At 33.8% G+C, this 72089-nt stretch overlaps 2 protein-coding genes and 1 long non-coding RNA gene across 7 annotated transcripts; 2 read left to right on the top strand and 1 right to left on the bottom strand.

Moving 5' to 3' along the window:
* The first annotated feature begins 8084 nt into the window (after window positions 1–8084).
* LOC127834038 (uncharacterized) lies at window positions 8085–9722 on the top strand. Its single transcript, XR_008027773.1, has 3 exons — window positions 8085–8242; window positions 9215–9265; window positions 9672–9722. It is a non-coding gene; the product is annotated as an uncharacterized LOC127834038 (long non-coding RNA).
* Window positions 9723–12390: 2668 nt separating this feature from the next.
* LOC127862886 (uncharacterized) lies at window positions 12391–14748 on the top strand. Of its 2 annotated transcripts, none has more exons than XM_052404583.1 (4): window positions 12391–12545; window positions 13207–13656; window positions 13876–13917; window positions 14373–14748. In XM_052404583.1, the coding sequence occupies exons 1-4, from the start codon at window positions 12482–12484 to the stop codon at window positions 14405–14407; spliced, it is 591 nt and encodes a 196-aa protein (XP_052260543.1). In that variant the 5' UTR covers window positions 12391–12481; the 3' UTR covers window positions 14408–14748. The 2 variants fall into 2 exon arrangements, with proteins under 2 accessions (XP_052260543.1, XP_052259916.1); XM_052403956.1 differs by having other exon boundaries at window positions 13872–13917.
* Window positions 14749–45286: 30538 nt separating this feature from the next.
* Window positions 45287–71392, bottom strand: LOC127874439 (sperm axonemal maintenance protein CFAP97D1-like). 4 transcript variants are annotated; one of them, XM_052418765.1, is made up of 8 exons: window positions 71189–71392; window positions 66865–66945; window positions 61604–61722; window positions 59983–60178; window positions 56278–56379; window positions 55018–55077; window positions 51150–51259; window positions 45287–47944 (listed from the first exon to the last, which is right to left on the bottom strand). In XM_052418765.1, exons 1-7 carry the CDS (start codon window positions 71303–71305, stop codon window positions 51185–51187), a joined length of 750 nt encoding a protein of 249 aa, XP_052274725.1. In that variant the 5' UTR covers window positions 71306–71392; the 3' UTR covers window positions 45287–47944; window positions 51150–51184. The 4 variants fall into 4 exon arrangements, with proteins under 4 accessions (XP_052274725.1, XP_052274730.1, XP_052274740.1 ...); XM_052418770.1 differs by lacking the exon at window positions 51150–51259; XM_052418780.1 differs by lacking the exons at window positions 51150–51259; window positions 55018–55077.
* Between the last annotated feature and the right edge of the window lie 697 nt (window positions 71393–72089).

The following is a 72089-nucleotide window of genomic DNA, read 5'->3' as shown; positions in this document are numbered from 1 at the left end:
TCACTACACATTCTGTAATTCCTGTGTACAACATAATTGTACTTCATGCATATGATAGGCCGGGAGGATTCGCAGACATCAATCAAAGTTCAGTCTTTTTGATTTAATGAGTGTGTTTTTTTGAGATTTGCATTAAAATGCTGTTGTTGTTTACATGTATTTACGCCGCACCATAAGTGAGGGCGATGAGGTTTCGGGGGATAACTTTGCGTTTAGTTAAATATATTTTGACAAAGTTTTAAATTTAAGTTTAAAATCATTTGTTATGTTGGTTAACCTGGTATATTTTTAACGTAGCTTACAAGTTCGTACAATAAACGATTACATTTAACTTATTACGCCTCACTCTTGGAAAACGGTGCTTAATGCATCTGCGTATACGAGTTCAGGAATTTTGTTAGTAAGCGAGCCTTTGGCGAGCTTACAAACGAATTTCCTGGACGATTTTAATAAAATATGGTATGAAATGACAACGAGTGTCAGATCTTTTTTATCACATGCTTTTAAATGAGCAAAATAAGTAAATATTTACGCAAACATAATGATAAATCCCGAATGTTGTTTACATTTCGTGTCGTCACTTGACGTTGCAACGTCAATTTAGCAAAATAACAAAGTGCGATTTGTCAATCGAACGAAAACTAAGCCAATGAAAACGCTTAAAAAGTATATTACACATGTGTAAGATAAAAATATTCGTAATGGTTATATTACATGGGAAACAGGGTATGGCATGCGATAAAATAATGTGCATTCCGCACAAGCTAATCAGGCACGACACTTTACGCCTTAACTGGATTTTTACAAAGAAGAGACTTCCTTTAAAACAAAATACCATAAACGCGTGAAGTGATAAGCCTGTGTGGACTGTGCACACATTATAATATGGGACGACACTTAGCGCATCTACATTAAGCCCCGTTTTCCAAGGACGAGGCTCAACTAATTTGCATATTAAAAAATTTATAAATATTCTCATAAATTGTATCATAGAAGGTTATAAATTAACCCATTTATGCCTAGCGTCCTGAAAAAAGGATAATGCGGCGTCTCATCTGGGTCTGCGCTGTTTGCTTAAATGAATTTTTTTATGAAATATTCTAAATATAGAAAAAATATACTTGACACCCCTAATTTTGGAAATAAATTGGTCCAATTTAGAAGGATGGGAGTCCACTGGGCATAAATGGATTAAAGCCGAGCAAGCTAGATATGCACTTTTAAAGCGGATGATAAGCGAGGGTGTTGGATCATGTGACTTTGTGGGGTTTCCTTTTTTAACTTTAGTGGATTTATACACGACGGTAAGTGGTGCTTTATTTCAAAAAACTTTTTGTAATTATTTTTTTAGAATTTCAACTTGTGCATAAAAGACAGATTTTTACGCTGCTTATGGCAATCTGAAATACATCGGAATTACTTTATATAATTAGCTTGTGTTCTTTTTCGAATATTTAGTATCTACTGCATTCATTGTACACTGTTATGTTTCATGCAACATGAAAATTTGAGAAAGATTTCAAACGTATTCAATGATTTTTCTTATACCTTAAAATATCGGCACAAACTGCAAAAAAACATTTATGAAGACTTTTGCAAATGTATTTCAATCACTTTATATTTGCAAAAAATAAAGTTCTTAACGATGTGTTTACATTCTGTCCAGCAGGTGTGTAAAACACGGGAAACCCCGTTGATTCTGCACCCTATTTACACGCTAAAAGCTTTGTCATTGCTGCACATAATCGAATTGATGCACATGACGTCACATTTATGATCATGGCGTCTCAACTAAAATCCCTTTACCTGATACTTATGTTAATATGACAAGCAAACACGCGCTTGAATAATAACAAATGAAGTTTTACAGTAAAGTTCAGCGCCCCGGTTTTTTCCCCTTTGTATTGGGCGTTACAAGACGGTGACCCCAGATTTAGTTTTATAGGGTATTGTATAATAAATTCACTGTTTGTCCTAGATAAAGGATAAACTTATGTTTACAATTAATTCTCCCCTTATACTGTATGTGGAATCGCCTACGTCATTTATTTAACGGCATATTATTATTGAAATAACGTTTAACATGTAATATCAAAGTTTTTAGTCTGAAATAAACTGTTTTGGGCTGTTCTCAATATTTTGTAAACTGATTTCATTATTTATTAAATTTTCTTAATAGCATCTAAATTCACGATAAACATGTTCAACATGAAAAATATGGAGCCTTAAATAAACTTGCATTGTTCCAATTGCCCCAAGTGGATTTAAAGCGTTTATGGGTATACCCGTGACACCACATGTCTGCACATGTGTAGATACTGTAATTAAGATAACATATCACGTGTCACCTTTAAATAACATGTTTAACGACAATCAAGACCTTATTCTCGCCAGGGACATATACAAATAGGTCCCTGTTCATGCTGAGTTTTATTACTCTTAATTGAATGATGATGAACCTTTTTTCTTCTAATTACGTAATACATGATATTAAAAAAAAACACGAACTATTATGTTATTAGCAGATCGATAACAGAAACTTTTTAAATCTTCAAATATATTCTGTAAAACCGTTTTGCCTTCTTGTTTTGTTCAGGGACCTATACAAACATATATGTCCCTGTTGTTTTCTTCTGTACCGTTTTGGAGGCGCGCGCGAGTATTTAGGGGCGGTAATCCGGGAGTTATCAATTTCTGGGATTGTCTATACCACCGAAATTCTCCAGTTAAACTCTTTTACAATGTAAACAGACGGTGAAAAAAAGCATCAAATAAAAAGAATATTTGTTGGATTCGGTGGAATGTCAATTTTAATTCACTCGTGATCATAGAAAATATACATAAAATTATGTATGATAATCTAAAAATAGAAAAAAAATCCGAAAATGTGTTCTTTTCACCGATGAAAAGAACAATTTGTTTCTTTCACTGCTGTTATTTCACTGCAGAAATGTTATATTTTATCATTAGGTATAAAAGAAAAGGTTTTATCCGCATAAAATGATTATAAAATCCATAAATAACGTTGAAATACCTAAATACGCGAAGAAAACACGTTTTTAAAAATGCCAAAAATCCCAGGGAATTATGGAGAAAAAAAATACCATTAGAAACATAAATCCCACAAATAATCAATTATTAATCAGAAGTAAGACTTCTATAGCATGCTTTATCTCAAACAGACACATCTTCAAGAAAAAGGGTACTTGAGGTTGCGAAATTTCTGTTTCGCAAAGTTTTTCCGATATACCAACCGCCTTTATTGCTACTGAATGACTATGTGTAATACTGCGGTACTTACGTAAGATTATAATCAGTGTGGTGAAATCATAAATATAATATCAGTGCAATCATAAATCTAATATCATATAGAACAATTGTGTGTTTTCATATTGTCCACGTGATATTAACTCATAGCTTTCAACTTCAGGTTAAATTCAAATCGATGACACATATTATTAATGTTCTTATGTCGATTTAATAAATGAATCATCTGTACCAGCACATACATTCACCAATGTAATTCACCAACATAATGTGTACTAAACATTTGATTGTTCACCAGACAATCCAGAACGGAACTTTATATCCCTCAACTATCAAATGATATATATTGAAATGAAAACCGTTTGTGGTATATCAAAGGATATTGTTATGTTGAGAATCGAAAGTAGCAATCGCACGTTTCCATTTAAAGTATACTCATTGTATAAATCATTAAGGAAGCTCTGTTTAAGTGTTTCAGACTCTTTGTCTACTGAACAATTCTCATTCAGATTGCCTTCTATAGATTTGCAAGTATGGTTATGAACATTAAACTTGCTACTTAACCCATTTATGGCTAGTGAACTCACCCATCCTTCTAAATTGGATCAATTTATTTAAAAAAATTAGGGATGTCTAGTATATTTATTTCTATATTTAGAATATTTCTGACAGAAATTCCTTTTAGCAAACAGCGCAGACCCTGATGAGACGCCGCATCATGCAGCGTCTCATCTGAGTCTACGCTGTTTGCAAGGTCCTTTTTTCTAGACGCTAGACATGAATGGGTTAAATCAACATTGTATGCGTTATACTCATTTCCTTTCTGTTAAAGCCTGTAGATGTATGTCTGTTTCCTATTAAAACGACACTTGGTCGGTGAAGACAAGATATTACTTAAAATGCGTAAAACAATCTACTTATTTATTATAAAAAAATGTCCCCAACAAGGAACTTAACAAGATTTTTTAATTACTTTTAAATTTATTTATAAATAGGTTAAGTATATGGTTTTGCATACATTTGGATTTAGAGTACTTTGCAAATGCAACAGTTTTAATTCACAAAATTACGTTGTCTTCTTTTATACATGTAAGTAGAAAGAAGAAGAAACATCTATAGAAAACAAGTATGATGATGTAAATTGTTGGTAAATAAATTACAGCAATACAAAGTTATATTCTGTCAAATAATTATTTTTATTTTACCTATATTGACTTGCGATTGAAAAGGGACAATTAATGATTTGATTAAGAATTTCACTGTTTGAATATGGTTTCATATAAATGAGGGGAAGCCGCCCGGGACAAAATGTGAATATTTTTTTAATTGATGTTTATGTATAAATGGAATGATGAAACAACTAACCGTATTTAACAATTTACTTATTATTAAGTGAACCTATATGTGGCCCTGTAATATGATTTTATAATCATATTGTAAATAGTCGTCGAGACTGCAACCTATGTCAATTGTACGTGAAGCCACTCAAAAACACGACATTATTAATTGTATGTCAATTATAATAAAATAGTTGAACCTTTCGCGACAACTAACATGCATGTGAGGCGTGCTCTGTGGAAAGGGGTGTAATGCATGTGCTTAAAGTGTCGTCCCAGATTAGCCTGTGCATTCCGCACAGGCTAATCAGGGACACACTTTCGCTTTTATGATATGTTTGGTTTACATAAAGTATCTTCTTAGCAAAAATCTTATTAGCAAAACAGGCTGCACGGACTGCAAAGGCTAATCTGTGACGACACTTTATGCACATGCATTAAATCCCCTTTTCACAGAGAGAGGCTCATTTAATGGTCTTAATGTTAACTATACTAAACTTAAAGTAAAGTGTGTATGTTACTCGATTAAATGAAATGGCAATATAAATATAAACAAACACACACGTGTAAATAAAAGAGCTTTAGTTTTATCAGCATCACGTGGTTTTTGCTTTTATTTAAGACGTTCAGGTACTTAACAAATTGTGGATCAAGATTTGAATCCGCGGCGAATTTATTTTTATCAGCATGGGAATTGAATGTTGCTTTGTTAACCCAATAACAGCATATTGATGAGAAAAAATTACCGATGTAAAATGTCGTCTGAAAGCATAACAAATATAAAAAGAAAAAAAAAGTATTAAATAATAAAAAATACTTTTGTCTCCGGATTATACCGAGAAATATTTTCACACAAAATATACACATTTTGACTCGCGCAGGCGCCCTGAAAAAAGTTATTTTATCACTTTACTGAAGTTTTAACGGTTTTATTATGTTCACTGTTAAAATTTCCCTGTTTCAGTGAACAATAAACAATATTTGTCGGTATGTGCTTCTATGTCGTACTTTCGATAAAGTTGGTTATACTCATTAAATGTGATGAACAGAGCCATATGACTCGAATTAATTGTACAATAAAAGCTGCGCCATGCTGAACATGAACGGATTTATATTGCTGCTAATATTGGAAATATCTTCACAATTGTCAGGTAACTACAGTACGATTAACAATAATAATAGCGCATGTTGTAACTTGTACATTGGCGATAATAAGTAACGTTATATCAATTAAATTAAACAATTAAAGGGGCCTTTTCACAGATTTTGGCATTTTTTAACTTATTCATTAAATGCTTTATATCGATAAATGTAAACATTGGATTAATCAATTAAATTAAACAAGTTATAAGCTTTGTTGCAAATTGTCTCTATTAGAGTATCCAAACTGGCTGTTTATCTTTTGGACTTGAGCAAAATTGCAATATGATGTTGTGTATTTAAAACCACTAATTAGCTATCGAATAAAATTTCCATTGAAACGTTTCTATCAACTTATTTGTTTGCGATCATTCATGTTCTTTTCAACCGTGAATAAACACTCATTGGAAAGTAAAATCTTGTGTATAGACGACGTGGTCAATGTTATTGACAAATAATACATACCTTACTATATATAATAACCAATTTGTACAGTTTTTCATGCCGTTATTACCGTTGCGGGGTCATTATAAATATTCGGCCCTAGGCCCAATTAATTATAGTCGGCCCTCAGAATGTGTGCGCGTGACGTTCAACTGGAAGAAATGGCGTCCACCTTCCGTCTTAGCCACAAATCAACGAAATAATCAATTATAATAAGATTATTTAATGACAGGTAGCACGCAATTTGGATAATAAAATATCGATTGAAACTGAAACTCTGTTTCACATTATATTGATGCCTCTATTTGAGCTGTAACAGGATTCACCAAACAGCAAAATTTAAAAAGTAAAAGACACATCTCTATGACAACTTTAATCCGATGCGTAAAATAATAAAATAACAACGATTTGCAATCCGTTTTCTGTTATTCTAGTCGTTTATCTGTATTTATTTTAAATCACACTTTTTTAAACGATTGTAGCGAATGCTAACCACTGTCACCAAAACAAGATTTACAAAATCGAATGACTTGTTGGAGCGATTACAAGAATTTTATCAAAGCTTCCAATTATGCACGACAAATGCACTATCCGATATACGTTTTTGTTTTCTTTCGATGCTTCAGAAATATTTAATATAAACCTTTCACATCCGAATAGCTAAAACTGGTGTGTTTCGTCACAGAAATTACGTCACAGAAATAGGTCATACATTGCGTAATCAAATGAATGAAAATAACAGTACGGAAAGCTGGTTCCGTAATAAATTTTAGAGAAAGAACAAAATAAAGATAAACAAAACAAAGTTAGATATATATTATAAACGTTAATACACGGCTGAGCCGGGCCTAGCAGTGATAATTGGCCCCAGGTCTCAAACGGCCCTCGGGCCGTTATGCTCCCTGTGGGCCGATTATCACTGCCCGGCCCGGCTAAGCCGTGTATTATCCTCTAAATAGTATAATACATGTTCTTAAAATCTCTGTTCATCTTGTATATTACTATATATTGCTGTGTAAATGTGCATCTTGAAAGTTTACAGGGTCTTCTTCGTAATGGTCAATTTTTATGTTATCATCTTGAAGTTGTGCGTTCTTGTTTTACTTATTTGTGTATATGTTTGTCGTCTTTAGTAAACGGTTTTTATTTTAAGCTAAACATGTAAAGCTTGATATATAATGCACATAAAAGTATGAATATGTCATGTTGATCAGAGTGTAGATTAGATATAAAAAAGAATGGGTTTTAATCGTTTATGACCAAGTCCATTAACAGTTGTGTTTGTTTTTGCTTATATCGTTGTTTTGTCATCGGCCATCACATACTAAAAATAAACTCGATACCGTTTGTTGAATATAAATGGTTTCGTAATGTATAAACAAGAGAAAGCTTGCATTGCAAACGCAAGAAAACACATCAAGTGCTCTTTCTCCGTTCGTTCCAAGAATTGACATTGAATATCATGCCCGCTTAAAAACGTTGATCTTTGCATTTCTTTCACACACACACGTTTTTCAGTGAATTAAAGAGCATCTACGGGAATATAAAAGTTATGGTCCATTATAGAGTATATGCTTTAAATTGATATTACTTTCTTTCTACGGACTTGTGTTTGAACCACTTATAGAAACAATTGTGAGACATACAGGAACTGCCGAAATGATTATAAATTGCATTGAAGTAGGTCTTTTTAAATTTATTTTCAGTTCTACCAGAAATAAACGTTAACGTTAAAGTGTTTGGTGCATCGGATTTTGAGATAACATGCAGCAGTGGCAACCCTGGCGACGAGTTTATTGATTTTGTGATATATGGGTTGGATGGGTACCGTATTACATACTTTGCATTCATAGATAACAATAAATGTTCCCTATATTGGAATTCACCTGCTATTGAAACAAGGATAAAATGTAAATGTTACAATATAACAACAATAATTTGCAACATGTCCGGTGACGGGATCGACTACCTTGAATGTTGTTGGTATTTCATGTTAGGACGACATCATCGAGATATCAGTTGTGTCAACACGACACTTCGTTTGGCTGATCAAGGTATACACTGAAAACCAAAAGAAACGTTTCATTTTAACTTATATTATGATTCAACCAATGTCATCTACATACCTCAAGCTGTTTTTCGAGTTTTTGCATTAATTATATTTGAATATAATATAATTTAAATATGTATGGTAAAATAAGTAATGATAGTTTACATTATTTGTTACGTTAATTGTAGCTATAGATAATATGCCGATCAACCGTAATTGACGACTTGATTATTAACTTTACATAGTTCTTTTACATGTATGTTCTAAACTCAAAACTCCAAAGCAAATAATTTAGATGAAGGAATTTTACAGGAACATATAAGTTTGTCAAAATAAACATATTGATTTAACACTTAAAACAATACGTTCAATCTTACAATCAACCGTCTTTACAAACATTATAAATGTTGTTGCAGTGCGATTGAATAATACATGCTTTACCATTATTAGAAAAGCACATAAAAGATCTAGCCCTAGTCACCGAATAATCTAGAGCAATATTTTATATATTATGACAGAACGTTTAAGACAAAGCCATGGTTACGAAATGTCTTTTGACAGTGTGGGTAGACCCTCAAGTTTGTGATACGATTTACAAGCGTTTATAATTTTACAATCCGAAATTTGTATTCATCTTAATGCAAAATATTATATGACATGTATTTAATTACGTTCAACGATTTATTCACCGTCATTTCGAATAAGAAATATAGTGGTGTATATGAACACTTATTGCATACAATATCTAGATAGAGCGTAATTTTGTCAAAGTAAGTTTAACAGATTGATGTATACCAGCTCATAACAAAACTTCAAAATTGATATTTTTTTCTTATAAATCAGCAAGCGTAAAATGAAACCCGTTACAGAGAAAAGGGATGTGTATGATCATTTAAATTTGTATACATGCACAGATGTCTGCAATATTTTACTTTGTTTCATAACAAAACTCCAATTATTCATATTATTTTCTTAGCAATCAGCACGCGTGGAATGCCAACAGTTCCGGAGGACACCACAATTAAAGGTATGACATTCAGTAAATGTTTGAACAATAAGTCACTTTGAGTGAATACAGTCTGTTGTTATTGTTTTTTTTTAATGTGAATGCACGCACAAATGGCTACACAAATTTTGAGAAAGTCATGTTTTACTTTTTTCACCTTCTACATCAACGACGATTTCTAACTGAACTAGAGCCGACAAATAGCCTTGTATATTTTCTTACACCATTTGCTATTTGCGATATCCTTGGTAATGAAGTTGGCAAATGAACAAATGTTCTTGACGTAATTGTCTTCGTTTCGTTGTATTTTTTTCATTTTGATAATTACAGTTAAGTTACTTTATAACAGTTATATTATCAAATTAATTAACATTATTAATGCATAAAAGTTCATAACAAAACTTTGAAATTGATAATATTTTCTTAGAAAACAGCACGCGTAGAATGCCACCTGTTACAGAGCACACCACCATTAAAGGTATAGTATCTAGTAAATGTTTGAACAGTAAGTCGATTTCGGGTGAATAAAGTCTAACGGGATAGGTATTCTTATTTTAAATATGTATGCACGTACGAATGTCTGTTATATTATACTATAATGCAAATCAAGCCAATATAAATGTAAATGATTTTTTAAATCACTTTAAACAAATGTCTACAACGCCAAACGAAAACTGTTACAGAAATTGCAATTATTCAGATTCAGCTGACGGCATAAATATTGACTCGCTCGACGATGCATTTACGACCGATGAAATTATTAAAACGATATCTTCGATGTCCCGGAATAAAAGCGCTGATTTGGACGGTAACGTTGCAGACTTTTTCATTGATTGTAAAGAATTTATTGCCCCATTCCTAGCTATAATATTCAATTACTTATTTGATAACTGTGTATATCCTGAGTCCTGGACTAAAGGTTTAATTGTCCCATTGTTCAAAAAGGGTGATAAATCTAATCCGGCAAATTATAGAGGGATAACTTTAGTCAATATTCTGGCTAAAATATTTTCTTTAACGCTGCGCAACCGTCTAAATAGTTGATGCGAGAACGAATCAATTTTAAATGAATGTCAATTTGGTTTTAGAAATAATCATAGCACGTTTGACTGTATTTTATTCTACATAGTATTATTCAGAAGGTTTTAGCAAATAATTTAAAACTATATTGTGAATTTGCAGGCTATGAAAAGGCATTTGATACTGTCATTCATGATGCCCAATGGATTAAACTTGTAAACTCTGGCATCAGCTGTAAAATGTTTAATATGCTGGAATCCATATATGCAAATGTGAAATCTTGTATAAAGTGTCCAAGTTTAAAGTCATACTCAGAATTCTTTGATGAATCATTAGGAGTCAAACAAGGCGAGACTTTGTCACCTCTTTTGTTTATTATGTATATCAATGATATTGGTGAGGATTTGAGTTCTACAAACCAATGTACTAATGATATTGGTATGTTATCTATTTTTATGTTAATGTTTGCCGATGACATTGCATTTTTTCAACTGATCCCCATAGTCTACAACACCAATTAAATTGTATAAATGAATATTCTAAGAAGTGGGGTCTCAAGGTAAATGTCGCAAAACTAAGGTATGCATTTTTCAAAGTATAAAATTAATATAGAAATATTCACGAATAGGAACTCAACGGCAACAAAATTGAAATAGTATATGTTTTTACGTACCTATGTATTAAATTGTTCTATAACGGCTCACTTAAACGTGCAGTTGAATCACTAAATGAGGAGGCTATCAAAGCATATAATAACCTTATTTCAATATTTAGTATAATCAAATTAGATATTAAAACTAAATTGTTACTGTTTGACTCAATGGTAGCACTAATTATCACGTATGGCTGCGAAGTCTGGGGAATTTACGATAAGCCAGAGGTTGATAAATTGCATTTAAAATTATGTAAACAAATACTTGGGGTTCGTCAACAAACATCTAATGCTGCTGTACTAGGTGAACTTGGTCGCTTCCCATTGTCTATCAGTTTTAAAGAACGAGCTCTTAACTATTGGTGTAAAATCATGAGATCACAGAATACTTTGATAAATAGAGTTTTTCATACATTAACTACTGACGATGCATGCATGAATATTGATAGGAAACTGTCATGGCCAAATGCCAAAACTACACTGGATGATCTTGGTCATAGTAATTTATGGTTGCACCCGTATCACGAAATCGATTATATTTGTATGCTAAAATTTGTCCAAATTATAGAGAGTTAATGTTAAAGTACAACATTAGGCTGTCATTTAACACATTGAAATATTTCGAAACAATTATGTCAACAAAGCCTGTTAAACGTATCTGTAAAGTATCGAAATTTATATATTTTGCACTGTTAAAACGAAAAGATATCATTGATTCTTCTGTTGCTTCCTAGTTGGCTGAATTCCTTCACATCATAAACATTGTGGGTTTTTTTGCTACATTTTCCTGTTTCTTTGGTGTGTTTTTGTTTGTTTTTTATATTTATTTATCTATCGACATTATTTGTACGCTACGATTTACTTTCCTATTTGTGTGGTATAATAATACTAATAATAACCAATATTGTATACAATAATTCTCTGTATAGCCAAACTTCATCTCACTGTGTATATGTATTTATCACATGATTTATTTTGCCAAAAGCATGTAATGCTGATTATGCGAATAAATAAACCTATAAACCTTTACTATTTGTTTTGTCTATGTGTGCGTGAAAAAACAATATTTCTTAAACAGTTTTAATATAATTTTGAATAACAACGGAAAACATTACTTTCTTTTTCTCGAAATAAAACAATCAATGTGTATTTCAGCATTTCCTGTGAGTTTTAAACCATGCGTTTTGAATACATATATAGTTATGCAGATTACAATTGTATGTACATTGATATTTGTCGTTAAATCCTATATACAACAGGGACAACACATGGATCTACGACAGGATCTAGAACAATGAATGTGAGCACAACTCCAAATGCGGATAGCAATAATTCAGGCAAAATGAATTCTATTTGTGAGTAAGAAAATAAATACTAGTATGTTATTATGTCATTTAGATATATTGTATATGTATAGAATGTTAACGATATAAAGAACTCATACTCTTAAAGTCGATGTGCATTACATCTTTGTTTACTAGTATTTATCTTATTATATATCAGTGCAAGCGTTTTCGAAGAGAGACTTCATAATCATCATAGCGGTTGCTGGTTTAGCAATTGTAATGGCAACAATTGCAACGATTGTGTCCGTCTGTGCATACTTGGCAATTAAAAAGGACGCAAGAGGTAGGGAGAAATGGCAACTATCGTAAATATCTTGACCTCAAAATATGTTCTACCGATTTCTAAAATGTAGTATGCGCATGGTATAAAACATTTCCTAAATAAATAACCTCATTCGATTTGAAAGCGTACACTTTCAATGGTATTATATGGTATGTCTACAGGTGCAATACATTGAAGAAATGAACCAATTTTACTTGTTTGTTTTTCTTGTCATGTTATATCCTTCCCTTTACATTCTCTAAGCAATATGGATGTATTCATCTGATAGTATATATAAATCATATTATTGAAAAGAAGTTAACCACGTACGTAGAACATGTTAAAAGTTAAAAAAGAAGAGTCGTGGTGTATTTTAAAACGAGGATACGCAATCATCTTGCGTCGATGTAGAAAGTTACGACCGTAAAATTATGTATAGGCATTTATGTGCATATATGCATTTCTGATTACAAGCAATTGACACAATTCGATATATCTTGCCACATTAACAAAATCCATGACTACTCAATTAAGTATAAGTGAATCACTTTCGTCTTTTAACATAATGCTGAAACAACTGCGGAATAGATGTGTATTGCTGGTGATACATGACTTATATGTCGTTGTACTATTATAGGGTACCTTTACTGCAATTGTACGAAACGGTTATGCACATTTTCAGTGACCAACGGTCCAGATCAAACGATGTTGATGAGCAATATACAGCTCAATCCTGAGGAGAGGATTGACGAGCACTCCCATGAAATTTCGCGTTTACCAAGTGCGAGTACTGCTGACGCTCATGCAGTAACTAACATTCTGGTCGTACCCGGCAGCAATCAGAGAAATACGATAAGCTCAATCGATCACTACGATGATGTCGCACGGACTCCATCTACGGAAATGGGAACTATCCATTTTATTACTACGCCAACCGCAATGGCTCACTACGAAAATATACCTCCAATGTCATCGACAAATATGGTTAATATTTCACGGGACGATAATTCTCCAATAGAAGGCGATATTAGGACGGAGGACGGTGTTCCAACATCAAAATACAACGCAGTCATCAGGAAAGCCCAAAAGCCGAATGTATTTATGGCGTTAGCTGAGATCAGTAGTTTTTGCGGTAAGTTAACACCTTGGTGTTTATCTTGAGCATACATGTATACTGATTTTTAAATTATCGAATCTACATGTTAAAATGTGCAGCTGAACATTCAATCATTTCACAATAAACCGCTATTGTATTTATCTTAATACTTTTGATAGGGAGTAACAAAAAATCAACCTACTTAGTAATACTTTTACAATATTGCGAATATATACATATATATTTTTCAGATAGTGTTCCACATGCAGAACGCCGAGAGATTGTATATCGTCAAAGGTAATAGATAATGGAATCGACAATGGTATTGTTGAATGCGCTGATATTGCATGTATAACATGTTCAAGGAATTTAAATACAGACTTACTACAGTTTTATATTGTTGTATTTTACCGTTATGCTGTTGGCTTTCTTTGAACTATAATTCAAACTAAGGCTTGCGTTCAATAAAACCAGTTATTGCTTTCAAAGATTTCATGTCATATCAAAATTTATTTTATTGCATATACAAAAATTCAATTCTACTCTTCTATAGTATATCTATGCATACATTTTACTCTTTATTTGGTTACATAATGTGATGTTTTACAACCAAAAAAACACTTACTGAATGCTTAAACGCAAATAATCATGGATCAAAATGCAATATCATGACTTCCGAATTGAAAGTTACCTTATATTCAAACACAACAGAAACGTTAAATGTGTCGTGTATGTCGTTTGCATTGTTTTAGGACGGAGATGGAAAGCGGTCGTTACGAAGATCTAGGTCAAACAGAGGGAAATGAACAATCGCAGTACAGCACACTGGGGAAATGAACAATCGCAATACAGCACACTGGGGAAATGAACAATCGCAATACAGCACACTGGGGAAATGAACAATCGCAATACAGCACACTGGGGAAATGAACAATCGCAGTACAGCACACTGGGGAAATGAACAATCGCAGTACAGCACACTGGGGAAATGAACAATCGCAGTACAGCACACTGGGGAAATGAACAATCGCAATACAACACACTGGGGAAATGAACAATCGCAATACAGCACACTGGGGAAATGAACAATCGCAATACAGCACACTGGGGAAATGAACAATCGCAGTACAGCACACTGGTTCAAAGCCATGAATAGGATTGCTCAATAAGTCCACCTTTTTTCTTTCCTGCAATTAAACCTACACTTATCATTATTTTTTATGTAACACTCTTTTGCTTTATGTCGTAATATGCATAATATCGGGGAACGTGTCTTAGGAACGTTTTTGCATCGGGAACTGTGTGTTTTCAAAATATAAATCATCTCAGTGTGTGTCGTTAAGCATAAAGATGACAGTTTCTTTTTATATATGATTGTGTCTGTACCAAAATTACATTAAATCCAATTTCAACAATATTCATGAGCATATAGTTTGTTTTGGGCATTTATATGTACACGGATAAATATGTTACATAAATATTGCATGTACACACATGTATACGCTTAATATGTTAGCATATTTAGCATTTATCAGAATGCTAAACCGACTTTATATTGTACACGTTGTATAAATTGTATATAATTAACAGTTTGTGTAAAGTTGGTAAATATTTAACATTTTTGACCACGTGTTTCAATTCACTTTAATCTGTGTATGTCAAACTGTCGCAATTGTTACTTGACATGAAAAAAATTCACGTGATATTCTAAGTTTACATTCCTGTTTGTGCATGATACGTTTTTTATTGAGTAAACGTCGTTTTCTTAATATATTCTTGTATATTTATACATGTTATCACCAGATTGTATGTTTAAGATAGTGTATTGTATTATATTTCATATATGTGAGATTGGTATACTATATGTGTTTCATTAACCTTCAAAGGACAAAAATGCTTGTTTCAAAAATGGAACATGTATCCTTTGTTTGATAAGGTGTATATGATATTGACTTGCTATGAATGATACGAAGATATTCGATAAATATATTTTAGCTTTGCATATCGTTGATTTGTTTAATGAAATAATGTTATGCACAGTGTGTGCGCTTACACACAGGTCACACATTCAGTGGGTTTTCACCGCATTTGCAACGGATACGACTCGGCATTATTCGTATCAGTATTTCCAATCTGAGCGCTTCAGACAGTGGGCTACACCACACCGTCTCTCTGAGGTACGAAGGCGGCCGTCATATTGGATTTGGAACTACTTTTGAAAACAAGATGGCGGCTCTCACGGTTCAAAGCTGACGTAAAGAAGAAAAATTAAAATGTGTTGTTTGTAGCTCGTCTGTTTCAAGATTAAATTCTTTAAATAATAATAAGTGTAGATCTGTGAATTACCAAAAACATAATTACACAATTTAAAGATTCTAGAATTGACATTGAGTCAACAATAATAAATTATAGTCTTATGATGATTTCTGTTTTGGCAGACTCTTGGCTCAGATTTATTTTGAACGCGAATTATTTCAGCTATCCTATAAATATGAGGTCGATACATGTATACATCGGTAGATTACGTCTAATTATTTGGACTTTGACATTGAGTTAATTTTAAAGCAGCCTTTTAACGTTTTGTTAAATTGAGAAAATTTAAAAACATTTTGGTTTAAGTAATGACCTTTGCGAGGAAACAGTAATACTGAACATTGATCATTCTCTAAAATAGCCATTATATGCATCTTTTGTCGAATTAAAAGCCTGAAAATTATAAAGCGTTGCAACGCGAAACAATTGAATAATTTGGAGAGTTCTGTTGTTGTCGTTATATTTTGTGAAGCTATGAAGATTGCTTATACATGTATATATAGTATAAAATACATCCTTCATTCAATAAGCACGGATGGTCAAGTGGTCTAAATGGAAGACTTAATCCAGGACTCCAGGGGTCAGTGGTTCGAGCCCTGATGAGGGTTACTTTTTTTCCTAATTTTAATTTTATTCTTGATTTATAGCTGGATTGTTTTTAGATCCATTTATCATATATATTCATTTAAAGACAAACTTTCATACATGCCAAAAGCTGTGAAAAGGAACTTTTAAATAGACTGTTTTCATTATATTTGGTGACACTACGAGGATTGCTTACATAAAGTATAAAATACATCAGTCATCACTCATTGTATGAGCTTGGATGGCCGAGTGGTCAAAGCGGTAGACTTTTACTCAATGGGTCAATGGTTCGAGCCCAGTTGTGGGTTACTTTTTTATTTTATTTGTATTTTTTATTGGAGCTTTTTTGGATCCGATGTTTACATTTATCAATATAGCATTTAATGACACAAATATTTTGGAGAGTTCTTTTGTTATAGTTTGATAGTGTGACATTTCAAGGAATGCTTATATAAAGTATAAAATAAACCACTTACTATGGGAGCACGTATGGTTCATTGGTTTAAGCGCTTGAGTTTTACTCCAAGGGTCAGTTGCTCGAGCCTAGTTAAGGAAGACTTCCTTTCTTTTTTTCGGCAAAGCTGTTAAACGTCACTTTTGACCTTAGTTTACCTTTAATCATGACCAGTAAAATCCATATAAGAATTGCCGCCAGTATGATTAAATCGGAATTGTACTTTGGCTTATAATACAAAAATCACTGGATGCATATCATTTGAACAGAAATATGAATATATTGTAAATTACAATAAATAAAAAACTGTCATGATTAAAAACATTCTCCAAATATTACACCGAAACGTTTTTCCTTAGTTTAAGAAGCATTATAGCATTAATCACATGTCTCTAAAATTAAAAGAAGCTATTGTTTACATGCTGTAATGGTCACACTAAACGCTACAAAAACACACAAAGTGTAGCAAAGATACACAAAGTCAAACACATGCACGCAAAGTTCAAGTTTAGTGAGACCCACTCTTATAAGTGATGTAAATTTGTAAACAGCATAGTTATACACGTCAACGTATCAAGTAAAAAATGTAATAATTTATACTAGTGTTTGTCTATTGCAAGATTTAGTTCACTGATATATTAATTAAATGTGTAATTACTATTAAATTAATCGCTTCAAGTGGCATAATAATCAACCGGTTGTGTATTGCGCATTAGACCCAAGAAAGAATCGATTGCTGAAGAACTTTTTATTTCAAGATGGTGAGCATAATTAACGCAGATTTCACCAAGCGCATATTATATCTAGTTTTGCGGGTCATCAATAGCTCTTGCTGCCATTTTGATTATCGGTTGCAATTTAGTTCAAACGTCCATATGCCAAACGATTGACCGCCCACGATGTTGACCTAATTCTTGATTATGGACATTTTATGAGCAAATTATTGCGTCATATAATTGTGTTGTTACCGGTGCGACACATCTCGTACATAAACAGTTATTTGAATATTTGTTTCGATTTAGTTGTTGCAGTTTCTTACCGCCTTACTGTCATATGTACCAACATATGTACTCACAGATGTAAATAAGCAAACACATTTTCAACGAGTTGTTGGGTTATGTGTCCAGATTTTTATGGGGATCAATAATCTATTAAAATAAAAAAGGCTTTTAATTGTTTCTATAACGAAAAACGTGGTTTTAAATAATCTTTTTCTGATTTCAGGTTCAGTGCTGGACGAAAAACACGAGTTCCTGATCCAGAGAAGCTTTAAAAGCGAGCCCTTATGATATATGTAATTATCAATGTGACATCTTCCTTAAAAATAGATGGAGAATAAATTGTTTTTAAAAAGATTCAAACGTGTATTTACACATTTTGTGTCAAGACTTAATTAAATAATTAATATTGTTGACAGAATTAATTGTAACCAATATTATTGCTGTTAATTGGAACATCCTTATAGTGTAAGCAAACACACCTTTCTATATGGAGAGGAAATCCAGGTTCAAATCCTGGTGGGGATCCCATATTAGCAGCTAATTAGATTTTGTTCATATTGATTATACAAACAATATTTTTTGTTGTCAAAGTGTGTGGTATTTAATATGCAAATAAAATTTTCATTGTGTTTTGATAATTTTCTCTATCACACACACATACGCAGTAAAAATTGTTTTACTTCATGTCATGTATCATTCGTATTAGGGCACCATTATTAGCTTCACAAGATATCAGATGTCAAAAACAAAGGCCCATTTTTTTGTCCTGGCAATTTATCATAATAATAAAGCTTTTACTTCGAAAGGAAAAGGGTTCTTCTTTGTTTCTACTACAGAATCAAATAAAAAATGTTAGTTTTCGTACTATATTACAAAATCAGGATATACGCCGAATATCTTTTTTAAAGATATTTCTTGTTTATTCCTGTTTTATTTCTTGAGGTATTTAGTTCCAATGTATACTTATCAATTTTAAAGCATTTAATAACAAAATTCATTACATGTCTAAATATGTGAAATGATCCCTTTGATATTGCTAGTTTTCCTCTTACATGCCCTTGTATTTTAAGATAGAATACTTTCCAGAGGAAATAGGTTTGGGTTTGATTCCCAGCGGGGGCTTCAAACGATGATTCTTTTTTAGACAAATGGTAATATTTGCTTTACTATATCCAAAATTTAACCTAATAACTGAAAAATAATTCAAAATAATGTTAGCTTCTATATACATTGTGATCCATTCAATTATTCAAGAAACATGTATAATTTGAGGGAAGAATACGACAGCAAACTTAGAATGGACATTCATTTTAGATTTTTAAATACCCGGTAATTAAAACTATAATTGGTGTAAAGCTTGTGTTTGACGTCCTTGCTTTTGGAAAGCAGAACTGTTTAGGCATAAATGATTATTCTTTTTTCCTTAGAATGCATTATTACTTAAGCAAAGTTGAACTCGTAAAACACTCGATGACTGGGGGACTGATTTTTTCATGTTTGTTGCTTACAATAAACTGAACATATAAATGTTACTGGTGAACAAATGCCTTCTCTCTTTACAGGGAGATGGTGGTTTTCATAAATATCCAGGTTATTTTGTATAAATAAGACCACATAACATTTATATAGTATAAACTTAATTCTAAACTATACATCTATGATGATGACATTATGTGTTTCGCTGTAAAAAAAAATATAGAGAAAATAGACTTCAGCCGCATGTCACAATATAAAGAAGTGAATCTCCAGCTGCTGGAGCAATATTGAATTTTCATTAAAAACAATTAGTTGGTCCTGTATCTAAGGCAAGTGACCGATTGCCCAAACAGTACAAAACAGCACAATACAGCACAATACAAACCAACATAAACACAAAATATGAATAAAGCTGGGGTCACCGCATTGGAACGGTCAATGCAAAGCATTGGGGGTTTAAACCTGGTTATAGAGCGTTCAACCTCACACTTGGCCCAGCAATATTCATAATACATTTAAGTGTAAATAAAATTTAACGTCATAGCATTGTAACTCAAATTAAACAATAATAAAAGGGAATTAAAACGCATTCAATTTAATTACTATTTAATTACTCAATTACATTGAAGATACAAGAGTAACAGAATTACAACTTTTTGACGAACGATCAAATAAAACTATTAACAATTGTCAACTACATTCCTTCTTTATAGAAAAGATTTGAGAATATAGAATCATAGAGTTAATATATCAGATAATCATCGCGCGAATACATGAAGAAGCAGCAATAATGGGTGTAAAAATTCCATATTACATAGCTTGGTTGTTTATGAGACTGCTAAAAAAAAATAAAAATAATTAAATCAAACAAGAAACGCCTATCAGAGAGAAAATATAAATAAAATGGAACGTTATAAACCCAATGACCTATGCATGTAGATTACAACTGGGAAAGTCGGTCGTATGACGTCACAAAAATCCATAATGACATAATGACGTGAACAAATTCCAGGGGCAGTACTAAATAAAAATATTAATGGGGCTGCGCTACTAATAAAACAAGTTAAGGTGATTTAATATTAAGAAGCAAATGAATAAAAATGGTAATTCCATTAAAGCGACATTATTGGACAACATTATTGGACAAGACTTGTTAAAGGGCATTTTGACAGTATTGCCCCTGACTTTAGCCCATTTTGAAGGATTCTTATAAAAAAGTGATTCTTTGTTTAGCGTGCATAGGGGATGGAGGAGCATTTATTGGTGCCTTTTAAAAGAGTTGTTTCATAGTGTGGAAAATTAAGTTGAAAATGTATACACGATGCCTTAAATATGCCAAATTCCAATAATGTATTTGGTTTTTCATTTAAAAACAAGAGATGTGTTTGTCAGAAACATAATACCCTCTATTGCGCTGCTTTGAAGCCATAATTTTGACTTTGAAGGATGACCTTGACCTTTCACCACTCAAAATGTGCAGCTACATGAGATACACATGCATGCCAAATATCAAGTTGTTTTCTTCAATATTGCAAAAGTTAGGGGCAATGTTAAAGTTTTTGGACGGAAGGACAGACTGACAGACGGACAGTTCAAAAACTATATGCCACCCTACCGGGGGAATAAAAAGTAGGGTGGCATAGAAAACTGTATTCTGAAATTTTTTATATGTGTTATTGGTGTCTTCACAGTATTGGAATAACCAATTTACACTTAAGGCTAAAACAGGGCTGATCCATTATATCCACCACCAGGTTCATTCAAATGCTTACTGATGATATATGATCTTGAAAGGATTTTTAATATGTCATTTTTGAAAGCACATATAAGATGGTTTTACAAATTTATTGAGTGTAAACTTTGGGCACTTATATAGCTCAAAGTGACCGGGAAAGAAATGTTGTGTTCTGATTTACATACTTGTATTAACACTTTCAAAATTCAAAGTTTAGTTATTGTTAGAACTTATTGCCAACAACTGCATAGATCTTAACATTGTAAACCGGTTGTTTTGTCTTTATTACTACTTTTGCATATTCTTTTGTATTGCCCTCTTAACTTTATATTAACTTTCAACATATATGTCCAGTAATTGTAGATCTCAGATGTTCTGTGATGTAAATGTGTATGGTTCTTGTTACCTGTCACACCCATATCCATTTCATAATGCCTTAACACTGATATATGATATTAGTGTTTTTTTTTAATTATTTTTCTTTACAACAGTGTGTTGCCAGACATATTACAGTTAAATTACTTCATGTCAGTAATGGCAGTCAGGGATGGAAACTAACTTTTTATCCCCACGCCTTTTGGAGAAAAAGTGGGGATTATGTAGTTATCTCAGCCGTCCGTCTGTCTGTCCTAGCCGCTTTCTCCTACTTCACTATTAGCACAAGCACATTGAAACATACAAACATGGTAGCTATGAGCATATGTGCGGTGGTGACAGCGACGGAATTTTGATCTGACCCCTTGGTAAAAAGTTATGGGGGATGGTGTGGGGACGGGTCAGAGATTTTCGTGCGACCCCGATTCGAAAAAGGCTCATAACTACTGTTTCCCTTCAGATATTGCTTTCATATGTGGTATGCATGTGTATCTAGACAACACCTATCCATGCGCATACAATTTGTTACCCCTATGACCTTGAACTTGGGTCAGTTTTCAGGTTTCGAAATCTGCGAATGCGATTCGAAAAAGGCTCATAACTACTGTGTCCCTTCAGATATTGCTTTCATATTTGGTACGCATGTGTATCTGGACATGACCTTATCATGCGCATACATTTTTTACCCCTGTAACCTAGACCTTGAACTTAGGGTCCGCCTTAGATTTTAAAATCTTTTTTCATCTCCGCCGTCTGTCCATCCTGGCCACTATCTCTTCCTACACTATTAGCACTAGAACCTTGAAACGTACACACATTGTAGCTATGAGCAAACCGAACCCAAAACTATTTGGAATTTTGATCTGACCACATTACAAACCCTGGGGCGCCCCTAGGTCAAACATGCAGCGTGCGGATACGCGCCACTTCTAGTTACAATTGTTGCCTGCACGGTTGACCATATTTAGTGTTTTTGTTGTCCAGCTAAAGAGTATCGGCCTGGCCGGAATAACAACATCTGGATTTAAGTTGCCTAGGCTAAAATATAAAACAAATATCTGCCAGAAGTACAGTATGGTTGACATCATCAAGTGCACAGAAAAAGAATCGTTTTTCAAATTCAATCGAGCTCTCCACTTATTCCATACCGCGAAACCCTTTAGGTGTCTAAATACTGTTAATAGTAAACCCCACTGAGGGCCATATGGCTTCTGTCCGTATACAGTTTGTGACTGCCTGGCTTGTCACTTTATTGTTATTGGGACCAAAGTGGAGTTTACTATTTCTTATAGTACACCAAAGATTTTCCCTGTACCACTGTACAGTGTTGTATGATTGTTTATGGTAAAGAACCTAAACATATGGATTAAGTCTCAAAGTATCTCGCCCTGCAGAACATCCGCAATGTTGTAATAAATGTAATTTAAGAAATACTGGTTCTTTTAAGTTTGAATAATGGTGTTGTTTTCACTTCAAGAAACAACTAATTGGCTTTCTAAACATTTAATTAACATTTGAATATTTTTTATGTAACGAAAACTAATGTTTAACAATAACAGAAATAAATATTCTATTTTTTTACTCCTCAGAGATATTGGTCATTCTATATCTATATTATCGGTTAATTTAGTGCAAATTTAATGGTGTGTAACCGGAACTGTATTTTCGGTGTACCGGTAATATCTTCCGCCCATTCTATACATAGATGGTGACGTCACTACGTGATTGTAACACAATGATCTTCCGCCTAGAGGCGTTAGACATATCCTTCCACCAAATACACCCGAGAGACGATCGCCGTTATGGCGGAATTGTCCGAGGGTTCCCGATTGCATTATTTCGTGGTCCGACGCAACCGTGATACATCCGGCTATCTCCGGACTCCCCAGTAAGATTTAAGCAATACATCGTCTGCTGATCCAGAGTGGGTCCATAGTTTTCCGCATTATATTTCTAGTTACATGTGTAGTTCTTGGATATCAGTGAAAATTTTAAAACAGGCTTTTAATTTCACCACTACTCGAACAGCCGTAGAATATCTTTATTTAATCATATCAGAAAGTAATGATCAAATTGCGCCAATTAAAAATCTTATTGTACTCATTCATGTGTAGGCGAGAAGTAATTGCGCATATTTACGCTCTGTTGCTTATAGATAAGGGTTTGCCAGATTCGTTTAAACAAAAATGGTTGAATTCATGACAACAAATACCCAGAGTACCAAATATCAACTAATATTGCAAATATTGGTTCATGACATTTTCGTTATAGACATCTAATTTAAAATATAGAAATATAAAAACAAAAAATGAGTAAACAAACAAAACAAAGACAACACGAAATCTTATATTCAGAAAGGATCCATCAATCTCTAAATTAGATGATTAAAAAATCTCAACGATTCACGATTGTTGTTGACTTGCTTATTTATATTTATCATTGAGTTATATGTAACATAATGTCTCATAACACTCGAAGGACAAATATGTATTTGTTCAATTTCAGTTACCTTCTGAACTGTTCAATTCAATGGCGATGTAATCATATTTAACACTTCTTGTGTGTAACTATCGACGTATGCATCAATGGCGGCTATTCCTTTATAGTTCATATTCTCCGGCAAGGAAAATCTTTGACCACCAGTGCTTATGTCTATATGCGAATCTCGGACATCGCCATGAGTATGAGTCAGCGGTGTCCATTCAGCATTATGTTGTGAGTGTTTTCGATGATGTTGTCGCGAACAATAGTGCTGAATGTGGTCTTCCCAGAAAAGCAAAACGCCGGCTTGAGTAAAATAGCTTGCCTTTTCTGCGAAAGGTCGAGGTAAAATTGAGCACAATGTTGAAAACGAATGAATAATCATACGATTGAATATATAAATTAACATTCAAACAATTGATGCAAATGTTTAACTTCATGCTGCAGGGTTATTATAACCTGACTTATAGATAAGCGTTACTATAAGATGCAATACGATACGATAACTTAAGATACGAAAATACAATACGCTACGACATGACACAACAAGACAGAAACATAAAAAACACAACACAATACTGTTCAATCTCCGAGAAGAAAGACATCTCACATTATGTAAAAGTACACTGTCCGTTTATGGATTTTTTCGATGAAAGGAAGTCTTTTCTAAACCGAAAGCCAGTCTATGAGGTAGGTGTCGTCCCTGATTAGCCTGTGGGACGACACTTAACGCACATGCATAAAGCCCCGATTTCCCAGAGCGAGGCTCAAAGTATTTTAGCCCTTTTCCACTCAGAAGCAACGTGAGTGAAAAAAGCTATGTACAAACAGCATTAAACCAGAACAGCCTGCGAGAAACTCGCAGTCTGTTCAGGTTTTATGCTGTTTGCTGCTCATCAGTATCTAAGGCTTGGAAATGAGGCCTTAAAAATTTGAATCTAGTAAGAAAGGTCTTCAATTTAATTTAACTTTCTTTGGGACTACAATTTGTCAAAATACGTATCCAAGTTGCTTTTCTTCCTTTATTAATGTCAAAAAGAGGCCGGGAACATCCAATAATTTGCACTAACGCTGTCAACTCAAAAAACAATCCACATAATAATGCTAAATTGGTCGTCGTCGGCCCAGGTACTAATGAAAAGTACCATGGGAACTTTTAATTATACAACCATGTAACCAGGGTATGGAAAATATGCTTAAAGGCGTACTCGCGGGTACTTTTTTCCGGACCCCGGGTACTGGATACATTTAAGTAGCATCTGAGATAACAATGACCAATCGAGCCATAGTAGTAGACATATTAACGTTGATATGGCGTGTTAACGACCAGGCTATTTTTACACAAAGCTTTCAGTTTAAACTTCTAACACAATTTTCTGATGTATTCCTCAACTGAAGGAAATTCATTTTGCTTCACAATGCCAAATGATTCTGTTTCAATCAATGGTTTTTCGATTAAGTTTAAATTTAGACTCGATTGGATTAAAGTTCGTTTCTTTGAAATAACACGAACCGGTATGTCCATAGAAAATAAATTCCTAGATTCTCATCCCGCCAGAACATGTTTTATTTTTTCTTAAATCCGTGAAAAAAAGTCGAGCCGCAATATACTGAGGACGAAACGGCTGAATGAGTACAACAACAGCGAAGTTGTAAATAGTAAATTATGGCACAATGCATTTCGATATAAAACTGAATTCAAAAAAGCAAACTGGAAAACAATGGTAGCCTATTCAGGACTTCAGGAACGATTTCCAGACGTGCTGACGGCACAGGATAATCAGGGAAGATACTTTCGCTTTTATGATATTTTTCGTTTAAAGAAAGTCTCCTCTTAGCAAAAATCGGGATTAGGTGGAAAGTGTCGTCCCTGATTAGCATGTGGGGATTTCACAGGCTAATCTGGGACGACACTTTACGCACATGCATTAACCCCTTTTCACAGAGCACGGCTCATATAAAAACTAGGAGAGATTTTCTAGCATTTGGATTAAAACTTAACCTACTCGTTTGAATTCTTAATGGATGACTTGATATTCATAATCTACACAAGTAAAATCTGAAACTTTCAGGTAAGAGACATACAAAAGCAAATTCAAATGATATTTTGATTCTGTGTACAATGTTTAAATCAAACTTTCAAGAGGATGTAACCAATGTTAATTCATTGCGAAATGCGTTATTATTTACATACTGTCAATGATCAAACTTGAATTTGTGTATTCTTGACTCAATTTCCCTCCCCACAAAACAGTCTGTACGAGCCTTGTTATAGTCGTTAGTATAATATGAGCATTGTCTTTACTTTTAAGCCAAATATTTAATTATTCAAAAGCAACTGGCGATATAAAAACGACATCTGCCCAGTTCACCATAAACTGCAGCATGCGCTGGTTCTTACCCTTAGTAATCGTTAACAAAATTGTATGGTAAATTCTTTCTAGTTCTTTGCATTTGGTATACAACCAAATGTCACATGAATACTTAAGAAGTGTTAATAAAAATGAGCCGCGCTCTGTGAAAATGGGGTGTAATACATTTGCGTAAACACGCCGGTAATGCGGATACTTTGAAAACGGACGGCTTTGATAACAGAGAACAACAAAAGCCACGCGTGAGAGCGGAGTTCTTCAGTTTTTTTCACATTTATTTTCTGTTTATTGGGTTTTCGGACACGGAACATTGTTGGGCCGACTAATGGTGTAGCACTACGTATTGCGAAGAAATAAATTTGCGAAAAAAAAACGATTTATTATATGAAAAAAGACGATACAATTCCATCTAAAATCAGCATGAAGTGGATGATAAGTGCATATTTCAACTAAATAAAATACTTAGAAATAAATCAAGAACGTGTTCACTATTCGAATTACAATATCAATATTTCTATTAATGTTACACCATCTTAAATTTGTAGTTCACTGAGGTATTTGAGGAATTTTCAAATTTTACAGAGTTGGATGATACATTTTCATCGACACTTCTTTAGCCGATTAACTCATTTACAATGGCACTTCTGTTACCGATATAAACCCGACACATTTAACAGATATAGTAACCAATTTTTAGCGAACCAGAAATGCAAAATTCGCTGTTGAATACTGTTATATAAAGCATGTAATAATAACATTTCTAGACTGACGTAAATTAAAAACGAATTTGCTTAATTTTTCCTATCCCTTTTGGAATATGATCATGATTTTGTTTTCCATAGCATATTCAATGTAGACAGGACATCTCAGGGATTATAATCTGACCATTATAGGGTGAAGTTTCAATTATTTTTCTTCTTGGCGTCGCACTGGAGTGCAGCGACTAGTATGTAATGCGGTTTTTTTTCGCTTATGGGAGGAGACGTTATTTTACGGATCAATTTATATATTTTTGTTTTAAGAATATCTTGCATAGTGGTGATTTTTTGTGTAAATTAGTTAAAATAAGTACTGCATTTGTGCCTATTACATTTATAACAACATGTATTGCCAATAATGCAAAGCTAATTGTTTTAAATAATAACTGATCACAGGGGAAAGAACATATATTATCAAAGGAGTAGAAGTCCTTGATTATGTAGTCGTATAGTTGGTCGACGTATTTTATGCTTCGTTCAAACCAATCTTTATAGAAAAACGTCTTATTGTTTGAAGTTATATCTTTATTGTTCCATAAAATAGTTTTACTATTAGTTTGGGTTTCTAGGTTATGGATAACATTACTCCATGCTGATAGAACATTAGATAGAAATATGTTTTCTTTTGAAATTTCATGTAAGATATTATTGCTGATGTTACATTCAAAAAGTAAGGAATCGCCATATTTTTTTAAAATCTTCTGGTAGAATAGTTTCCATTTACTCGTATTGGTACTATCTAAGAATTTTTTAATCCAGCTGCATTTGATTGCATTCACGAATGAGTCAATATTCGTTTATTTGATACCTCCATTTTCTACGGATTGAATCAACTGAGTTCGTTTAATTTGGTAAGGTTTATCGTCCCATACGAAATTAAATATTGTTGAATTTATATCGTTTATAATGTCATTTGGTGGATTTGGGAGAACTGTTAATACATAAATTAATTTAGGAAGTGCAAACGTTTTTAATACTGTGTTTTTCCGATTAGTGTAAGTTTACGGTGTTGCCTTGATTTTTAGCAGTTTTTAAATTTTTGTTATTTAGGCAGTATGTTTTTTAGAATTGTATCATTTTCATTATTTGTAAATGTAATTCCTAACGTGGTGGCTTCATCGGATGTCCAGTTAAGTTTTATTTCTTTTTTATAATGGACATTACTTTGTTTTAATTTACCTACTCGTAGCACAGTACATTTACTTTTGTTAAGTTTAAGACCCGATGTCATTCCGAAAAGGGTTAGTGCCTCTATTAGGTTATGGAAAGAATCTTAATTGTCATTTAAAAAATAAGTTGCATCGTCAGCAAATAGGGACTGTTTAATTTCTACGTCAGATTCTATTGATATGCCATTTATATGTTTATTTGATTGGATATGATGTGATCGATACTCGATGCATATACTAAATAGCGATGATGAAAGTGGACACCCTTGTCGAACCCCTCGTTCAATGTTAAAGCTGTTTGAGAAGAAGCCATTGTTAGTAATTATACTATTAATGTCGGTATAGAACAGTTTTACCCATTTAATGAGACTATCACCAAAGTTCATATTTTCTAAGCAAGAGAACATAAACGAGTGATCAAGTGAATCGGATGCCTTTTCAAAGTCTGCAAAGAATATTAGACAAGAATTATTTGAATTGTTGAAATAGTTAGTGCATTCTTGTATAAAACGAACGTTTTCACCAATGTAACGTCCTTTTATGAAACCGGATTGAGTTCTTGAAATGACTAATGGTAATATTTTTTTTAATTCTGTTTGCTATGCTTTTAGTTGCTATTTTATAATCATTGTTCAGTAAACTAATCGGGCGCCAGTTTGACAGGGATTCTAAAAAAAAATCCAGGTTTTGGAATGAGTCAATTATACTTTGTTTTTGAAGTGTTGTTAGACTTCCTTTGTTAAATGAATAATTTAGTGAATTAGTTAAATGTGTTTTTATATCGTTCCAAAATATTTTATAAAACTCGGTAGCGATGCCATCAGATCTCGGACTTTTGTTATTTTGCATTTCTTTAAGAGCCAGTCCACATCCATATTCTGATAGTAATCCTTCACATACTTGTTTTTCCTCTTCATTTAAAGCATGATGTGTATTTTTAAACTGGGTGTTAGTTTCGACATTCTTTCGTTTATAGAGCGTTTCGAAGAATATGCGTTGTTCTTCTAGTATTTGATTTCTATTTGTTAGGTCTTTTCCATTGACAACTAGTTTGTGCACAGTTTTTTGTTCGCTTCTGCGTTTTTCAATGTTTGCAAAGTATTTTGTATTTTTTTCATTGTGTTCAACATGCTGTGCTTACACAAGTCTTGAAAAGAGCGTATTTTACTACAAAGCAAGACCTTATTTTACTATACAGCTGACGAAATCACTTGAATGCAGCTTTCATGTCCGGAACACAGGGATGTTTTAGAAAAATACTCTACGTACTATAACAGTATACACGGGATACAACTGTCGCATTTCCTGCGCAACACGATGGTATAGACAAAGGCCAAACAATCGCTTCCACAAACATTAATTACACAATAAAACGGTATACCAAAAGCCAAGATATTTATCTTTCAGAAAATAATAAACTTGGCAATACAATACGATCATTCATTAAATTAAAACGAATCGTTTCATTCAAAAAAGCTCGAAATCCTCAATTGGACACAAGTGTGAACACCTGAAAACTGATAATTGATAATTCTCGTTGTAAATTCCCATATTCCTTTGAAATTAACCTCTTTTTAAGATACATATCCATTGGCTTGTTTCTTTGAATAGTTTAATATAACCACAATTACAATTAAATGTGATTTATTTCTCAAAATTCGTATAAAACCGCTTCAATGTCACAATAACAATAGTTAAGTTTCATTTTGGATAATACACTACATGTATTTCAAACATGTGATTTGAATGGTTAATTCTCCACTGCAGTAAACAGGTAGCCAATCGCGCTCCATGTTACATTTATTAACAAATTGCATACACAAGCTTGAAGATTGAAGATAATGTAAACAATGTATTATTTACGGTGTTTTTACACATATACAATTACATATCATCATTCAAGTTGTTTACGTTTATTCATAAATTGTATTTGGATTATAAAACAAGATAAAATTTGCACCAATTTTCACTATTATCAAATTATGGAACAAAATGTGTCAAAGTGGTTGTGCACACCTGTGCTCAAGTTCGAAAATTTTATAGTTCTTCATGAAACTTTAGTTTAAAACAAAACTATTTACACATTTACTTCTATAAAGATAGTTATATTCGGAAAAATAAATGTCTTGGTTGTTGTTATACAGTTTATTGGTTGCAATTATTGCTTTTCAGTTTTGGAAGCGATTATTTTGCTTTTGTTCAGACTATGGTGTTGTGCTGGAAATTTTACATTTGTATCACTTGTATATATTTGTTGTATGTAAAGTATTTTTCTTCAATTCCCATGTGGCCCAGGACGTTTATGTCTGCATTTGGTACGAGTGTTTACGATGTATTATTATAAACAATGTGACTAAAAGTGTTGGAATATACATGTTTTAGCATGTCTATATAGTATCGGCCTACTTGATGAATGCATACGAATTTTTGTAATGAGCAAATACAAGTCAGTACATAGGTAAATGTGAATTCTTGTACTTAACAACGAAAACTGCATTTAAATCGGCAATGTTTCGACAAAATACTGACGAGACTTAGCTAATTGTAGTAATCTGTTTCATGTACAATTGTCTCATAGTATCGGCGTTTCTGATTGGTTGCTGAAAGTTGTTACTATACGCATGTGCTTGTTCTCCAAAAAGGAATTTAATGGAAAAGCTCTTGCTCATGTTGTTCTTAAAATATTTTTTTTATATTTTATTCAAAAATAAGCGGCATATAAAACATTTGATAAGGCTACAATCAATTCATAAACAAACTTACATAATTGTATGTTACGTATTTAAAAATGAAAGCATCACCCTGGAATAAACATGACATGCTTTCCAACAAACACGTGAAATCATGAGAATGATCGTCGTTATAGTCATGGATAACTATCATATATATTACAACTTCTTAAAATTGAAACAACATTTACTTTTCAGCACTTCTTGAGGGATTTCCGTTTAAAGCACGATACTACGGGGAGGACCGATACTATCAGAGTAAGGGATGCCCGAATGAAACCGGTGAGATTGAATTTTTGATTTCTTTAAATTTCGAATGTACTCGAATATATAACGCTGTTTTGTAGATTGACGGATTCAGAAAAAGTGTCAGTGAATTTTTCTTCAACTTTTCGAAGGAAATCAATGTTGACTTTAAAGAGTAATTTCTTAAATGAATATTAAGTCGTTCTATTGTCAGTCTATCAAAGAATCACTATCCACAAAGAATTGTCTGCTTACACTAAGTGCTTTAAAAATGGAAAAGATGACGATGAAGAAATGTACATTTTAAGTTAGCGCAACCGTAAGGGGCACCTTTTCAAATATAATCTAATGTATTGTTGTCTTAATTAGCATCATTTAATTATACTAGATGCAAATTTTAAGGTAGGCTTTCGGTTTTCTTTTAAACAAAATAGTGTGTTTTTTTCAAAACCACCGCCACGCTCGGCTTTTGTCCAGTTTATTTGCACCCTTGGGGTATATGAAAGTTCCATAATTCACGCAGATTTCCAAATATGGGCATGAAGTTGGTGTGTTCAGATGCAGTAAAGGTGTTTAAAGTTTAAACAAGATGAAATAAGTAATCTTTTACAAATATTTATTTTTATAACTTGTTAATCTATAGAAGAGCGCCATGAAATGTAAGTTGTTTCAGCCAAGTAGAAATTGGGTTGGTTAAAAATATAAGTGTCATAAAATTCAAAATAGTATCATTAAAGTTATATTTTGAACTTAGTTTTTATAGATACAATATATACAGCAAAAATACCAAATAATAGACAGATTTACTGTTTACTTTATGAAATAAAAAAAATGCAACATGCATGATTCGTATTTTCAGCATTAAATCACACAATTAAAAATTTAAGAATGCGCATAAAATTTGCAATATATTTAACAATAAACGTAGCTTATATGCTATATTTAATCAAATTACGTTAAAAAAGAAATGAAACGCGCCGCAAATAGTATGGGTTGTCGCCAGGATTCGAACCTGCGCGGGAAGATCCCAAAAGATTTCTAGCATATCGCCTTAACAACTCGGCCACGAAAACTTCTCATTAGTATATGCTTAAATTAGATATCCATAAATAAACAGGTAAAAGGGATCTTCAATCTTTAAAGAAATCGCGGGAAATCATTACGGGTGCGCTACCTTAATAGGTAAATGTGTGCAGAATTTTCATGGAATTTTCTCGACTTGGAAGCAAACAAAACTTGAAGAAAACAAACATGGTTGTTACACAATTTTGGTGAGTAGAACAAGAACAAGTAGATGTTTGACATTTTTATGCCAGTTAGTAAAAGGGTGTAAAAAAGAGTTGTTTATAGACAAAACTTAACAATATTGGCGGGGATAAATGCTGAATCATGCTTGACGGGTAATTTAAAAATGGAAGCATTTTTGTGCTTTGCAGTGGTGAAACTAGAATTTTAATTTTAACAAAATCGCCTTAGTTCTACTTGAGTGTGTTACATTTGGAATGCTGATTAAATTTATATCGAGGCATAAAGCGATATTCAGTCTTGTTACTCTGCTTTTGCGTTGATATTTTGGGGGGACTATTTCGAGTGGCAGAAACGGCAACGATCACAAACGATTGTAACATTACTACGCAAGGTTAGATTCAGTAAATTTAATTAATCTGTTTTGCTATAGTTTTAGCAATTAAAGACCTTATTTGTATTGCATTGGGAACAAATTAATAAGAATAGGGTAGGATAAATAGAATACTATGTCGTCTCAGAAAGGCTTACACGGCTCGGCAAGCCTCGCCTTGTGAACCTTTCTTCAACTTGTCGGATACATTCAAGTACACAATCACACTTACATGGTATTCTCTATATGTTTTGCATAAACGAATAACAATTAAAACTTAATTCCTTAATTTGTGTTGGTATATTAAAATGTTATTTTTTCGAAAAGTAATAAGTTTACAGTTGAATATACTTTGTAGTCTTATCAAGAGCAACGGGCTTATGGACATTTATTGCATATCCATTAAAAGGAGAAACAACCACACCTTGTAACACAAAGCGTGCGTTACACACGATATTATATTATGTTTGCGAATGTTGCACGGCGATGATTTGCGTTCGTATAAATACATTATTGTTTGAGCACTAATTGCGAATCTTTTCTCTCAGAACGCTGCTCTCATTCGCATAACACTATATGCACAGGCATTTAAACATGTTATGTTATCACGTAATTGAAACGTAATTGAAACTGTATACCGCAAGCAGTTATACATAGTACTACTGTATTATTTAGGAGAAAGGACAGGATTAACTTAGCAGAAAAACAGATGTACTCAATATGATCTTTAAACAAAACGCAAACGATGTGTACATCTAGAGCAAACATAAGATAAAGAGGCACCAAATGAAGACACCCTTTATTAATGGTAGAGCAGCTTTAGAAAAATACAGACGCGAAGAAACAGTAGAGAACGCATCCGGTGTCAAAACATTAAGGTATTGTTAAACATAATAAGATGTTAGAGTACCGGTATATCAATTACAAATCATTCAAACACTGATCAAAAAAAAGGTACAACACATTACATATTAAATATATTATAACGCTGGCAATTTTTAAGACGATTTAAATACAGATTATGAAAAAGCAGACCATATGAAAACAGAAACTAATTAAGGTGGAATGAAAATAGTTTGAAAATTTAGACAACAAATAAATAGCTGTAAAATGCAGATAAAAGACAAATAGTTGGAAAACGCAGATAAAAGACAAATAGTTGGAAAACGCATACGATATATAAAAAGATTTAAAACGATACGATATTCACATATAAGGAAACGGCCATTATAAATTATATATGGTAAGAAAGCGCGTAGTGTATAGACATGGCTTTAAAATGCAGACGAATCGAAACCAAAAAAGCAGACAATAATATAATATAATATAATATAATGGGGGCGTCATGAGCAAATACCTTAATGATATCAAAGAAATACAGGATAACATTAATTGCACAAGTAAGTTGATATTTGTTTATTATTGATAACTTTAAAAATAGATAAAATAAGTAAATACATAAATTAAATTTGCTTTATGTTAAAAACAATTGCAAAAATACTTATGAATAATAGAAAGGTTCGATTTTGTATCCCCGTCATAGTTTACTGTCGATCTTTATTCTTTTGTGCGGCGACCCGGGACTCGGCAGAATCACCTGGGACGCCGTAGGGTCGTTCTTAGAACGGTGTCCCGACCCCAAGAACTTGGAAGGTTGCCACCCTACGGCGACTACTTTGGAGATATTCCAAGTAAAAGCAGAGTCCCTACGTTGTAATGGCGTTCTTGCTATATTACAGTAAATTCGCCCTGAGGACGACATAAACGCAAAAGTCACAACAACGTGAAAGACAACACGCCAACAACTTATTGCGGACGCAGTGACGTTGCCAATGGTCATTTTGCTCCCCTCCAATTGTTGTGCCAATCTACCGATACCAAACCGTGAGTGTAGCAATGTGCTTAACAAGAACTCGAGCCTCCTCAGCCGCGAGTGCATTTAACATTCACTTTTCCTTGTACCAGAATGGCTTTTTGTTAAACAATTGTGTATGTTCTATAAGCCATATTTTTCGTCATATTCGTTCGAGTAACCCCATACCGGCTGGCTTAGTGTTTGCTAGAGACAGGACTTTTTATAGGTCTATTATTGTAAGTTTGACTGTTGACTACACTTAGCCTATTCCAGAGGATGGTATCCTGACTGCGCTTCCTTGCCCACGGCCCACGACTATGACATAAACCCCGTTAATTGCGCAGCCTGACAGATGCAATAATGAAGCAATGTGTTAAGACAAACATGAACCAGTATCAACGAAAATAAAATAAAGTTTGTAAATTACAAAAACAATTATATTTACAATTTGTCTTTTAACAACCATCGGAAAAATATCAAACCTATTATCGCACCTACTTCGGCAATGTTTTATACATGTATCTGTAACAGGCCAATTACCGACGTAATGGCCATCTTATTAAGTATTATTATATATGTTTTCCCGCGTTGAAAGACAAGGGGAAAAATAAGAAATTAAAACTAGCCTTTGAAACGTGATTTTTACCGATGACGTAGGTTGCGCCTTATTTTAACAATACAAAAGCGACCCATATGACATATGAACTATAGAGTTACTAGGCGTCGATTCAACAATATCACACAACATTTAAATATAGAAACATATTCTTTTCAATTAAATACAAGTGTTATAGTGCGAAAGAATGTTCAAATAACTATACGAAATTCTTTCTTTTTGACATGTAAACATAACGTATATTTAAACATAGAGCTATGAGGATAATTATGTTTATTAATTAATGATAAATAACCGATTTTAACAATTTGGAGGAAACATACATGTACTTCGATGTTATCAAACTGCCTACATCTGCATACAAATTAAAGCGTTTTCATCTTTGATGTTTTTTTGCTCTTCATTCAAATGTGTTCAATTGTCAGTAAGTATATACATAACTTAAATTTGCCTTATGTTAACATTTTGCTGCAACAATAGTCAATGAATAATAGAAATATAATAAATAAGGTTCGATTTTGTATCCCGGTCACTGTGTACTATTGATCTTAATTCGTTTCTGCGGCGACCCGGGACTCTGTAAGACAAGGGCATAACGATGATCAAATTAACATGCTTTCATGAAGTCTCCACAACATAGAGCCTTGATATCAGCGATAAGCTTCAATGTTAAAGTACACACAAATGTATTCATGTGTATCTTTGAAACTTAGCGTATTGCTAGTAAAAGAATAAGTTAACTTAAAATGTATAGTTCATGTCATCATCAACTTGTAACAGATATTATTATCATTGGCTATATTATTTTTAACAGATCATTACCATTTCTTTATAAGGATACAACATCAAACATAGTTTATTAATAAACATAATTTTGAAATGTATTTATAATGTGATAGACACGTAGCTTTAACGGTAAAAAAACGAAAATAGAAAAAGAAATCCTTTATATGCATTTATTTGAAGAGATTATGGTGAGTAAGAACGCAAGCCAAATGAATTTAAATAGAAGCTGTGGTTGAAACGAGGTGCTCAATGAAAACATTCTTTTAAAACAAATTTTTTACAGGAATGATTCCGTTAGCTAGCCAAACTATTCCTACATGCATGGATTGGTGAATGTAAGATTACTGGTACTTGTTTGTGTTTGTGTTGTTTTGTCGTCCTTCGCAATAAATCCCGCTAGTTCAATCTAAAATACGACAGCGAATAAAACACAATTTTATAAAACGTGAATTCTGAGAAGCAACAAGTAATTCTAAAATGTGTCATACGAGCACGTATTCAATAAATTTTTCTGAAATAAAGCAAAAATATTAGCACGAACATGATACGATTGTAACTTGGTTCAGCAGAAGCTCCCTTCAATTTTAGTCCAAAGGGAAGGTCCTCTATGCAAACCTTTACTGTGGCGAAGCCATTAGAATCTCTTGATGTCACAAACTCCATATCCCCGAAGTGTTTTTCAAACTCTTTTATATACAAAACGGATCCCGAGTAGAGCATGTTGATTTCATCTCCAGTAAATTCTAGCATGTTACAGAAAAACGTTTTGGTTATTGGTACCGAATTCAGGTCGTAGTACACAAGACCGTTACTAATGCGGATCATGTTATAGTTACCATCCATCACATTAAGATTGTTTTTTGACGATTCTTCCCATATATACGACACACTGCTGACATTATATGGCATGAATTCTAATATACATTCTCTGGTTTTGTTATATAACAAAACTGTCCATTTTTGACGCAGAAATGTATTGACAATACCAAAATATGTGCTTGGATCAAATTGGGATGATTTAAGTTTCAGATAAACAGCAAAAAACTCTACTTTCGATTGATTAGCGTCTTTTATAAAATTCGTATATACGGTAGATGGTGCGAAATGAAGGTTATTTTGAATGATAATTTGAACGCCTTGAAAATATGATTTGACGTCACGGGAGGTCATTTCCGATGGAAATATAAAAGGTTCGTTTAATATCAGTTTAGCGAATAATCCAAATCCACTTGCCGACCATCTCAGTGCCGGGTAGTAACACACGCCAGATGAATTTCGAATTTGTCCAACTGGGCAATGCACAATCTTGCAGTCACTGTCGTCCTGAAATCAAACACAGTTATGGCGCTATGTAATTTAAGGTAGCGCACCTCTAATGATTTCCCGCGATTTCTTCAAAGGTTGAAGATCCTACTATTAGGTGCCGTAGCCTAGTGGTTAAGGCGATAGACTAGAAATCTTTTGGGATATTCCCGCGCAGGTTCGAATCCTGTCGACGACGTATACTTTTTTGCGACGCGTTTTATTTATTTTCTAACGTAATTTGATTTAATATGGCACATAAGCTATATTTATTGTTAAATATGTTGCAATTTTTATGCACATTCTTCAATTATTAAAATTAAAACAACGTTATGGCGAAATTGGGTGATTAACTGTTGGAAATACGAACCATGCATGTTGCATTTTTATTTTTATTTCAAAAAGTAAACGGTAAATCTGTCTAGTTCTTGGTATTTTTTGCTGTATATAGTGTTTCTATAAAAACTAAGTTTAAAATATGACTTAAATGATACTATTTTGAATTTTATGACACTTTGTTTTTAACCGACCCAATTTTTACTTGGCTGAAATCACTTACATTTCATGGCGCTCTTCCATAGATAAAAATTTGTAAAAAATAAATGTCTGTAACAGAATACTTATTTCATCTTGTTTAAACTTTAAACACCTTTACAGCATCTGTACACACCAACTGCATGCCCATATTTGGAAATTTGAATGAATTATGGAACTTTTATATACCCCAGGGGTGAAAATAACCTGGACAAAAGCCGAGCGTGGGGGTGGTTTTGAAAAAATCGGTATATTTTTTTAAAAAGCATGGAAAGCCTACCTACAAATTTGCATGTAGTTCAGTGAAATGATGCTGATTAAGAAAATAATTAATTAGATTATATTCGGATATGTGCTCATTAGAGGTGCTCTACCTTAAGTGTTCGTACACAAAACAATAATCACTTGGACTGGCGTGTGACTTAGATGAACCGCTTAACACGTGATATCACTATGCTATTATGCACAGTATCGAATAGTTATTTGAATATGAATGACCTTAGTCGATACTCCGAAATGCTCATATTTTATCATACATACATGTATAGGAATATGAAATATTAAATCTCGAGAAACACCATCAGGAGAAAAATTTGTGTTCGGAAGTTTTTGTTTAAGGCAAATGATCAACTCAACTGGCATTAAATGACAATTAATACTAATAGCGCATACAAAATAAAAAAAAGGATCACAACTGGGGTAATTGACTCGATGAGTTTAGTTTACCAATACAAGATATCCTATTTATAGCAACTGCAAAATCAACACTTCTGTTGGTCGTCAAAGCTATGTTTAATTACCCGGTACTTAAAACATAACTTTCATAGCAGTGATTGAAGAAACGTTAATACATTCATATAGAATGTATAATAATAACATTAATAATACTAATAATACTATATATATATATATATAAACATAGTATTATAAACACTAATAATACTATATGTATATATGTATTATATATATTCACACATATTGCCAGTATATATATATGTGTGTGTGTGTTTATTTATTATTTTATTTATTTATTTATAAATAATATGTGTTAAAATGTCAAAATGACTCCAACGTACCATTGTATTGTTCTGTCTAAGCCTACAAGCAAGAGAAGGAGGACCGCCTCTGTTTCTTGTGATCGCTGTCCAGTCGATCAACATTGCGAAGCCGCCTTTTCCTATACCCCGAAAATCGTATTTGCTTGCATAAGTACACTGACTAGATCCAAATACTTGTTCAGTGCAAATGAAGCAAAATATGTTTTTATAGTATACAATTTTTCCAAATGCATTTTGATTCAAATATACAGAATAAAAAGGACCTTTACACAACGATTTCACTGTATAATGATCTAGTCCTAAATTGTTAAGTAAAAGTTGATAATTCGGGTCAGCGCCATTTGAAGCTTGGACCCCTGGGCATGACTCAATTTGTTCCCTGAAGCATTGTTTCTTTACAACTAAATAATGATCTTCATTGTTATAGATAAATTCGGCTCTACAACTTTTAGAAAAATATGACGCGAATGAAGCAGTATGAACCAACTCAATTCCAGATGGGCTACGGCTATCGCAAACAATCTTCACCTTCCATTCTTTGGCATCCGCGGCCCCATTGCATATGGCACAATCCTTATTAATGTATATTTTATGTCGACTTTGAGAATAAACAGGCATCATGGATCCCCAAGGAGAAACATTAAAGGAACTACAATTAGCTGTTCCGTTGCACGTGGAAACCATGTAGAACGTTACATGGGTGTCCACCTTTCCGAAGGTTTGATCGGACAACGGGTACATACATTCCTCGTCTTCATGAAATTCACGTATACGGGTGTCACGAAAACAGCAGTCGTCAAAGAACTCGCAATCCGCATCGCACGAACAGTCTGAAAAATATTGCTAAACATGCCGAATAACATGATTTTGACTGTGAATATTCTGATGCCAATACTGCTGATAGTAATTATTGTGTACCTGTTTGTGGTGATTTTGTTGTTGTTGCTGTTGTTGATGTTGTTGTTGATGTTGTTGTTGTTGCTGTTGCTGCTGCTGTTGCTGATGATGATGATGACGATGTTGACGATGATGACGATGATGACGATGATGACGATGATGACGATGATGATGATGATGATGATGATGATGATGATGATGATGATGATGATGATGATGATGATGATGATGATGATGATGATGATGATGATGATGATGATGATGATGATGACGACGACGATGACGACGATGACGACGATGATGATGTCTTAAGTCGAAAAAGGAGTGTTAAATACGAGTCCAGAAATACCTTCACAGCACGATGCCCAGTCGGCGGTATGATATTTAACAGCCAATGAGGTTCTGTTCTTCTGACACACGTCGGTGTGATGGCAAAGTGTCTCTCCGTGAATTCGCATCACAGACAGGACCTTCTCCTGAAATTCAGCACTGTAACTCCATGCCGTTTGATCTTCGGTAACATTTTCCAAAATGAGTCCTGGTATTGTCATGCAAATGAACAACAGGTTAAGATTCTTCATCATCATTGAAATATAGTTTTACGCAGGTAATTTAAAAGATGTTTTATTAAGTTTTCATATAAATATATGTATGCGTTATCTTAACTCAATACAGTCAATTTTAATATGCATTTACTAAAAGCTTCACATGTGAGCTTCACAAGTAGAATCTACTGCAGAAGTTCGGTGCACTTCGCTCTACGAATCATATCTACTGCAGAAGTTCGGTGCACTTAGCTCTACGAATCATATCTATTGCAGCAGTTCGGTGCACTTCGCTCTACGAATCATATCTATTGCAGAAGTTGAATTTATTATTGTTTTAATGTAAATGCAAAATACAATTTGAGCTTTCATTTTAATCTGTATACCGCACATCATCTAGTCCCTTATGAAACTTAACCATGCGCCCGCGTGGCATCCAATGGCATTATCTTATTAATAAGAATTTCCTTATATAGCATTTGTGTCAAGCAATTTGATTATACTGATGTTGCTTGGGAACAATGTGGTTAGTCAAGCCATAATTACAGCGTTAATTTGACACATTCCTACCAAGGCTTGCCAGGTGTAGTTTTTCAAATAGGTAACACGAGTAATTACTGCCGTGTTTCTTGTTCTCGTTGTTTTCTCAGTTTTGTTTTATAGAAAGTGTAATATTAATATTGAAAAATCCGATGTGTTTGTTATCCATTATTAGAGAGACTCCTTGTTTCTCACTTTCGCCCGCTTGATTACGAGAGCGAAAACGCGAACAAGGGATACAGCACAGCGAAATCACGATGTGAGGTTGCACAAATATTATTACTTTTATTATCGCGACCTTGCGTCCCATTCTAAGAATTTCTCATTTTGGTGTGTTAACTTTTCACGCGAACATATTATTGATTTATAATTGGAGCACAACACCCAGATGCTTCTTGGTAAAATCAAATAAATGAAAAGGATGATTTGCATAAACCAAAGACATATAGATAACATGTATTCTACAGGTCTTTGGCATAAACAGTTAGCACAAACAGTATAATTGGTCACATATTATGTCAATATTTAAATAACATTGCATAGGAAACATATGAAGTACGCTTGCAATCGATAACAACCGCCTTAAGTCCTGGTGGCATAGCTTGTATGATATTTTAATTATTTTCGAATGTGGTATTTGGGTAAGAACATACAGTTAATTTACTTTCAGTTAAGTGTAAAATGAACTGGAAATCGGTCTTAGTTTGTAGGTTACATTATACTAAATAATCGTTTCATGTAGGGCTGTACTTTCTTAAAAATATCATAGTTGACTCGAAGGCATGTTTTACACTTTAAACTGTTGTTCGGGTTAAAATTATCGTTTGGAGATAGTTGTAGGGCATGAAAAGGTATTCACTACTGAATCTCTGAAATATGACAAACTTAGAGACTATCATTGTGTCACATCGGTCTTACTGACAATAACGTAGTGACGTCACCATCTATGTATAGAATGAGAGACTACACTCTGGATCAGCAGACGATTTATTTCATAAATCAATCTTACGGAGGAATCCGAGATAGCCGATGTATCACGATTGTGAGAGACTATAGTAAAGCATTGCACTGAAAAGGTTACATTTCACTGAGAAACGGCAGGAACAAAAGTTGCAAAAAACAGTTGATTTTGATTTGTGTCGAGTTCGTTCTTGGTTTGAACATAACATATCTTTTTTATTGCATAAATCGATTCCGCTTAGAATGGCCTTTAAGAAAAGGTATGGCTATATGGGTCTCTTTGTGCAAAATGTTGCATTTATTTTTGCTTAAAACTGTCGCTTTTACATTTAATTATAAAGGGCAACTTTCAACCGATGCTTCACTCTTTCGACTTAATTTAACATGCGATTCAACGTAGTTAGAACATTGATATAGCCATTCTGATTTTTTGTTTGTACCCGGAAGTTGGAGATCTCGTGAAATATCGGTGGTCACATGACGAGACTTACATACCCTATGTCCCCGAGACGCTTATCGATTTTTGACGGCGCACGAGCGTCGTCTGAAATTTAAGTGATCGAGCGAAAACAACAACAAAATGTTTCTTATTTTTATGTGTAGAAACGGCGTTACAACCGTAAAAGATTGGTACTGGGTGTCAAAACGTGCAGAAACTTCAACTCTAGCGGACCTGTACGATTTGTGGTTCGTGTGATCAAGCCCCATCATTGAAAGTTGACCATCCGAAAATAGTCTGTGCCTTCGTTGGCCGAAATAAATTAGAATTGACACAGTGTCACCCGATGTTACAGTTAGTCAAACTGTTGGCTATCTAGGAAATTTTATTGACTTTAGTATTGGAGACACCCCTGAACTTTCCTTATTAAATGTGTATCATCTTCATTCTCAACATCTTCATCCAATTAATACAAACGGAACTTGAAATAGGAAATGCTGTCTATTGAATGCATACCATGTTTTAATCAATGATATATGATATAGTCATACTGAAAAAATAATGTAAAGGGTTCTGTTACAGATATGTATTTTCTTTAATACATTGTCTAGTCAATGTTTTGTGAAATTGTCTAGTCAATGTTTTATTGAATGTCATAACAGGGGTCTCGGCCTGGTCTGGGGGAACAGTACATGTAGCCTCAGGTGGGGGAAAATTAGCGTCTTTTGTTTAAAAAGTGGGATTTTTCCACCAATTTATATATGAATGCAAAATATATACCTTTTACACCATTTATTGGTTTGTATTATCTTCTTACTGTCAATACAGTTTAAAACTTAAAAATAATATTGATAATATGTTTAACATGATATTAAAAGGGTAAAAAAACACAATAGTCAAATTTTGATAATGTATTTCTTTTATTCTATATAATTTTACATTCATACATACAGGCGTTATGCATATATACCAACAAATTCGTGAACATTTCATTACTTATATATAGGTCCCACACAAAAAAAAATGAAAATAAAAAATAAAATCCACCGACCCGCCCCAATTTTCACTAAAATTTGGATGAGAATCTAGGTATTTATTTTCTATGGCCCATACTTGGTAAATTTTTTGGAAGATATCTCCCACATAGGGGATCGAATCCATTATTTCCCGGTTGCTTTGTGGGAATCATGTCTACTACGCAACGGCGACCGATTTTCCAATTGCAAAGAGGGGTCAAATGTGTTCTTAAGGGGTGGATCTCTTTCCAACGACTGTGTGAAATTTATAAGTTTAAACCTTTAAGACATAACCAATCGTTGATTCGAGTACAAAGTTTACCGAACACTGGGAGAAACTCAAAATATTTAGAGACTTTCTTTTCATTATAAAGGCATCTCGTTTAATCACATTTAACCCATTTATGTCTAGTGGAATCTCCCATCCTTCTAAATTGGATCGATTTATTTTCAAAATTAGAGATGTCTAGTATATTTATTTCTATATTTAGAATATTACTTACTGAAATTCCTTTAAGCAAACAGCGTAGACCCAGATGAGACGCCGCATCATGCGGCGTCTCATCTGGGTCTATGCTGTTTGCAATGTCCTTTTTTCAGGACGCTAGGCATGAATGGGTTAAAATTGGTCTTAAAAATCTTTTCAATCACAAGATTAAAATAAAGAGATAAACACATTTGTTAAAATTTCCGGATCAACTGGCTGGTCCACTAAATGGGCTCATTAGTTGTGTGTAGTATGAACTTTATACATTAACTGCATACAAGTGATATCACATGAGCCTCGTTCTGGGAAAACTGGGCTTAATGCATTTATGTATAGTGTGGAATCATATATGCCTGTGAAGTCCGCACAGGCTAATCAGGGATGACACTTTCCGCCTATACTTGATTTTCACGAATAATTCCCTGATTAGCCTGTGCGTACTGCACCGGCTGACCTTAGACGACACTTTATGGACATATTTAAGCCCATATATGCCTAGCGTCTAGAAAAAAAGCCTTGGCAAACAGCATAGACCCAGATGAGACGCCACATGATGCGGCGTCTCATCAGGGTCTGCGCTGTTTGCTTAAAAGAATTTCTGCAAGAAATTTTCAAAAAAATTAAAAATACCAGACATTCCTTATTTTGGAAATGAATTTATCCAATTTACAAGGATGGGAGAGTCCACTCGGCATAAATGGGTTAAGCCCAGTTTTCACAGAACACGGCTCATATAGCCTCATGTCGGTATATCAAACTATTCTTCGAGTGTTGTATTAATGATTAGGGTCTCATGCGATTTGATCCAATTCAAGTCGTATTATAATTTGTTTTGAAATTAGAAAATGAGAACAATACATTAATGAAAATACGTTTTCAAACACACCGAAGGAATGTTTTGTGATAGTGTGCATTTGTTTATTTGTGGGGTGATAATGTACTCTCTATCAATAGAAAAAGGTACATGATGTTCATTGGCGAATCTGAAAATACTGTTTAAGTATTATTATTCGTTGAAAATTGTCATTGATTTCGTGGGTTTAAATCTACAAATTCCACATGAAAACATAAAAAATGACAGACTCAAGTCCTTATTTATTTAAAATCCGATATCCAGGATTTTACAAGCTTATGGAAAATTCTTTTTATTTTTGAAAAACCGACAAACCACAAACTTTCATGCCGACGAAAATACATGATTTTACAGTATACCAATATTTGAAACCTATGCAATAGATAAGTATTAATGCAAGGGACGTCACTCGAGACAGGCTCGCAATAATACAGCAAGAGTTATCTTTTAGAAGTTCAACACCGTAAACTTATGAAGTTTATTAGAAAACAGTGGTACACAATATAGCAGTCACACAGTAAAGTCAGAAAACATGAGTTCAACAGTTGCAACATCACAGAAATGAGTTCAGATCGTTCAAGGGTGTTTCAGTTTGTTCAAAATTAATAAAACAGTGTAGATATACAAATTATATACAAAACATTAAAATATCAATTCAATAAATTCATCAGTACAAAATACAGTCATGTATATACATAAAACTATTTAACTATATATGATTCATTAGTAATTTCAAACATGATCATATTTCGTAAAACTAATATGAAAAGATGTGAGAAAAATATGTAGGAAATACATCAGCGCATTCTAGTAAACATCAGTGGATTCTAGTTAACATTGGTGGGTTCTAGTTAACATTGATGGATTCTAGTTTACATCAGTGGATTCTAGTTAACATCAGTGGTCTCTGATCAAAATCATTAGATTCTAGCTATAAAAACACAATATTAAAGGAACCTGTTCACAGATTTGCGAATTGACAATTTTTTCACAATTTTTATCATATATCTAAAAATTAAAGAACAGCGTTTAAAAAGAACAAAATAACAACATTGACATAAACATAATTATACCTAAAAAATAGTGCGTTCATGAGTAAATATCGCTGGAAATTGGAAAAATTAGTAAGCAAATAACAAACAAAAAACAATTTAATAATTTAATTAACTGTTCTGTATTTTTCTTAACCATTTGTGTCACCAGGTGGGTTGCATATATACTTTTATGTATCCATGAATTTTTAAATTATTTCTTTTAAGATGGTCTAGAGGTTAAAGTGGATTTTTTTTAATCCAGACAACAATGATCCAATCCTGCTTAAGTTAACATTTTCAAAGATTTTTGTTGATACTAAATTTCTTAAATTCTGTTCAATCTTTTAAGTTGTGGCAGTTTACGATTAAGTTTAAAAATGGAACCAAAATTTGTGAACAAGACCCTTAAAAAGCTTTAACTGACATTGATTAGATTAAACATTAATTTCATTTCAAAATTGTCTTGTGATTCTAGACCACATATCAATTTAACAATTGAATGTTTATTTTAAACATGCAGCAATAAGCTGGCCTTAGTGTAGTTTGTGAGCATGTTTACTGGGTATTAGCTTGCTAGATATCAAAGCTGAAAGTACTACAAAGTCTAGCACCTAAATTTCATCTATATATTTCTACAAATCTTAAATGAAATCTACAACAAGTTTTGCTCACTGAACAATAACAGTACACATTTTGAAATCAAAACAATACTTTGCTATAATACTGAAAAACATCTCTATAAAAACATTCTTTGGTTTTCTCAAAATGTGGCTTCCCATAATATTATTATAAAACAGGGGTCCGTTTCATAAACAATCGTACGACAATTTTAACTTACAAAAGAATTTTGAAATAAGTAGACGAGATAACTCGCTATGTTCATCAAAAGTATACGTCGTTATAGATGCCAATGAAAATTAATAAAGTAATGAAAATTTATAATCAAACGATATGGACTTAAGCAATTATGCACATTTGAAAAATGATTTTTATCGTAAATGTGTACTGCGATGTTTATTGAAACGGTCCCCTGGAGTCTATGCATTTTAGATATCAATTTATTTATTTTCGAAAACCCTTAAATGCATTACTCCCAATATAGATTTTTTTTTTTTTATGGTCAGATCTGTTTAACAGTCATGCATCTAAAGGTTATTAACTCATTATAGGAATATAAACATAATCTTATTTACACACTTTTGTTCACATTCTTCCATGTTTATAATACTGATGTTAATATGTGTACGTACAAATGTTAATTATGCACAACATGTTTAAAAAAATATGCCCTAACAATAAACAATTGAATAAAATTATGTTAAAAAAACGATCACAATCTTATTAATCACAGACAATAAAGAGATTTTTGTTGCTTGTATATTCCCTAAGATCCTCTAGCCTCTATAGATAGCATGTCAAACTGAAAACAGTCACATTTGTATACCACCTGACCAATCCAATTCCAAATTGAACCTCGGTTGTATAAAATGATCAAATATATAGATAATTATATATGAGAGACAACAATTAAACCAAGAGCTTTGTCACAGACAAATCTTTGTCATAGAAAAAACTGCTGTCCCATATTGACTTAATGCTGTTGGAGTTAGAAAAATACCTCCATAAGTAACATTGACCTATATGCAGATTTTATTTTCTATTTTTTCTGTAATGATAGCAAACACAATTTTGTCTGCCAAAAAAAAACCATCCCATATGTACATAATTATTCAGTATGTGGCCCTCTAAGTACTTTTTGAGTCCTTCCAAAAACCAGATTAACTTTCCAAATATTCCAGTAACCATAGAAACCACAATATTTGTCCCAACAACAAAACATTTACGTACATATTCCCCATATAGAACTTAATCAAGTGTCATCAACCTAGCTTAAATACTCATTAAAATATTGCATGATCCACAATTTAGTTTTCACATATTGATTCAATGGAGCTTGATAAATTAGTGTCCAATCAGAATGCAGAATGAACAGTGAACCAAATAAGGCAGTTATTTCTTTAATTTTCCGGGTTATCATCAGGTCGATCTTTTGGACTGTCGTCAGGTTTGTCTTCTACAGGTGTCGGTTTCTGAAAAAGAAAAACAGATTGATGTCTAGAGATGCTAACTATCAATCGATGTATCAATCTTGCTTACATTATCGTACTTTATATCTTGGTGTCTTTTATATATATATTTAATATAACCAAATGAATTTTTCACAAATTAGCACTCAAAATAGCGCTGTATGTATAACACGATACATGGTTAAGTATGGTATTCATATAGAGTGCAGATCACTAAATGAAGATATCATGCAACCTCAGCAAATCAAATCAGCAACCTATTTAAGTTATTTTGTAAGTATTCTAAAACAGTTGACAACTAACTAAGACACTGCTTTTCAACATGTCTTAATATCCTTATTTGGACTTTTAAAATTGTAAACAAATTGTATTATTTCATTAACAATTATCTATCTTTTTTAGGATAAAAAGCATAACATGTCACTATATATAAAGCAATGACTGGGGAAGAAATGCATGAATTAAATATATTTTTTTTTTTCATAAATTACATATAACACATATAAATATTTCAACAGCCATATTTCCCAACCACAACAAAAACTGACTGAGAAGATTTAAATACCCAGCCAAAGTTTTCAGATGTCATGAAGGGCATTCAATAACCAGCCAAAGTGTTCAGATGTCATGAAGGGCATTCATTACCAAGCCAAAGTGTTCAGATGTCATGAAGGGCATTCAATACCCAGCCAAAGTGTTAAGATGTAATGACAGGCATTCAATACCCAGCCAAAGTGTTCAGATGTCATGAAGGGCATTCAATACCCAACCAAAGTGTTCAGATGTCATGATGGGCATTCAATACCCAGCCAAAGTGTTCAGATGTCATGAAGGGCATTCAATACCCAGCCAAAGTGTTCAGATGTCATGATATGGGCATTCAATACCCAGTCAAAGTGTTCAGATGTAATGAAGGGCATTCAATACCCAGCCAAAGTGTTCAGATGTCATGAAGGGCATTCAATACCCAGCCAAAGTGATAAGATGTCATGAAGGGCATTCAATACCCAGCCAAAGTGTTCAGATGTCATGAAGGGCATTCAATACCCAGCCAAAGTGTTCAGATGTCATGATGGGCATTCAATACCCAGCCAAAGTGTTCAGATGTCATGGAGGGCATTCAATACCCAGCCAAAGTGTTCAGATGTAATGACGGGCATTCAATACCCACCCAAAGTGTTCAGATGTCATGATGGGCATTCAATACCCAGCCAAAGTGTTCAGATGTCATGGAGGGCATTCAATACCCAGCCAAAGTGTTCAGATGTAATGACGGGCATTCAATATCCACCCAAAGTGTTCAGATGTCATGATGGGCATTCAATACCCACCCAAAGTGTTCAGATGTCATGATGGGCATTCAATACCCACCCAAAGTGTTCAGATGTCATGAAGGGCATTCATTACCAAGCCAAAGTGATCAGATGTCATGATGGGCATTCAATACCCACCCAAAGTGTTCAGATGTCATGATGGGCATTCAATACCCAGCCAAAGTGTTCAGATGTAATGACGGGCATTCAATACCCACCCAAAGTGTTCAGATGTCATGATGGGCATTCAATACCCAGCCAAAGTGTTCAGATGTCATGGAGGGCATTCAATACCCAGCCAAAGTGTTCAGATGTAATGACGGGCATTCAATACCCACCCAAAGTGTTCATATGTCATGATGGGCATTCAATACCCACCCAAAGTGTTCAGATGTCATGATGGGCATTCAATACCCAGCCAAAGTGTTCAGATGTCATGGAGGGCATTCAATACCCAGTCAAAGTGTTCAGATGTAATGACGGGCATTCAATACCCACCCAAAGTGTTCAGATGTCATGATGGGCATTCAATACCCAGCCAAAGTGTTCAGATGTCATGGAGGGCATTCAATACCCAGCCAAAGTGTTCAGATGTAATGACAGGCATTCAATACCCACCCAAAGTGTTCAGATGTCATGAAGGGCATTCAATACCCACCCAAAGTGTTCAGATGTCATGATGGGCATTCAATACCCACCCAAAGTGTTCAGATGTCATGAAGGGCATTCATTACCAAGGCAAAGTATTCAGATGTCATGATGGGCATTCAATACCCACCCAAAGTGTTCAGATGTCATGATGGGCATTTAATACCCAGCCAAAGTGTTCAGATGTAATGACGGGCATTCAATACCCACCCAAAGTGTTCAGATGTCATGATGGGCATTCAATACCCAGCCAAAGTGTTCAGATGTCATGGAGGGCATTCAATACCCAGCCAAAGTGTTCAGATGTAATGACGGGCATTCAATACCCACCCAAAGTGTTCAGATGTCATGATGGGCATTCAATACCCACCCAAAGTGTTCAGATGTCATGATGGGCATTCAATACCCACCCAAAGTGTTCAGATGTAATGACGGGCATTCAATACCCAGCCAAAGTGTTCAGATGCAATGAAGGGCATTTGAGCCTCCAAGCTCTGGGAAAACCAGGCACAATGCATGTGCATTGTGTCACATCAACTGTATTTTCATTTAGAAGAGACTAACCGTAAATGAAAATTCAGTAAATTTGGGGTGTATCATTCCTCGCAAATTACACAGGCTAATCTGGAATGACACTTTACACACAGGCATTAATCACAGTTTTCCCAGAACAGGTTTCATTTTGATCTAGCACCAAAGAAACATGATAACAAGAAACAATAGTTGAAACATAGAAGCTAATCTATAAATCACACTATTGGAGATATATCAGTTTTACATATACAATTTATTTGAGATGAATCGTTTTGTTATTTATAAATATGCTTCAAAGAACTGTAAAATCATTATTTGTAGTACATTGATTTTGTGGGGTACAGATCTTCAACTTTAACACAAATTCCTCGGTAAATGACTGAGGCAAACTTCACATTTAATTTTTCCAAAATCAAAAATGTACAAATGTATGTGAAAACAGTAAAGTCATTTTTGAAAAACCACAAAATGTCATGTCGACAAATATGAATGATTTTATAATATTGTATGAATGGATCTGAAATTAAAATTCAGTACACCAAGAAACCCATATGAATAAATAAAAGATTTGCAAAGAGTTGCTAGGTTGGTATGTGTAACTGTTCCAACTTTTTCACAGTTGAGTGTAACCCTAATCGATTAAGTGTTTTATTGAGTATCAGCAACAAAAAAGCAACAGGACTAATGCAATGCAGTGTTGCGGTTTTGTGTACATGTATCTGAGGGCAGCCTACGCAGCCTGCGCAGTCTAGGCCTCCATTTCCTCCTCCTCCTCATCCTTGTTTGATTTACTGACAGGACGTTTCTTCTGGCTGGCTGCAGTCTTGCAAATATTACAGTTATATTTATAACATGGTGTGGCTCTACATTCTGCCTCTGTAGCTCCATTTCCCACAAATTATTAAATGTGCTTAACAGTAATGAAAATAAGTCTAAGTCTTAAGAATAAAGAGTAGAAATAGAGCCAAGAAAACATAGTTAAGAACATAAAATTATACATACTAAAAATTGTTTTCATTAACAGTCATTGTTCTGAATGAAGACAAATGTAATTTTGTGCTGAAACTGTCATGTAAGACATAGCTTTCAAATAGCTTAATAAGCACATTACAGTTGTAGCAATATTCTTTATTTTAAGTCTGAAGTCTAAGGATCATTTGGTGAATACGGGCCCTGCACAGGTATAGCTTGACTGGGCTGGGCTCTGCACAGGTATAGCTTGACTGGGCTGGGCCCTGCACAGGTATAGCTTGACTGGGCTGGGCCCTGCACAGGTATAGCTTGACTGGGCTGGGCCCTGCACAGGTATAGCTTGACTGGGCTGGGCCCTGCACAGGTATAGCTTGACTGGGCTGGGCCCTGCACAGGTATAGCTTGACTGGGCTGGGCCCTGCACAGGTATAGCTTGACTGGGCTGGGCCCTTCACAGGTATAGCTTGACTGGGCTGGGCCCTGCACAGGTATAGCTTGACTGGGCTGGGCCCTGCACAGGTATAGCTTGACTGGGCTGGGCCCTGCACAGGTATAGCTTGACTGGGCTTACTCAGATTTTTAGTTGCATATATCCGGGAACCAAGATCTTGAACTAAAGTTTTAAGGTTTTTCTATAATAATCGTATATATTCAATCCCATGTACTTAAATGCTTATCTTTTTAATTAAATAGTTTGTTTAAACGATGGCTGCTTTACTGTTCTGTTCCTTTTGTCACATATCAAGATATAAACAATAATTTGTATATATATAAGAGATAATTTAGAATCCGATTTAGGCTTAAGTTGTATTATGAATGTTTGCAATTCTATTTAAAACTAAACTTTATTAAACAAGAGCACCGCATAACGGAAGCCACGCTCAGCTGCGGTGCAGTTTTTAATAAATGAAAGCTTGTCAGATTATTTTTTTTGAGGTCACAGTGACCTTGACCTTTGACCTTATGACCCAAAAATGGGTGTGGCATGTAGAACTAATCAAGGTGCAGCTACATATAAAGTTAAAAAGTTTTAGGTTGAAGCACTTTGATTTTAGAGCCAATGTTCAAAACCTTAACAAAAACAGCCGAGCTAATAAAATCAGCAAATATCAAGAAATTTTTTATTTACATGTGTCAATTCGAAGTTTGTCCCCTCCCTCACATTTATTTTAAAAATTGTTAATAATGGACATGTACAATAAAATAGTGATGTCATGTTGTAGTAGTTGACGTCACCATGCATTCTTTTACGTAGCCATATTTTTAAGCTCAGCTGGTTTCCTGTGTGAGATTTTTATTATTGAATTGTAGGTGAGTTCAGGCCATATATTAGTGTTTTGTCCACCAGACTAATTCTATTTTTATTGTGGTACATAACTGTCTATATTAGGGGCTGTGCTCTGTGAAAAGGGGGGTTTGATGGATATGCTTAAAGTGTTGTCCCAGATAAGCCTGTGCAAACTGCACAGGCTAATCAGGGACCACACTTTCTGCCTTAACTGGATTTTTGCTAAGAAGAGACTTTCTTTAAACGAAAAATATCATAAAAGTAGAAAGTGTTATCGCTGATAAGCCTGTGCAGACTGCACAGGCTTATTTGGGACGACACTTTATGCACATGCATTAAACCTCCTGTTCACAGAGCACTGCATTTCCATACATATATGTGATACTATGCAGCAATTATTTGCATCTCTCACCCAACAAAGATATTAATAGTCCAAACACTAATATTATATCACTATTCAAATTGTTGTCTGCTGTTTAACATTTTAATTTTCCTATATTCACATATGATATCTCTATCCCAATATATAATTTACCTATTCCAATATTCATATTTCAATGCTTATACTTCAAATCACTATTCCAATATTCATATTCCAATTCTTCTATTTCTAATCATTATTCCCTAATTCATATTTCAATGCTCATATTTAAAATAACTATTGCCATATTCATATTTTAATGCTCAGTTTCAAAACACTATTCCCTTTTATTATATTTTATATTCATATTCCCAAGTATTAACTTTCGCATACATATTCCCTATCTTTAAATGTCTGCAGTGCAGTGCGATCAGCGTTTTTCCTCTATATAAAGTTGGTACCGTAAAACGGCACCATTCCCAATGAGACTATTTTTCCCAATTTCAAAACAAAAATTTCCAATTATCAAAATACAAAATCCCAATTCACAAAAGAAATCAAGTCACAGAAAAAAAACGCCGAAGATTTGCATACGCACATGTTAATCCTTTTTGTCAAAACATCGCATTCTACGCAATGAGGTCAGTATACCGGCTAAGCGTGTTTTCACAACACCCAATACTTCATCCAGTTTTGTCAGGATTTTTTGTTTACTCAGTACTGTATACAGAGTACAATAACTGCTACAATAATGAATAATTGAAAAGACCGTTACGATAAAGATACAGCATGTTTAAGGGAAATTAATTGTTTTAATTTAGTTAAAATGAATAACAAAATTTTAAACAGAAATTAAAAGATTTCAATTGCCTCAATGCTACATAGTTTTTACGCAAAAATCAATACGCCTACGCTTTCCATGTGGTAACATGACGTTTTACATGAGCGGCTTAATTTTCCCGCGCTTTTGTTGAGACAAAGGAAATATGCATGTGTAATGTTTATGTGAAATTAGATTTTGATAACGTCGCATTACCATGAAGATTGAAAAGTTTGCTTTGGATTACCAATTTAATTACGGTAATTTGAGAATGCAACCAAACATTTACAGTTTTAATTAATAAATTAAACAATTATTTGTAAAAACGTTCACGTGTCGAAATAAATGTTTTGACAATATTAAGCATGAAATGTACAATTTCCACGAGGAATGCACCAGGTTGCCATCAGCAGTCTTCTATGTAACTGCCATGACTTTTTCGTGGAGGAGTTCACTGTAAATGACTGATTAGTGTGGTAGGTATATTAACGCCAACAAACTGCCACAAAGCCACTGACATAACCAATTGATAGTGAAAATGTGTTATATACGCAAAACTGATTCACAATCGTTCGCATCTTCAGTGCCTTGGAGCCGACCTCGTATACTGCTCGTTAAGTAGTATTAACCAATTTTGGTGTAATATGAAAACATCCAAACAAATTACCGGTACTGATTATCACTCGCGCATTTATAAAATTCGGACTTTAAAAATTAGGGAATATGTATTGCATATCAAGTCCAGTGCATAGTTGTCAGATGTTGATAATAGCAGCATTTCATCGATGGTCAAGTCTACTGACGCAAACGCGGTTCAATCAGAGGCAGACTATCCTACGTAACCTGAGGCTACGAGTCCCGATTTACTGTTCATACTCTCAAGCACGGTTTCAGTAAGAGTGTTAAGTTTAATAAGCTCATTGTTTAGTGTTATAAGAAACATTATTTTGTAGGAAATCACTCACCACTTTGATGTCAATATGCAACTTATTGTTTGTACATGTTTTAAAACGTTTCTAGCATAATTAATAAATTTCCCAATTTGGATGAAAATGCTGCTAATTTTCCCAATTTGACCGGTACCGGTACCATTCCCAAAGTGGTGAGGAAAAACGCTGAGTGCGATGGTGCATGTTCTACCTGGGACCTGGACTGGTTGTTGTCAATGAGTGTACCCCCACGAGAGACGCCTGGCTGAGGCTACAATCCACCATTGTCAAGATTAAAAAACAGTAAATATTTGGCTACAGCCCACCAAAGTAGACAAAAAAAGCACTAAACAAGCCTAAGTCTGGGAAAACTTGGATTAATGCATGTGCGTAAAGTGTCATCCCAGATTAGCCTGTGCAGTCTTCTTGTAAACGAAAAATACTGTATACGTGGAAAGTGTTGACCCTAATTTGCCTGTGTGATCTGCATAGGCTAATCTGGTATGACACTTTATGCACATGCATTAAGTCCAGTTTTCCCAAAAGCATTTTGAATATTTGTTTCTATGGTTATTTGATTTAAATGATTTTATAATATAATTACTTTGAAATATTCATGAACTTGGTTAATTCTTAATGTAGAATGTTTTAATATTATGAAACTTATTATCTTATATATTAAGTGAGGTAAAATACATGTACAATACATAAAATGTTTGTATTAATTTAACAAGAAGAAATAGAATGATTTTGTGCAAGATGATTTTGTTTGCAAGTATTTATGATAAACCCGAAAATACACAATGATTTTATCAAATTGTGTACCTCTAGAAAATTTGATTTAAAGGTTCACCAAAAAATTTAAGCAAAATTTAGGTATAAATCTGATGTTTTAAACAAATTGAGCATTTGCATTTTTAAATTTTACCAGAATCGTTTAATATTAATTAATAGCATATAATAATGGGGGTATGTGTTACACAATATATTGTACAAAAGTGAACAATGGAATTGTATAATAATGTCCAGGGATTTCAAGTAACATTTGAATTCTGCAAATCATCTGCCGTGCATCGTTTTAACCCAAATTTTACCCAGAACTTCAGATAAATATTTTACTTCATACAACTTGCAGTTTTTGCATTGTATTTCTCTAAGTGTATTCAAAACAGACTATTTTACAAACATGCAGAAAAAAACACTCTTAACTTTATTATTTTTACCCCTTAAAGTTTCATTTGACCCCTGAAACTTTCAAGCATGAGTGTTTTTGACTGCTGGTTTTCAAAATCTATTGAAATCCCTGAATGTCACTATATATCAATAATTGTTACGTGTCATATTGTGAAGAGTGTTTTGATTTTGATGACGGGTATAGGTGCTTTTAAACGAATATCTTCTACAAACAGTGCTAGGTATTGTTCACATTAGTGTTGCCATATCGCACACAGTGCTTGTGGTGCAGGGTTACCTTGTTGTAGGGCGAATTTTCAGCAAAAGTCTTTTGCCGATCGCCATTGTTAAATGTACGAGAGCGATTCAAGCTTGTTTTACTGTTGTTGAGCGTCAGACTCTGAATACAAGATTGATATACTGCTATTGTAGGATACACAGCTATTGTAGGATAGACTGCTTTGTGGGATATATTGCTATAGTAGCATTTACAGCTATTGTAGGATAGACTGCTTTGTAAGATATATTGCTATTGTGGAATATACTGCTTTAAGGATATTGTGGGATATATAGAGAATATTATGTGAGTTTTGGATAAAGATCAAGTTTATCATGCGAGGCTTAGAACCGATGTAGCGCGAGGCTTGCCGAGCGCTTACATGGTTCGGGCCGAGCATGATAAACTTGATCTTTATCCAAAACTCACATAATATTCTATTTATCCTATTATTTTGTGGTCGTATATCGTTCAAAAAGAGTAAAAATACTTTAAAATTCAAAGAAACAGCGCTGGTTTTCCAAGTTGACTCCGTAGTGTTTGTTTACTTTAACGTCATCATTTGCTATGACGTCACATTGAAACATATAGTGTTCTTCAGATAGAGATCGGAAAACCATGGTCTAAAAATAGCGATAGTATAAAGGTAACGTTTATACGATCGTTGTTATACTATCGATTTTCATCTGGTAATAGGATAAAGAATAGTCTAATATGTCTATGAGTCCTATTTTCCCAGGGCGAGGATCATATATACATACCATTCACTATGCATATAGAGAATAGTGAATCTGGGGTATAAAGGTATCAGTCACTAAAGTGATTCTAGGGTGCATACGTGTATGTCACTGTAATGATTCTAAGGTATATACATGTCTGTCACTATAGTGATTCTATGGTATAAAGGTATCTGTCACTATAGTGATTCTTTGGTATATAGGTGTATATCACTATAGTGATTCTAAGGTATATACATGTCTGTCACAATAGTGATTATATGGTATATAGGTGTGTCACTGTAATGATTCTAGGGTTTATACGTTTCTGTCACTATAGTAATTCTAGGGTATAAAGGTATCTGTCACTATAGTGATTCTTTGGTATATAGGTGTCTGTAACGTAACAGTGATTCTAAGGTATATATGTGTCTGTCACTACAGTGATTCTAGAGTATATAGGTGTCTGTCACTATAGTGATTCTAGAGTATATAAGTGTCTGTCACTATAGTGATTCTAGGGTATATAGGTGTCTGTCACTATATTATTTCTAGAGTATATAGGTGTAACTATGAAAGGCATCAAAGATATGCATCACCATGGATATACCAGGACAAGAACATATAGGCTACTAGTAGTCAGAAATACAAGTATGTGTTATATCTACTCTATAGTTCTTCTACTACACTTCTATCAGTATTAGATTATATAATTGTTATATTGTTGAAACATATATTTACCGATGGCTAAAAAAGAATCGAAAAAAAATCAAACATAAATTCATGAAAAACTGTTCATTAAACAACATATTAGATTTTTTTATTATAACAATTCAGGTCAGTAAACTAAGTCATATTGACTATTACCATGACAAACACAATGTAAGGAGGAACAATCTGTGAGAAAAATGCTGGGATATTGCTGTCAGCTTTACATAATAACTCTCATTAACTCAAGTATCAATCACATTTCTACTATCACAGATATCAAACATTGCATGTCTTTCAGAATCCTTTAGTTTTTGTTTTATTTTAATACAAGAATTAAATCATAGCTTTAATATTGACCATAATAGTACGTCATAGGATTGTAAAACATGAACTTTTGCAAATATGAAAGATTTTTTTAATTTAAAATACTTTAACATCATTCCGTGTTGTTGTATTTTCAAAAATGACTTTGTGGACATGTACATTTGTGGAGTTGTGATTTTGGAAAATGTATAAGGAATTTGAATCGGTTAATACTTAAATGTTTTTTTGTTAAAAATGCAGATTTGTCAACCCATCAAATTAACAAAAATTAAGGTTCCACGAATAATATTGATTTTATAGTATTCAATTTAAGTACTTCATAATTTGAATTTTTAAAAACAACATGGAAACACTTGCAATGTTTTTTTATTGTGATGATATGGACCTTAATTGTCATAAGGCAAATTGCTCACTCAGGTTTTATAAACCAATAGTACATAAATCACTGGTTTTATAAACCAATAGTACATAAATCACTGGTTTTATAAACCAATGGTACATAAATCACTGGTTTTATAAACCAATGGTACATAAATCACCAATAGTACATAAATCACAGGTTTTATAAACCAATGGTAACATAAATCACTGGTTTTATAACCAATAGTTCATAAATCAATGGGTTTATAAACCAATAGTACATAAATCACTGGTTTTATAAACCAATGGTACATAAATCACTGGTTTTATAAACCAATGGTACATAAATCACTGGTTTTATAAACCAATAGTACATAAATCACTGGTTTTATAAACCAATAGTACATAAATCACTGGTTTTATTAACCAGTGGTAAATAAGTCACTGGTTTTATGAACCAATGGTACATAAATCACTGGTTTTATAAAGCAATCATACATAAATCACTGGTTTTATAAACCAATCGTACATAAAAAAGTATGGATAATAATACATGACCTTTTAAAAGGTCAGCTTGGTTTTTACCCACAGAAACAGGGTTTTCTGGAGTACTGTTCCTTACCATGTTCTACGTGCAACCATGTGTAACATTCATCAAATTTTGTAATACCAAACCTGGCGTCTATTTATTTGGATATTTAGATAGCACAGTACATTTTTCACAAATTAGTACTCAGAAAAGAGAAAAGAATTGCATCAATTTATAATGGCACAAACTTTAAAAATTGAAATTTAAAGGAGCCGTCCAACAGATTTCACGTTTTGGTAAATTGACAAAACGAAAAAAAAAGTTGTTTCAGATTCGCAAATTATCTTTTTATTATTATATTTTTGAGGAAATAATAATACTGACCATTTACCATGCTCTTAAATATCTATTATATGCATCTTTTGATGATTTGAAAACCTGAAAATTATAAAGCGTCGTGCCTTGCGAAACGATTGAATAATTTGGAAATTTCTGTTGTTGTCGTTTTATTTTGGGAAACTACGAGGATTGCTTATAAAGGTAAAAATACATCCGCTCTAAGCATGGGCATGGATGGTCGAGTGGTCTAGGCGGGAGACTTTTTACTCCAGGACTCCAGGGGTCAGTGGTTGGAGCCCTGTTGGGGGTTACTTTTTTTAAAATTGTATTCTTGTTTTTTTACTGGAGATTTTAAGTTCAAATGTTGAAATTTATCAATATAAAGCATGTAATAACAAGCTTCAATACATGCCAAAATCTGTTGGACGGCCCCTTTAAAGGTGGGTTATTTTAAATAAACTGTGTGTAATACATAGTATAGTACGGTAACTCTTCTCAAATATTGGCAGGGCTTTTATTCCTGTTTTTGTAAATTGGCCTTGGCCCCCATACCCCTATTTTGTGAAAACATTAGTCACAAACTGTTCATAATTGTGAAAAAATTAGTTGGGAACTTTCTAAAATTGTGAGAATTTGAGTCGCGAACTTCTTGAAATTGTGAAAATTTCAGTCGCGAATTTCCCAAAATTGTGAAAAACAGCCATTCTCATAGAAGGAAAAAAAGGCCTGATGGGAAAGCATGCCTACCGTCTTGGATCTATCTTCCAGCCACCAGTCCTTGGGGAAGTGGGAGATGTTGTCGAGGAAAGACTGATTCTCCTCCCATTCCCGCTGCCACTTCTTTGCGCTGTACTCCGGCTGACGCAGCATGATACGCTTCAAGATGGACTGGTTCTCCTTCGTTACACGCAGCAACTCACGCTGTCTCTTTTCACGATTCAAACTGAAACACGGGTATTATTCATGGAAAAATGAATAACTGATGTTGTTGCTTTTCACGATTCAAACTATAGCATAGGGATTATTTATGCATAAAAGAAAAACTGACATTGTTGCTTTTCACGATTCAAACTATAAAATAGGAATTATTTATGCATAAAGGAATAACTGACGTTGTTGCTTTTCACGATTCAAACTGTAACACAGGGATTATTCATGGATAAATGAATAACTGACATTTTTGCTTAACCCTTAAAGCGCTGGAGCTGAATTTTAAAGGCCTTTGCAAACAGTTTGGATCCAGATGAGACGCCACAGAACGTGGCGTCTCATCAGGATCCAAACTGTTTGCTATTCTGATAGTATTCTTTGAAAAAAATCGAAGAAAATGCTTATTTTAGAAATTCAGCAGACGACATTTTAGCAGATGACAAATTTCCCAGCATGCAAAGGGTTTATACAATCCAAACTGTAGAGGAGGATAATTCATTATTCATCATGTTATGTTAATATGGCTGCATATGGCATTAGATCCATGTTCCCACAATGCAGGTCAAATATTAAGCTGCTACTTGCCAATTTACGTTGTTTTGTTTTTTTAAATCAGAGTTTATTTACAGGTCCTACCGGCCTCTTCACGAGGTCTTTGAGGTCCGACCTGCCCCTGTGACCTTTCAGGAGTATTGCCAATTTACGTGATAATACACCAAGTATTTCAATCATGTGAGTCTTGTAGACCCATCAATTATATTATAGTAACAAATATGGTATTAAAATAACACTAACAAATATCTCATGCTGATATTTAAAGCAGAGAAATTTGTCGCCTGTGATCATTTTTAGATTTTCTTAAGTAATTAAACAATAATAATAATTTGATTGTAACAAGGTCACTCACGTGATGTTGTGAAAAAGCATTCTACATTTTGTAGTTCTTGTTATCATAAAAGAGTTCAGTTGCTAAATAAATGCACAGTTGGTAATATTTATTTAAAAATACTATTTCATCACATAATACACCTCTCAACATTTCAAATACCCAATATTAGTTACTTAGCTGTTAGAAAATGTAGACATCGCACCCTGCATGTTTTTAATGTATAAATTATATGCATCAATTCTGATAAGTGATTCAGGTGCGGTCTGGGAACATTGAGTTAAATTCATGTGCATAAAGTGTTGTCCCAGATTAGCCTGTGCAGTCCACACAAGCTAATATGGTACGACATTTTCTGCTTACAATTTTGTTGTTGAAAGGAGTCTCTTCTAAAGGAAATCTATTCTAGACAAAAAGTGTTGTCCCTCACTGCAGACTGCACAGGCTAATCTGGGATGACAATCTACACACATATTGCATCATTATTAAGCCCCTTTTTCTCAGAGCTGGGCTAAAATACATCAATTTATATAAAGTAATTCCAGTACGTACCTTTTATATTCATAGTTATTTCTGTTGTCTACACGGCCACGTGTTCTCATAATGTAGGACATCTTCTCCAGCAGGATACGGTTGTCACGCTCTATTGTTGCTAGCCTCTCTTCTTCCAGCTAAAATAAAAAAAACACATTTAAATTCTGTCATGCTCTTGGAAAAATGTGCTTAATGCCTGTGCCTAAAGTGCCATTCCAAATAAGCCTGTGCATTGTGCACAGGTTTATCAAGGATGAAACTTTCCATTGTTATTGTATTATTTTTGTTTAAAGCAAATTTGTGTTTGTGAAAATCCAGTTTAGGTTGAAAGTGTTGTACCTGATTAGCCTGTGTGAACTGCACAGGCTAATCTGAGACGACACTTTATGCACATGCATTATATCCTGTTTTCTCCCTGGTAAGCTCAACTAAATGCAAACATTCATTAAAAAAATCTGTTTAGTCACTGGTAAAAATAACAATTTGCTTCATATAATTATTCGTTACAAAATATGAACACATTCAACAATGGCGATTTGTTCATAAATGAACAGTTCTTGAAACGCTTCCAGAAGGAAGTAACAGAGATTTTCTAGAAACATATTCTTCATACTGCATTTGAATAAATAGCTACGCAAAAAAGGAAACTCATGTAAGATTTAGCAAATCAAATGCTAGATTTGCCCTATTTCAGATCTCATGCTATTGCAATTTTAAGTGCTTTCAAGTTTAACAGTATAACACTTCTAACCATGATATTAATTAACAAGTGCCTTTCATTTACTTACAAGTACTTAATTTATAGCGAATATCTGCGATAAAGTTTGTTGTAAAAAAATGCAACCTTCAAATTAATAATATATCTTTGAAGGGACTAGTTCAAAGATTAATAAAATAACCATTTTCCAAATGTTTGGAACAGATACAAAGTAAAAAGAATATCAGGAGAAAAATAATAGATCTATGTCTCCCTCTGGGAAAACTGGGCTTAACCCTTTGCATGCTGGTAAATTTGTCGTCTGCTAAAATGTCGTCTGCTGAATTTCTAAAATTAGCATTTTCTTTGATTTTTTTTCAAAGAACACTATCAGAATAGCAAACAGTTTGGATCCTGATGAGACGCCATGTTCTGTGGCGCCTCATCTGGATCCAAACTGTTTGCAAAGGCCTTCAAAATTCGGTTCCAGCACTGAAAGGGTTAATGCATATGTGTAAAGTGTTGTCCCAGCTTAGCCTGTGCAGTCCGCACAGGCCTATAACGGACGATACTTTCAACTTTTATTGTATTTTTTGTTCTAATGAAGTCTCTTCTTAGCAAAAACCAAGTTTAGGTGGAAAGTAATGTCCCTCATTAGCCTGTGCAGACTGCACAAAATAATCAGGGACGACTTTTTCCACTTTTATGGAAATTTTTGTTTCAAGGAAGTCTCTTCTAAACAAACCAGTCTGTGTGTAAAGTGTTGTCCCTGATTAGCCTGTGCAGACTGGACTTTACCCACATGCATTAAGCCCCATTTTTCCAGAATAAAGCTCAAATACGTTTGCAATTGCTGAGTGGTAAAATAAGAAGTTTTTATAAGACCTGGATCGAAATAACAGTTCACACATTTTGAATACAAAAATCTACCTACTTAAGATATTGAAAACATACTTCATTATACATTTTAAAAAAGCACTCATGAACAAAACGTTTTTTTCAAATTTGCAAAAATTATGAAAATAAATATTTGTAGAGTACTTAAAAGTTTTATACATATTTCAATGCCAGGGTGAGATAACAATAATCAACCTACCTGATCAAAAATTCAATTGATAACGCATCCTGTTTTATCAAACCATGCAATAAAACTTAGGAAAGCTTTTAAATTGTCAAATTATTTTCATTGAAATCAATGGTTTAAATGCTTATCAGACAGTGTTTACAGCATATATCCACTTGAATGCTCTTGAATAGGTGTGAATCTTCACTCAGCTTGAGAAATTGTTGAAAGTTTGTTCACAACAACTATACTTAAGTTATCTACATAGACTTGCTGCAATAAGCCACACATGCTAATCAGGGACCATACTTTCCACCTACACTGAATTTGATTAAGAAGAGCCTTCCTGTAAACTAAAAATCCCATGAAAGCAAAAAGTGTTGTCCCTGATTAGCCTGTGTGGACTGCACATGTTAATCTGGGATTCTACATCACTCACATGCATTAAGCCCCATTTTCCCATAGCGTGGCTCAAATATTAAAAACAAAGTAAAGCTCCCTTATCAGTGGTCATTCATTGAAAGTCAAACATATTAATATTGCAGTACAAATGGTCAACACCATAAATAATAGCCAATCATTGAATCCGATAGCAGGCGTTGAAGGGACGTCTCAAGTGTGTACACACTTCCCACTTGAGACTCACCTCAAGCAATACACCAAGCAATAAGAACTGGAGTTGTTGAATCAATTTATAGAATCTACTTTAATTTATGGACAGTTTATTACAGTTTGTATGGTATTGATCAGTTGATAGGGCATATCAGATTTAACCCTGTAACACTTAGATATGTATTTTGACGCCTTTGTAGTCCTTTAGAAAGTTAAATTTAATTAAAGGCCTTTCTTACTAGATTCAAGTTTTAAATTCTTTATTCCAACTTAAAGATACTGATGAGCAGCAATCAGCATAAAACCTGTACAAGCTGCGAATTACTCGCAGGCTGTTCTGGTTTTATGTTGTTTACACTAAGCCATTTTCACTTGCTTCTGAGTGGCAATTTCGGTTAAATATGATGGTTTTAAAATCATACAATAATAAATGACCCAACCCCTGGAAAATGGGGCTACAATGTATATTCATGTGCATAAAATGTCATCCCAAGTTAGCCTGAAGTCCAAATAAACGGACTCCCAGAGCCTTTGAAAAATTTTCCTATGGCGGCTCTTGCAGTCCATATGCACCCCTTCATAAACATGGGTGCAGTTCAGCGCAGCGAATCCCTGCGCTTCACTGAACAGACGTCGTTTGAGACAAATTGAGGAAAATAATGAATAAACTTCATAAACATGTTAAATTTACCTGAATGGCAACCTACGGATGTTATCCTTTGCGTGCACCCTATAAAAACACGACGATGTTTCAACACACTTTTCTCGCTGACATGTTAATGTTTAAATTTGAAACAGTGTATTCTGTAATGAATACCACATCGTTCTCGACTTTATCGGCTGGAGCACATAACCTGACATGCAAAATATTGGTGTACTGTGACCTAACCAATATTGGGGCAATTTTCCAATATGGCGGATACAGCGTACAAAACAAAACCTAAGTTAATAAAATCAATTATTTCTTGCTTTAATGGTACCATTTGGATGAGTTAGTGGTTAAGATAATTTTAATAAGTTCTTGCAGTTTCAGTGTTCCTTTACCCTTGCATTGTTGATAACATTTTGCACCCATGGACAAGAAAGAGCGCATTGCAACTCTAAGCAGCCCATTGGGCTATAAAGCTTAGAGTTGAATTATTGCAACTAGTTAGCCTATATCTATTACCTTTCTTTAGATAGGTTTTTATTTAGAAAAAACTTCCTTTAAAGAAAAAGGTCAATAAAAAGGGGAAAGTGCCATCCGTGTTAAGCCTGTGCGGACTGATAGGGGTCAAGTGAAATTTAGGGGTCACAATACTGAAGCCTAAATATTGTGTTTCTGAATATTTGTTGATTGCTCTAAAATGCTGCTTTGTATAAATTTTGATATTCAACTTTCAAAACAACACAATTTGTGCAATATAAAGTACATTTTGTGTTTTAGTTTGATAGTACCATTTGCATCAAAATGAAATAACAAGTGAAATAACAAGCTGTTCCATTTTGTGATAACAATATTGATAAATCTAAATTGGACATACATGGAAGAATAAGTCAATAAATTATGAAGCATGATCAATATACATAACCAAGACTATGAAACTCGAGAGAGATTATTGAATATCTCACTTGAGCATTAAGACATAACTGCTGTCGATATTGATTGACTTTTGAAAGACATCAGCAATAGTTTTATGTCTGTCCGGATGATATTGGCATGTCTAATAAAGAGTTATGGCTGAATAAGTAAACAACTGTTAACCTTTACCACTAATATACGTATTTTGACGCATCTGTAGTCCCTTAGAAAGTTAGATTTAATTTAAGACCTTTCTTACTAATTAAGATTCAAGTTGTAAAGGCTTTGTTTCCATCTCTTTGATACTGATGAGCAGCAAACAGCATAAAACCATGGTTTTATGCTGTTTGTACATAGCCATTTTCACTTTGCTTCTTATTGGGAAAGGGTTAATTGTTCTTACTTTCTTATGTTTCAAAGTGAAAAACTGTCAAAGGGTATTTCTATATAGAATGATTTTAATTTTGCTTTATTGACATTTGTCTTTCTTCCATTGTGCTATACATATCTGATAAAACATTCTGTTTTCATTCAGCACAAAAGATTTATTTAAAGAAAGTTGCAAGAAAGATAAAAGATGATTAAAAGATTTTTTTGTAGGCAATGGGCTTGATAAATGTTTGGGTTACTGCTCATTTTTAGCCCTTTGCATGCTGGGTAATTTGTCATCTGCTAAAATGTTGTCTGCTGAATTTTTTAAAATTAGCATTTTCTTCGATTTTTTTTCGAAGAATACTATCAGAATAGCAAACAGTTTGGATCCAGATGAGACGCCACGTTTTGTGGCGTCTCATCTGGATCCAAACTGTTTGCAAAGGCCTTCAAAATTCGGTTTCAGCACTGTAAGGGTTAAAAATCTGAATGTCATGATAATTTTTACTTTAAATGTTCTCTCTAGCTACAAATGGTAAAATTTGTAGAAAACACATTATTTGGTGAAGTTGGAATAAGACCATTCATCGAAAAGTATTTGTTACATTTAAAGTATATTGAGCTTAGCCCAGCTCTGGAAATATTGGGCTAAATGCATGTGTGTAAAGTTTTGTCTAACTCTTTCAGTGCTGGAACCAAATTTTGAAGGTCTTTGCGAACAGTTTGGATCCAGATGAAAAAAAAATGAAGAAAATGCTAATTTTAGAAGTTCAGCAGACGACAAATTTCCCAGCATGCAAAGGGCTAAAATAAGCCTGTGCACAGGCTAATCAGGATTGACACTTTTTGGTTTTATTTTTCATTCAAAAGAAGTATGTTTTCAGTTAAAAATCCAGTTTAGAGCGGGAACCCCTGATTTACCTGGGGTGCCACTTTACGCACATGCATTGAGTTTTTGCAGGTAAGAGTCTCACCTGGAGCTTCTTCAGTTTAAGGTGAAGGTGCATGTAGGTCGCTGGCGCCCGGGTGTCCACCATGGGCTGCGCCTCCTTTACCTGAAATGTGACGATCCAGAAAAGTCAGGATACTGTTATATCATTTACACTCATTTGCATGAAATTTCACCGCATAACGGGTGCCATGCTCGGCTGCGAAAGCTTGTCAGAATTTTTTTTTTAATTTAGAGGTCACAGTGACCTTGACCTTTGACAGAGTGACCCAAAAAGGGTGTGGCGTGTAGAACTCATCAAGGTGCATCTACGTATGAAGTTTCAAAGTTGAAGGTGGAAGCACTTTGATTTTAGAACCAATGTAAAGGTTTTAGCACGACACCGGCGGACGGCGGACGACGAGCAGGCTATGACAATACCTCGGGTTTTCACCGAAAACAGCCTCGCGAGAAGTTAATATTCGATACATGTATATTAACTATTTTACAGATACGCGATGCTGTGTGGAAAATGACTGGCTGGTATTGTATGCAAGATTTTCTATAAGAATTAGTTAAGGAAGCAGAATGTTCATTCAAGGGGGTCTATGGCATACTCGGCCCATACTCTACAACTTCCTGCATTCTGATCAGCACATTTAATAAAGACATGAAAACATTTGTTTCGCAGGGTTTTTTTGGGCCCGATTTTATAGCCGAAATTTGGCTATATTCCCAATCGAAAAAAGTATACCTTTTTCCCAAAATTTGCTAAAAATTCCCAATTGGGGAAAAAAGCTAATGACATCGACTGTTTTGCTTTTAACAAATCGTAGTCCGATCCGGTCTCGTACCGGTTTTAGACTATACCTCGATTTGGATAACATCGGCATTATTCGTGTGCACGATTTTCTCCGTGTTGTTCAGTCGCTTATTATATTTGCGATGCAATTCAAGCATTTTGTGATTCAGCTTAATGGAAAACAAAGATGTCACGCAATTCGCAATATAACGTGAAAAATATACCTAAGCAAAAACCTGGCGGCTAAACGAAAACTGCTGATTTTTTAAGCAAGCGTCATTAAAAACAAGAAATGTGTTTGTCAGAATCACTATGTCCCCTTGTGCGCCGCTTTGATTTAGTTTTTTTTACCTTTGACCTTGAAGGATGACCTTGACCTTGACCTTTCACCACTCAAAATGTGCAACTCCATGAGATATATATGCATGCCAAATATAAAGTTGCTATCTTCAATATTGCAAAAGTTATTGCAAATGTTAACGTTGGCGCAAACCAACCAACCAACAGACCAACAGACAGGGCAAAAACAATATGTCCCCCACTATAGTGGTGGGGGACATAAAAAAAACTCGTCAAGAAGTACAAGTCTTCCCATTGAAACTCCTTCCATTGTTAATGATAGTAATTTTATAACAAGTGACTCTTTTGCATCGTCATCGTTCATTTCCAAAGCAAAGTGCTGACTGATATTCAACATGTTGATAGCAGTTGTTCTTCAGAAGAAGATGAAGTGCCTCCTAATAATATGGTGCCTGATGTGACTGAAGACTTTGTCTGAGCTCATTATGTAGAAAACTGTTGACCATGATGGTGTTTGTGCTTAAAGATGCTGAACTCATTCATGTAGTTTTAAATCCCAATTTATTTTCCCAATTTCTTGAAAATGCCGATAAAATTCCCAATTTCAAAGCCATGGGCTATCTTCCCATAAAGCTGAAAAAAAAAACCTGTTTGGATTTTAACATTCCAGTCAAAAAAACAATTTCATATTAATGTGGAAAGCTTAAAAAACAAGAAACATAAAATGCCTACAAATTAAATCAAAGTAAAGATATAAGATTTTATATAAAACATTCACACTCATAATGTTTTAGTGTTGGAATTATTGGTTTTATTTGTTTGTAACAGATTTAGGAATTACCGGTATTGGTTTTTTTTGTTTGTAACATATTTCGGGATTATTGCTTTTATTTGTTTGTAACAGATTTGGGAATAATTGGTTTTATTTGTTTGTAACAGATTCATACACAAAGTTATATTGATAACAATACTTCATGCCAGATTGTTTTATCACTCAAAACAAGTCATAAAAAACGCATCTCCTTAAAAACATATCACAAAATTTCAAACTTCTGTGTAAACATTTGTTTAATAATTGAATAAACCAGTTCCTTATCCCATAATTATGATATGTTGACACAATCTCAGCATTTCAGATTGACACAATCTCAGCATATCAGATAATGAACTTTCCCTTCGGTATTGCTTAAATAAGTGATATTTAATTTTCAAACCTTTGTAAAAACAAAGATTAATTGATGGTTATGATTATGCAGATGACCAAAATCACATGCTGTACTTTTTTTAATTAAGCGTTTTGTATCTTGCGCAATTTTGGGGTATTGCTATTATGGATTTATAACTGCATCTTAAGGTCATTCTCCAATAAATAAATATTCATGTTTTTGTTCAATATGTGCATATATCCAAAGGCAGCCTTAGTAGAAGATTTAAAAACTCATACTTCTGTGCATGGCTGTTATTGTCCCCCTACTTCTGTGCATGGCTGTTATTGTCCCCCTAATCCAACTGTTAACACTTACAGTGTAAATAAATTTAAATTAACACCCCACTGAGCACTTTTGTACAGTTTTCACCCCTTACAGGGGCCTTTTTACAGATTATGGCATGTTTTGAAGTTTGTCATTAAATGCTTTATATTGATAAATGTAAACATTGGATCTAATTTTAAACAGCTCCAGTAAAAAATCAAGAATAAAATTTAAAAAAAAAAGTAAACCTCAGCAGGGCTCAAACCACTAAGCCCTGGAGTCCTGCATTAAAAAGTCTCCGATCAAGACCACTCAGCCATTCTTCCAGATACAATGATAAAGGTATTTTAAACTCTTTATAAGTAATCCTCGAAGTTTCACAAAATATAGCGACAACAACAGAACTCTCCAAATTAATAATTCATGTGGCGTTGCAACGCTTTATAATTTTCAGGTTTTTATATCCTCAAAAGATGCATATAATGGCTATTTTAGAGCATGGTAAATGTTCAGTATAACTGTTTCCTCACAAATATCAAATCTAAAATGAAAATTTGCGAATCTGAAACAACATTTTTTCAATTTTGTCAATTTACCCAAAGGTGAAAAGGCCCCTTTAACCAATAGGTGCCGGCACAAAGTCTTCTATTTAGAAGGAGTACTGTATCGGAAGAAGAAGATCTCTTTTAAATAATAAACTTAACTTGACAGAAAAACGTGCCGGTTAAGGAATTTCAAAGCCATGATTGATGATACACTAGCAATGACCATTGCGCTCTACACTCTGACCTTAGTAGGTGTTTGGTTCTTAAACAAGCACATTATAAATTAGTCTTGAACAATATCTTTATCAAATTGTCACAATCAGTCGCTATATAGTCCCTACAAATCAGATTCAAATGTATGGTCCCCATTTGTATGTTGTTGTAAACAGGAATTGTATTTGTAATCATAATAAATAATTACATTATATACATGTCGCAACCTTTTCACGTTTTGGTAAATTGACAAAATAAAAAAATGTATTTCAGATTCGCAAATTTTCTTTGTAGTTATGATATTTGTGAGTAAACAGTAATACTTAACAATAACCATGCTCTAAAATATCTTATATGCACTTAAAAAACCTGAAAATTATATACACCCTTTTAACGCCAAACAATAGAATAATTTTGAGAGTTCAGTTTTTGTCTGACAATATGAGGATTACTTATATGAAGTATAAAATACAACACTCATTGTGTGAGCACAGATGGCTGAGTTGTCTAAGCGATAGAATTACTCTACAGGTCATTGGTTTGAGCTCAGTTGAGGGTTACTTTTGTTCTTTCTGTAATTTTATGCTTGTTTTTTTAATGGAGCTTTTTTATATCCAATGTTTACATTTATCAATCAATACAAAATTCAATTCATGCCAAAATCTGTGAAAAGGTCCCAATTAAATATAATTACATAGATTTTTATTTATATGAAAAAGATATTTATAATTAAGAACCCTTACAAAAATGTTATTATCCTTAGTTACTATAGTATAACTCAAACCAAAACAATTGTTTCCAGCAAATCATGTTGACCAAATATAGATCGAGTAATCATGATAACCATAAATACGAGTGAATTCAAATAATTGTGTCTCTATTTATCAAAGATTATCATCACACGGAGATCATAACGCGTTACAGCATAAGTATTCAATAACGCAAACATTCAATATTTGCATAGTTAAACAGTAGTCGCTCTAGACATTAACCCGTGGCCGTGTTTACAGGCGGGTGGGGATAGAAATTTCAACTTACCAATCGTCGGTGTTCTTTGTAGTAAGTTTGGTCCCATTTCATCTGTAACAATTTGTTGGTTGCTGGTAAAACGCTCTGATATGAGCGAAACATTTTTGTATTTCCTTGACTATGCATTTTGTACACTACAATTCATTCACAGCTAACTTATAAACTTCCACTCCACACCTGACAGGTAACTGAGTCACGTGATCAAGCTTTACGATCGCCATAACGACGCTACCGAATGTTAACGAATGGCAGTTCGGTAACTTCCGTTGTTTAATTAACAAGGCTAAATTAAACTAATTGATTAACTATTGTACAATTGTAGTACGTCTGTTAAATGATTTAGATCTATACTCCAAACTTTGATTTAACTGTTAATACCTTGTGTATTATCGTCAGAAAGATGTATCGCCCATTAATTACTAAATACTTAAATCAGAAAAGTCAAAACATATTTGGAAGCACCCCCACAAAAACTGTAATATTTTCAATTCATCGCTTCGCATTTTTTGAATATTATAATATTTTTGAGATTTTTTAGGTAAAAATAATAAGCCTCCGTCTTTGAAGGATAACGGGAGGCTCTTTGATGCTGCACGTAACAAGGCAAACATCCTTAACCGTCAATACAAGTCGGTCTTCACAGACGAAACAGGAGGCGAGGTCCCAAACCCTGCAGGTACGCCCTACCCAGACATGGATGAGATCAATATCCAGGAGGAAGGCATCTTGAAGCTTCTCAAGAACCTTAACCCCAGGAAAGTTTCAGGTCCTGACAATTTATAGGCAAGGATACTGAAGGACTGTGCTGAAGACTTAGCCCCAATCATAACCCTAATTCTTCAACGCTCCATCAGCGAAGGAAGGGTACCACATGACTGGGGACAAGCCACCGTCACCGCCATCTACAAGA

Source organism: Dreissena polymorpha, chromosome 1 (assembly GCF_020536995.1).
Source record: "Dreissena polymorpha isolate Duluth1 chromosome 1, UMN_Dpol_1.0, whole genome shotgun sequence".
Taxonomy (NCBI): Eukaryota; Metazoa; Mollusca; class Bivalvia; order Myida; family Dreissenidae; genus Dreissena; species Dreissena polymorpha.
The sequence above is the reverse complement of the archived record's forward strand: the minus strand, read 5'-3'. Positions and strand labels throughout refer to the sequence as shown.

Coding starts and splice junctions, on each gene's coding strand:
- LOC127862886 (XM_052403956.1), top strand. CDS start 12,482: ATGGCAACAATTGCAACGATTGTGTCCGTCTGTGCATACTTGGCAATT. Junction 12,546..13,206: donor AATTAAAAAGGACGCAAGAG/GTAGGGAGAAAT, acceptor GCACATTTTCAG/TGACCAACGGTCCAGATCAA. Junction 13,918..14,372: donor GAGATTGTATATCGTCAAAG/GTAATAGATAAT, acceptor GCATTGTTTTAG/GACGGAGATGGAAAGCGGTC.
- LOC127874439 (XM_052418765.1), bottom strand. CDS start 71,305: ATGCATAGTCAAGGAAATACAAAAATGTTTCGCTCATATCAGAGCGTT. Junction 55,078..56,277: donor AAAATTCGCCCTACAACAAG/GTAACCCTGCAC, acceptor GGTGGATTGTAG/CCTCAGCCAGGCGTCTCTCG. Junction 51,260..55,017: donor ACAACCAGTCCAGGTCCCAG/GTAGAACATGCA, acceptor AATATTTGCAAG/ACTGCAGCCAGCCAGAAGAA.